Source organism: Hypanus sabinus, chromosome 1 (assembly GCF_030144855.1).
Source record: "Hypanus sabinus isolate sHypSab1 chromosome 1, sHypSab1.hap1, whole genome shotgun sequence".
Lineage (NCBI taxonomy): Eukaryota > Metazoa > Chordata > Chondrichthyes > Myliobatiformes > Dasyatidae > Hypanus > Hypanus sabinus.
In genome coordinates this window covers 140067770-140139858 of record NC_082706.1, presented here as the reverse complement: position 1 = coordinate 140139858, position 72089 = coordinate 140067770, and the positions used below count along the sequence as shown (strand labels likewise).

The 72089-nt window shown below is 43.2% G+C and overlaps 1 long non-coding RNA gene across 1 annotated transcript; it reads right to left on the bottom strand.

Annotated features, from left to right (window-relative positions):
* Window positions 1-24436: 24436 nt before the first annotated feature.
* LOC132398183 (uncharacterized) lies at window positions 24437-55150 on the bottom strand. The gene is made up of 3 exons (XR_009513564.1): window positions 55011-55150; window positions 38981-39178; window positions 24437-27913 (listed from the first exon to the last, which is right to left on the bottom strand). It is a non-coding gene; the product is annotated as an uncharacterized LOC132398183 (long non-coding RNA).
* Between the last annotated feature and the right edge of the window lie 16939 nt (window positions 55151-72089).

Here is a 72089-nt window from a genome sequence, read left to right as displayed (position 1 = left end):
TATTGAGAGGAATGGCCACAGGGTGCTCTGTGATAACTACCTGTTAATCTTCCCATTTCTTCTCCTGACAGCCACTCAGCCTCCTGCAATTTAGGGGTGACTACTTCCCTGTAACTCCAATCGATGCTCTCCTCACTCTCCCATACAAGCCAAAGTTCATCCAGTTGCTGCTCCAGATCCCTAACACGGTCTTCAAGAGGTTACAGCTGGATGCACTTCATGCAGATGTAGTTCCCTGAGAGACTCTGGGTCTCACAGGAGCCCAATATCCAGCATGAAGAACACATGGCAATTTAAACTACACTGTACCCTAACACAGTAAGAATAAAGGGAAACTTAACAGAAACTTATCCAGAAGGTTTACCCAGAGCCAATGCCTCTTCTGAGCCAAAGCCTCCTTTAAGGCGAAGCCTGGCACTCCTACTCCCAACAATGGCCGCTCTTCCTGTCCTTCTGTAGTTTTATTTACTCCTGTCTGTGCTGCTCCAGCTGACCTGCAAGAAACCTCCTCACTGTGTGCTGCTCTCGCTGCTCACTGGGCCACTGGAATATCACCGAATGCCCAAGAAGCTCCTCTTTTAAACGAGTGCTGCTGACCTGCGAGAAACCTCCTTACTGAAATGTTATGCAGCAGCATCTTCCCAACATTTATACTCAATGTTACGACTGCTGAAGGCAAGTCTGCCATAAGCCTTCTTTAGCACCATTTCTGCTTGTGTTACCACTTTCAGGAAGAAATTAACTTTCATGCCAATATGTCTCTGTAGATCAGTGCTTGATATAGAAATGGAGGTGGACTTATCATCATCGCTGGCTAATGGTTATCAACAACTTCTGTTCAGATCCATCAACTAAGTGTCGTAACCTCTGGGACTTTGTTACAGCTGGGACTGATCAGCCGCTTAATGAAGTCTCAGCATAGCTTTCCGGCTCTCAAACTTTTTCATATTCTATGCTGCTATTTATAAATCCCAGGACCCACATCCTTTATTAACTGCTTTGTTAATCTCTTATCCTTAAAGCTTTATGCATAAACATTCCCACAGCTCGCTTTATAATATCACAAATTTAAACCACTAATATTTCTTCTCCTTATTCATTTTCATTTCCACATAGTTTACTAATATTCCTTCATTCCATGCCACCTGAAAACTGTGAGTTTTTGCCTCATTCTCCCATTTGGAGACATTAATATGTACACAGCAGTGATAGAGTACATGGGATATACTGTAGAACGTAGAACAGTACAGCACAGTACTGGTCCTTCAGCTTCTGATGTTGTGCTGATCTTTTAACCTACTCTACAATCAATCTAACCCAATAACTCTCTTATTTCCTTTCATCCATGTGCCCATCCAAGTGTCCCTAATGTATGAGCTTCTACCACCAACCCTGGCTCTACATTCTAGGCAGTTACCACTCTGTGTAAAAAAAAACACTGACATTCCCCCTAAACTTTCCTCCAATAACCTTAAACAGATGTCTTTTAGTATTAGCAAGTGCGTCCTGGAAAAAAGAGAATGACTGTCCACTCTATCTATGCCTCTTATGCATGTCTATCAAGTTGGTTCTCATCCTCCTTCCTTCCTAAGAGAAACACCCTGGCTCGTTAAACTGCCTTCATAAGACACGTTCTCTAATCCAGGCGGCATCCTGGTAAATTGTCTCTGATTCTCTCCAAAACTTCCACATTCTTCCTATAATGAGGTGACCAGAATTGAGCACAATATGGCTAGTGTGGTCTAACCAGACTTTTACCTTGCAGCTCTTGAATTCAATCCCCCAACTAATGAAGGCCATCACATCATATCCCTTTTTAATCATACTATCAACTTGAACCCTGGGGACCCCTTGCTCTCTAACCCCCTCCTCTCTGAGCAACATAATGATCTCTGGAGCTCTCTGCTCCCTTACTCTCTCCAATCCTGTGTCCAGTACTAAGCTTGCTGCCATTAACCCTTTTTCAGCCAGATTCCTGTGTTTGCTCACTACACTGAGAGAACTTTGGGTTAGACAAACATAGAAGTTCAGCGTGATGGAGAGACAAAGGGAGTTGGAAGAGAGGAGGTATTGGAAAAACCCGGGTTAATGGGGAGAGATGGGGTATTGAATAGGGACTCACAGCTATGGAGAGACAGGGTAATGAGGAAACATGAGGTAAATGGAAAAGACAAAGGAGGAAAAGACAATTGAAGGGTAGATAAATAGGGAGGGCATAATGGAAAAGGATTGAAAAGGGGAAATACAGGTTCAGAGGGAAATGGAGGCTCAAAACATTGGGAGAAACATGAGAAAGTGGAAAGAGACATGAGGAATGGGGAGAGATGGGAACTGGGAAGAAATGGGGAACAGAGAGAGATGGCAAATTTGGATAAACCTTGTGAAAGGGGAGAGACATGGAAAATGAGGAATGGGGAGAAATGGGAAATTGGGAAAGATATGGAGAACTGTGAGAAATGGGGAATAGTAGAAGACATGGGGAAAGGGGAGAGACACAGGAACAGGAAGTGATGGGAAATGGAAAAGGTGGAGAATGGGAAGAGACATGGGGAACAAGGAGAGACATTGGGAATGGAAAAACAGTGGTTAAAGACATAAAGTTCAAAGCAAATTTATTATCAATGTACATATACGATACCAACTACAACACTGAGATTCATTTTCCTGCCAGTATAATTAGTAAATTCATAATAGGATAATAACTGTATTAGAATTAAGGAAAGACTGTGCCAACTTGTACATTCATCCAGTGTGCAAAGGACAACAAACTGTGCAAATACAAAAAAAAGAATAATAATATTTAAATGAACAGTAAATATTAAGAACTTAAGTTTAAGAGTTCTTGAGAGTGAGTCCATACGTTGTGCAAACATTTCAATGATGGGGCAAGTGAAGATGAGTGAAGTTACTCTCTTTGGCTCAAGAGCCTGATGGTTGAACCTCTTCCTGAACTGTTCCTGAACCTCATGGTATGAGTCCTATGGCTCCTGTACTTTCTTCCTGATGGCAGCGGCAAAAGGAGAACATCTCCAGAGTGGTGGGGTCCAGATGATAGATGCTGCTTTCTTGCAACAACATTTCGTGTAGATGCGCTCAATAGATGGGAGGTCTTTACCTGTGATGGACTGGGCTTTATCCATTACTTCTTGTAGGACTTTCCATTCAAAGGCATTGGTGTTTCCATAGCAGTCTGTGATGCAGCCAGTTAATATAATTTCTATTACACATCTATAGAAGTTCATCAAAGTTTTAGACCTTATGCCAACTCTCCACAAAATCCTAATGAAGTAGAGGTGCAGACCTGCTATCTCCATAATTACACTTACATGCTGGGCCCAGGGCAGGTCCTCTGAAATAGTAACAATTAGGATTTAAAGTTGCTGACCCTCTCCATCTTTGATCCTCTGATGAGGACTGGCTCATGGAGCTCCGGTTTCCTCCTCATAAAGTAAATAATCAGCTTCTTGGTCTTCCTCACATTGAGTAAGAGGTGGTTGTTATGGTACCACTCAGCCAGATTTTCAATCTCTTTTCTATATAATGATTCATTACTGCCTTTGATCCAGCCAATGACAGTGGGGTCATCAACAAACAGGAATATGGCATTGGAGCTGTGTTTAGCCACTGGGCTTTATCCATTACTTCTTGTAGGACTTTCCATTCAAAGGCATTGGTGTTTCCATAGCAGTCTGTGATGCAGCCAGTTAATATAATTTCTATTACATTTAGTAAAGCTAGTAGAGCAGGGGACTAAGCACATATCCTTGTTGTGTACCTGTGCTGATGGAGATTGTGGAGATGATGTTGCCAATCCAAATTGGCTGGGGTCTGCAAGTGAGGAAATCAAAGATCCAATTGCACAAGGAGGCATTGAGGTCAAGGCCTTGAAGCTTATTGATAAGCTTTGATGGGATGATAGTATTGAATACTGAGCTGTAGTCAGTAAAGAGCATCCTGATGTATGCATTTTTGCTGTCTAGAATTTCCAGGCTTGAGTGAAAAGCCAATAAAATGGTACCTGTTGTGCTGTTAGGCACATTGGAGTGGATCCAAGCCACTTCTCAGGCAGGAGTTGATTTGCTTCATCACCAACCTCTCAAAACATTTCATCACTGTGGATGTAAGTGCTACTGGATGATAGTTATTGAGGTAGGTTACCATGTTCTTCTTAGGCATGGGTATAATAGCCTGTCTGAAGGAGTTAGGTACCTCAGATTGCTGAAGCGAGAGGTTAAAGATCTTAGTGAACACTCCAGCCAGTTGATTAGCATAGGCATTTAGTACTTGACCAGGTACTGTGTCTGGACTGGATTGGGTTCACCTTCCCGAAGGCCACAAGCATATTGGCATCAGAGACTGAAATCTCAGGATGATCAGGGGCTGTGGGGGTTTTTGATAGTTCTTTGAAGTTTTGACAGTTAAAGTGAGCATAGAAAGCTTTGAACTCATCTGGAAGCGAATCCCTACTGTCTCCTATGTGGTTTGATATTACTTCATATGAGGTGATAGTACTCAAGACCTGCCACAGCTGTCGAGCATCCTTCATTGATTCAAGTTTAGTCCGGAGTTGCCACTTTGCCTGTGAGATGGCTTTCTAATGAATGTATCTGGACCTCTTGTAACTTTCTTGGTCACCAGACTTGAATGCCTCTGATCTGGCCCTCAGCATTTTGCAGATCTCAATAGGTAATAAGAGGCATAAGGTGAGACACAGTAAATAGAGAGAGACCAGAGTAATGATGAGTGACCCATTGGCCTTCATTCTGTAAATCACAGCTTCAGAATATTGAGGCAAACAAAGAACTGGATCCGTCTGGCTGAGTCTTTTGCAACGGAGCACTTGGAGAGCACTGTTGTGATTTGTTAAAAATGTTGAGTTTTTCAATCCTCCGATGCACAGTGTTTAAAGAGGCAATCAGTAACCCCTCTGCTCATTAAGCAGCCATCACCATTATTCATTTCCTCTGTTTAGAATCCTCTCTGTATAATTGTTTAGGGATGAGCTGAACATATGGCACGGTTGTGATACTCTGTATTAGAGATACAAAGCACTGTTACTGTTATTGCTGCTTTATGAAAAACTGGCATCTGATTTGATCAGAAACTTGCTTCAAATAAATTACAGGGCATTGGTTTCAATATTATGCCTCATCAGGGGGCGAACGTTTGTCCCTACAGCATCTGTACTTTTATTAGCATCTGAGATTATTTCCAAATGCAGACCTGATTATAGTCAGTGTACATTTTATTTGGTTACAGCATGTGAAAGTTGTTTGCCAGACTAGCTTTTACTGCTCACTAATAGTTCTTTATAGAGGAGAATCTTACAGAGTAGGGACGGAATCCTTGGCCCATCATGTCTGCATTGACTGTGATGCCGATCTGTAACGGATTCTGCCTGCGCGTGGTTTTTATCTCTTCATCCCCTGCCTATTCATACATTTGAACAAAATGGCTCGTAAACAAACCTATTCTATCTGCTTACACCACCTCCTTGCAGACCATTTCAGGCACCTACCTGGAAAAAAATGGCCTCGTAAATCTTTATTAAATTTTTCCTCTTTCACCTTGACATTATACCCTCTAGTATTTGACATACCCACCATGGAATCAGACTCTAACTACCCACTGTAACTATGCCTCTCATAATTTTAAAAACTTCCCTCAGCTGCTAGCACTCTAGAGAAGCCATGCAACAGTACAGCACAAGAATAGGCCCTTTGCACCATGATCTTGCTCTGAACTAATTCAAAGTCAAAATCAAATTTACTGTCATGAGCACAAGGACATGACTGCACAGGTGCAATGAAAATCTTTCTTGCAGAAGCATCACAGGCACCGAGTATCATATGATTGGCATTCACAAGAAAAACACAAATTAAGCAATTTTTAGAAGGGGAAAGAAACCAATCAAAACAAAAAGATGCTCATTTTGATGCAAAGTGATCAATTATAATTCTAGTGTTGCTAAACTCAATTGAATAGAGTTGTTCAGGTTGGTTCAAGAACTGAGAAGTTGAAGGGATGTAGCTGTACTGCTGATGCACCATCAATAACCCACTTTGAGACGTGAAGGCGAGATATCGGCTTTTATTGACTGGAAGAAAGAACAAGCAGTGAGTGACCACCATACTACATCCTGGAGACTGAGAGGTCGGGCTCAGGCCTTGATCACCTTTATACAGGGGTCTGTGGGTCTGTGGGAGGAGCCACAGGAGCAGTCAGCAGGGGGCGTTTCCAGACAGGTATATGTAGTTCATCACATTCACCACCCCCCCCCCCCACCTTTGTTTTAAAAAGAGTCCTCATGTGGCGAAGTTTCTTACAGGTTAAGTCTATCAGGTGGTCGAATCTGTCGCTGCGATCTACGTAGCACCGGCTGTGATTGCACAGGTGCTGGTGGTGCCGGTGGTGGTGATTGCACAGGTGCCGGTGGTGGTGATTGCACGGGAGCCAGTGGTGGTGATTGCACGGGAGCCGGTGGTGGTGATTGCACGGGAGCCGGTGGTGGTGATTGAACAGGTGCAGGTGCTGGTGATTACATGGGAGCCAGTGTTGGTGATTGCACGGGTGCCGGTGGCGGTGATTGCACGGGAGCTGGTGGTGGTGATTGCACAGGTGCCGGTGGTGGTGATTGCACAGGTGCCGGTGGTGGTGATTGCACGGGAGCCGGTGGTGGTGATTGCACAGGTGCCAGTGGTGGTGATTGCACGGGAGCCGGTGGTGGTGTTTGAACAGGTGCAGGTGCTGGTGATTGCACGGGAGCCGGTGGTGGTGATTGCACGGGTGCCGGTGGTGGTGATTGCACAGGTGCCGGTGGTGGTGATTGCACAGGTGCCGGTGGTGGTGATTGCACAGGTGCTGGTGGTGGTGATTGCACGGGAGCCGGTGGTGGTGATTGCACAGGTGTCAGTGGTGGTGATTGCACAGGAGCCGGTGGTGGTGATTGCACAGTGCTGGTGGTGGTGATTGCACGGGAGCCGGTGGTGGTGATTGCACGGGAGCCAGTGGTGGTGATTGCACAGGTGCCGGTGGTGGTGATTGCACGGGAGCCGGTGGTGGTGATTGCACGTGAGCCAGTGGTGGTGATTGCACAGGTGCCGGTGGTGGTGATTGCACAGGTGCTGGTGGTGGTGATTGCACGGGAGCCGGTGGTGCTTGCACCAGAGATGGAGGTTGTGCTGGTTCCGGCCTAACTGGAGGTGTCAGCCCACTAGGCGTCAGTGATCCCTCATGCATGTGCGAGGCACCTGGTATATACGCGTACGAAACGCTCGGTATATGAGTGTCATGAGGAGTCTGTGTAGGGCCTGGTGTGCGCGGTGTCACCTCGGGTAAAGGGTTCATAGTTACCGGAGAGTGTTCAGGGTAGTGGTCTGCTGCTCCTGTGGGTGCCAGGTCGCGGACGGAGACCGTGTCCTCCCGCCCATCAGGTAAGACCACGTAGGCATACTGGGGGTTTGCATGTAGAAGGTGAACCCTCTCAACCAGCAGGGAGTACTTATTGTTCCTCGCATGCTTCCGGAGCAGCACTGGCCCCGGGGACGTCAACCAAACTGGTAGGGTGGTCCCAGTGACAGACTTCCTGGGAAAAGAGAATAGGTGTTCGTGAGGGGTGGCATTGGTGGACATACATAACAGGGAGCGGATAGAGTGGAGTGCCTCAGGGAGGACCTCCTGCCATTGAGAGACCGGCAACCCTTTTGACTTAAGGGCTAAAAGTGTGGCCTTCCACACTGTGGCATTCTCCCTCTCCACCTGTCCATTTCCCCGGGGATTATAACTCGTGGTCCGACTAGTAGCAATGCCCCTAGCTAGCAGGTACCGGCGCAGCTCGTCACTCATAATGGAGGACCCTCTATCACTGTGCATATAGCAGGGATATCCGAGTCAAGAGCTGGTGCAGGGCTTTTATGACGGATGTGGTAGTGGTGTCGGGGCAGGGAATGGCAAAGGGGAACCGCGAGTACTTGTTGATAACATTGAGAAAATAGACATTGAGGTTGGTGGAGGGAAGGGGGCCCTTAAAGTCAACACTCAGTCGCTCAAAATGGCGGGTGGCCTTGACAAGTTGCGCCGTTTCATGACGGAAGAAGTGCGGTTTGCACAGCGCAGATTTGGCAGTCCCTGGTCATCTTCCTGATGTCCTCCAGGGAGTACGGCAGGTTCAGGGCTTTCACGAAATGGTAAAATCGGGTGACCCCCGGATGGCAAAGATGTGCATGAAGGGCGTATAGCTGGTCAAGCTGTGCGCTAGCACACATTCCCCGGGATAGGGCATCAGGAGGCTCATTGAGTCTGCCAGGCCGGTACAGGATATCATAGTTGTAGGTGGAGAGTTCTATTCTCCACCGCAAAATCTTATCATTTTTGATTTTGCCCCGCTGTTGGTTGCTGAACATGAACGCAACTGAGCACTGGTTGGTCAGCAAGGTGAACCTTTTGCCGGCAAGATAGTGCCTCCAGTGCCTAATAGCTTCCACTATGGCCTGGGCTTCTCTCTCCACCGCGGAGTGCCGAAGTTCAGAGCCTTGAAGGGTACGAGAAAAGAATGCTACTGGCCTGCCTTCCTGATTGAGGGTAGCAGCCAGTGTGAAATCGGAGACATCACTCTCTACTTGGAAGGGAATGGTTTCGTCCACCGTATGCATCTTTGCTTTGGCAATGTCCCCTTTAATGCAGCTGAAGGCCACGCAGGCCTCAGCAGAGAGGGGAAACGTGGTAGACTTGACCAGGGGGCAGGCCTTATCTGCGTAATGGGGGACCCATTGGGCGTAATAGGAAAAAAAACCCAGGCACCGTCTGAGGGCTTTGAGAGTGGTGGGAAGAGGGAATTCTAACAGGGGGCGCATACGGTCGGGATCAGGGCCAATGACCCCATTTTCCACGACATACCCAAGGATAGCGAGTCAGGTGGTTCTGAACACACACTTGTCCCTGTTATAAGTAAGGTTCAGAGCTTCGGCCACTTGGAAAAATCGTTGGAGGTTGGCGTTGCGATCCGACCAGTCGTGACCACAGATGGTGATGTTATCCAAATAGGGAAATGTGGCCTTCAGTTGGCACTGGTCCACCATCCGGTCCATTTCCCTTTGGAAGACAGAGACACCATTCGTGACACCGAAGGGGACGCGCAGGAAGTGATAGAGCCTGCCGCCCGCCTCGAAGGCGGTGTAGGGGTGGTCCTCTGGGCGGATGGGGAGCTGGTGATAAGAGGATTTCAGATCTATTGTCGAGTACACCTTGTACTGAGCTATCTGGTTGACCATATCCGCGATGCAGGGTAGGGGGTACACGTCAAGCTGCGTGAACCTATTGATGGTTTTGACTATAGTCCACGACCATCCTATCTTTCTGCCCAGTCCGAACAACAACCACCTGGGCCCTCCAAGGACTTGTGCTTGGCTCAGTGATCCCCTCCCTGAGCAGCTGCTGCACCTCTGACTGAATGAAGGCCCTGTCCCCCACGCTGTACCTCCTGCTTTTAGCTGCCACTGGTTTACAGTCGGGGGTCAGGTTGGCGAACAGCGATGGGGGAGGGATCTTGAGGGTGGAGAGACTGCAAGTGGTGTCGGTAGCACAGCTGTCGGCATGGTGTTGGGGGACATGTGGTTCGGTGTGTGTGCGCGGTCAGTAGCAGGGTATATAGCGAAGTCCCACCAAACTGAGGATTCCTGACAGTGAGTGGTGGGAGGGGCCCGTCATATGCCATAGTCACACTTTCAAGATGGCTCTGGAAGTCCAGCCCCAATAGCACAGGTGCGCACAGTTGAGGCATGACCAGTAGCGCAAAGTTCCGATATTCTGTGCCCTGCACCACCAATGTCGCTCCACAACCCACACGGATGTCTGTGGAATGCGACCCAGAAGCCAAAGTGATCCTCTGACTTACCGGCTGTGTCATGAGTCCGCAGCGTTGCACTGTGTCTGGGTCAATAAAATTCTCAGTGCTGCCTGTGTCAAACAGGCAGCTAGTCCTGTGCCCCTCCACCAGGATGTCCATCATTGACTTTGCAAGCTGGTGTGGGGCGCTTTGGTCGAGGGTTACGGTGGCCAAAGTTGAGCCGTCTTGATGCCCGGTAAACACCGGTGGGTCGGGGGCGGGGCATATTGACGCCGACAAAGATGGCTGCCCACATCTGGGCATGCAAGATGGCGGCCCCCATGTCTCACCTGCAGCACTGCCCGACCCCGCTCATAGTTTAGTCTTACAGACCTTGGCGAAATGGCCCTGCTTCCCGCAGCTGGAGCAGGTCGCTTCTCACGCCGGGCAGTGTTTTCGGGGGTGCTTTTTGACTCCGCAGAAATAACACAACTCAAGCTTTCGCCTGGCCGCAGCCGTGGTCGGGTTCGGGGAGTTCGTGGAATCGCGACTGGCAGTGGCGTTGGTGAATTCACTCGTGGGAACTGGCGGGGAATCGCGTGACTGGACAGCGTCAGCGTTGTGCAGAGCAGTCTCCAGCGTGTCGGCCGTCTCCATCGCCGAGTTTAAGGTAAGATCGGCTTTTTCCAGCAACCTCTGACGCACGTATACTGACCTCAGTCCTGTAACGAAGGCGTCTCTTACCAGGAGCTCTGCATGCTGTTCCGAGTGAGCGTTTTGCAGTCACAAGTTTGGACGAGTGTCTGTAGGACACGGAGAAACTCGGCGCTTGACTCCCCAGGCCGCTGTTGTCGCGTAGCTAAGTGATGTCTCGCGTCGATGGTGTTCACCGGCCGCAGGTACTGTCTTTTGAGGTCGTCCAGTGCCCCTTTGTAGGTCGACAGGTCCCTGATAAATGAATAAACTTTTGGGGTGACCCTCGAGAGGAGAATTCTGTGCATAACGGCAGGGTCAGTCGCAAGAACCTCCTCCAAGTATGATTGGAAGCATGCAAGCCAGAGTTCAAAGGCAAGAGCTGCTTCAGGGTCTTGGGGGTCCAAATCCAATCTTTCCAGATGTAAAACGGTTTCCATGTTTTAAAACTTCCAGTCAATAAAATTGATGCACCATCAATAACTCACTCTGTGACGTAAAGGCGAGATATCGGCTTTTATTGACTGGAAGAAGGAACAAGCAGTGAGTGACCACCATACTACATCCTGGCGACTGAGAGGCCGGGCTCAGGCCTTGATCGCCTTTATACAGGGGTCTGTGGGAGGAGCCACTGGAGCAGTCAGCAGGGGGCAGGTATATGTAGTTCACCACAACTGCAGCCTGGTGATGAGACCTCAGGCTTTGGCACTTCCTGCTCAATGGTAGGTGTGAGAAGAAAATATGGACTAGATACTGTGCTTCTTTGATGATGGATGTTGCCTTAGAAACATAGAAACATAGAAAACCTACAGCACAATACAGGTCCTTCGGCCCACAATGTTGTGCCGAACATGTACTTACTTTAGAAATTCCCTAGGGTTACCCATAGCCCTTTATTTTTCTAAGCTCCATGTATCTAACCAGGAGTCTCTTCAACGACCCTATCGTATCTGCCTCCACCACCGTCGCTGGCAGCCCATTCCACACACTCACCACTCTCTGCATAAAAAACTTACCACTGACATCTCCTCTGTACCTACATCCGAACATCTTAAAACTGTGTCCTCTCACATTAGCCATTTCAGCCCTGGGAAAAGGCCTCTGACTATCCACACAAACAATGCCTCTCATCCTCCACCACTCCTAGGAGAAAAGGCCGAGTTTACTCAACCTATTCTCATAAGGCATGCTCCCCAATCCTGACAACATCCTTATAAATCTGCCCTGCACCCTTTCTATAGTTTCCACATTCTTCCTGCAGTGAGGTGACCAGAACTGAGCACAGTACTCCAAGAGGGGTCTAACCATGCTCCTATATGACTGTAACATTACCTCTTGGCTCTTAAACTCAGTCCCATGGTTGATGAAGGCCAATGCACCATATACTTTCATAACTATAGAGTCAACCTGTGTAGCAGCTATGAGTGTCCTATGGACTCAGACCCTACAATCCCTCTGATCCTCCACTCTGTCAAGAGTCTTACCATTAATACTATATTCTGTCATCATATTTGACCTACCAAAATGAACCACCTCACACTTATCTGGGTTGAATTCCATCTGTAATATCTCAGCCCAGTTTTGTTTCCTATCGATGTCCTGCTGTAACCTCTGACAGCTCTTCACACTATCCACAACACCCCCAACCTTTGCGTCATCAGAAAATTTACTAACCCATCCCTCCACTTCCTCATCCAGGTTATTTATAAGAATCACAAAGAGAAGGGTTCCCAGAACAGATCCCTGAGGCACAACACTGGTCGCTGGCCTCCATGCAGAATATGACCCGTCTACAACCAACTCTTTGCCCTCTGTGGGCAAGCCAATTCTGGATCCACAAAGCAATGTCCCTTTGGATCCCATGCCTCCTTACTTTTTCAATAAGCCTCGCATGGGGTGCCTTATCAAATACCTTGCTGAAATCCATATACACTGCAACTACTGTTCTAACCTCATCAATGTGTTTAGTCACATCCTCAAAAAATTCAGTCAGGCTCATAAGACATGGCCTGCCTTTGATAAAACCATGCTGACTATTCTTAATCATATTTGCCTGTCCAAATATTCATAAATCCTGCCTCCCAGGATCTTTTCCATCAATTTACCAACCACAGAAGTAAGACTCACTTGTCTATAATTTCAGGGCTATCTCTACTCCCTTTTATGAATAAGGGAACAAGATCTACAACTCTTCAATCCTCTGGAACCTCTCCCATCCCCATTGATGATGCAAAGATCATTGCCAGAGGCTCAGCAATCCCCTCCCTCACTTCCCACATTAGCCTGGGGTACATCTCATCTGGTCCTGGAGACTTACCCAACTTGATGCTTTCCAAAGCTCCAGCACATCCACTTTCTTAACGTCTATGTGCTCAATCTTTTCAGTCTACTGTAAGTCATCCCTACAGTCACCAAGATCCTTTTCCATAGTGAATATTGAAGCAAAGTGTTCATTAAGTACTTCTGCTATCTCATCTGGTTCTATACACACTTTTCCACTATACACTGTATAGTGTTCTATACACACTGTCACACTTGATTGGTCCTATTCTCTGATGTCTTATCCTCTTGCTCTTCACATACTTGTAGAATGTCTTGGGGTTTTCTTTAAACCTGCTTGCCAAAGCCTTCTCATAGCCCCATCTGGTACTCCTAATTTCATTCTTAATCTGCTTCCTCTAGCCTTATAATCTCCTAGATCTCTATCATTGGCTAGTTTTTTGAATCTTTCATAAGCTTTTATTTTCTTCTTGACTAGATTTTCAACAGCCTTTGTACACCATGGTTCCTGTACCCTACCATCCTTTCCCTGTCTCATTGTAGCGTACCTATGCAGAACACCACACAAATATCCCCTGAACATTTGCCACATTTCCCTGAGAACATCTGTTCCCAATTCATGCTTCCAAGTTCCTGCCTGATAGCTTCATATTTCCCATTACTCAAACGCTTTCCTAACTTGTCTGTTCCTATCCATTTCCAATGCTGTGGTAAAGGAAATAGAATTGTGATCACTATCTCCAAAATGCACTCCCACTGAGAGACCTGACAGCAGACCAGGTTCATTTCCCAATACCAGATCAAGTACTTCTCCTCTTGTAGGCTTATCTACATATTATGTCAAGAAAGCTTCCTGACCACACCTAACAAACCCCACCCCATCTAAACCCCTTGCTCTAGGGAGATGCCAATCAATATTTGGGAAATTAAAATCTCCCACCATGACAACCCTGTTATTATTACACCTTTCTAGAGTCTGTTTCCCTATCTGCTCCTTGATGTCCCTGTTACTATTGGGTGGTCTACAAAAACACCCAGTAGAGTTATTGACCCCTTCCTGTTTCTAACTTCTGTCTACAGAAATTCAGTAGACAATCCCTCCATGACTTCCTCCTTTTCTGCAGCTGTGAAACTATCTCTGATCAGCAGTGCCACGCCCCCACCTATTTTGCCTCCCTCCCTGTCCTTTCTGAAACATCTAAAGCCTGGTACTCAAAGTAACCATTCCTGCCCTTGAGCCATCCATGTCTCTGTAATGGGCACAACATCATAGCTCCAAGTATTGATCCACGCTCTAAGCTCACCCACTTTGTTCATTATGCTTCTTGCATTAAAATAGACACATCTCAAATGATCAGTCTGAGCGTGTCCCTTCTCTATCACCTGCCTATCCTCCTTCTCGCACTGTCTCCAAGCTTTCTCTATTTATGAGCCAACCACCCCTTCCTCCATCTCTTCAGTTTGGTTCCCACCCCCCAGCAATTCTAATTTAAACTCTCCCCAATAGCCTTAGCAAACCTCCATGACAGGATATTTGGTCCCCCTGGGATTCAACTGCTACCTGTCCTTTTTGTACAGGTCGAACCTACCCCAAAAGATCCCAATGATCCAGAAATTTTAATCCCTGTCCCCTGCTCCAATCCCTCAGCCACACATTTATCCTCCACCTCACTCTATTCCTATACTCAATGTTGCGTGGCACAGGCAGTAATCCTGAGATTACTACCTTTGCGGTCCTGCTTCTCAACTACCTTCCTAACTGCCTGTAGTCTGTTTTCAGGACTTCCTCCATTATCCTATCTATGTCATTGGTACCAGTATGTACCACAACTTATAGCTGTTCTCCCTCCCACTTCAGGATATTGTGGATGTGATCAGAAACATCCAGGACCCTGGTACCTGGGAGGGAAACTACCATCTGCGTTTCTTTCCTGCATCCACAGAATTGCCTGTCTGACCCCCTAAATATAGAGTCCCCTATCATTGCTGCCATCCCTACCTATCCTTCTGAGCCACAGGGCCAGACTCTGTGCTAGAGGTGCGGCCAGTATTGCTTCTCCCAGGTAGGCCACCCCTCCCCCCAATAGTACTTAAACAGGAGTACTTATTGTTAAGGGGGACAGCCACAGGGGTACCTCTAGTATCTGACTCATGCCCTTTCCTCTCCTGACTGTTACCCATTTATCTGTCTCACAAGGCCCCAGTGCGACTAATTGCTTATAGCTCCTCTCTATCACCTCCTCACTTTCTCCAACCAAAGGTTGTCAAGTTGCATCTCCAGTTCCCTAACCCGGTGCCTAAGAAGCTGCAGCTCAACGCACCTTGCATAGATATAGTTGTCTGGGAGGCTGGGAGTCTCTCAGACATCTCATATCTGACACCCAGTACAGAACACCGGCCTCACAGACATACTTCCTGTTTCTAATCCTCACACAAAACTTACCTCACCTTGACCCGTTATCACCGAAACCCGACTGAGCCAAAACCCTACCACTCTGCCTCAGATTGCTCCATCGATGACCTCTCCACTAGGCAGTGTCTCCCTTTTATGCCTTAACCTTCCCCCCCATCTATCTCATGACTGGTGCTCCGGTTATAGCCACTGATAGGCCACGTACAATGGACAAACACTCACGAAACTCCCTTTTCAAATAACTGCCGCCAACCTGCAAGAAACCCCTCTTGATAAAGCTCTGTTGATGCCGCTGATAGGCCATGTACAATGGACAAACACACGCGAAGCTCCCGTTTTAAGTAACCTTCTTGAGGCAGCAGAGATTTTCACAGAAACAGATTTGGAAACTTGGAGTGCTCCTTTTCCAAATCAAACTAGTCCTTCTGATTTTATCATTCCCTTTACTTATAACCATCCCAGTTTCTCCACCCCAATTATGAATGTATTTCCACCTTCCCATAAACCTGTCCATCAATTTATCACAGAATCACGGACACCAAAGGGAGAGGAGAAAGATTTTAAAAGGATTTGAGGAGTAATTTCTTATACAGGGGTGGTCAATGTGTTAGAGGAAGGGGTTGAGGTAAATACAATAACACCATTTAAAAGATAGTTGGAGAGGTGTATGGATAAAACATAGAACACATTTACATTTACAGCACATTAAAGGCTCTTTGGCCCACAATGTTATGCTGACCATGTAACCTACTCTTGAGACTGCCCAGAATTTCTCTAGCGCAAAACCCTCTATTTTTCTAATCTCCATGTATCTATCTAATCAGCTCTTAAAAGACCCTGTTGTATCTGCTTTCACCACCACCACTTGCAGTGCTTTCCATGTATCCACCACTCTCTGTGTGAAAAACTTACCCCTGACATCCCCTCGGTACCTATTTCCAAGCACCTTAAAACTATGCCCCCTCATGTTAGCCATTTCAGCCCTGGGATAAATCCTCTGGCTATCCACATGATCAATGCCCCTCATCATCTTATACACCTCAGGTCACCTCTCATCCTTCGTCACTCCAAGGAGAGAAAGCCAAGTACACTCAACCTATTCCCATAAAGTACACCCTTCAATTAAGGCAACATCCTTGCAAATCTCCTCTGCACTCTCTCTGTAGTATCCACACCTTTCCTGTAGTGAGGTGACCGGAACTGAACACAGTACTCCAAGTGGAGTCAGACCAAGGTCTTATATAGCTGTAACATTACCCCGCGGCCCTTGAACAATCCCACAGTTGATCAATGCCAACACACCACATGTCTTCTTAGAAACACTGTCAACCTACACAGCAGCTTTGAGTGTCCTTCTGACACAGACCCCAAGAACTCTCAGATCCACCCCACTGCCAAGACTCTTACCATTTATATTATATTCTGTCTTCAAATTGGACCTTCCAAAATGAACTACTTCACACTCATCTGGGTAGAAGTCCACCTGCCATTTCTCAGCCCAGTTTTGCACCCTATCGATGTCCCTCTGTAACCACTGACTACCCTCCAGACTATGCACAACACCAACAACCTTTATGTCATCAGCAAACTCACTAACCCACTCTTCTACTTCTTCATCCAGGTCATTAATAAAAATCACGTAGAGGAGGGGTCCCAGAACAGATCCCTGTGAAATACCACTGTCACCAACCTCCATGCAAAATACAAACCAGAAACCAGGATAGAAAAGGTTTAGAGGGATATGGGCCAAATGCAGTCAAATAGGATTAGCTTAAACAGGCATTTTGTTCAACATGGCCAAATTGGGCTGAAGTTTCTGTACAGTATGTCTCCAAGACTTCCTGTAATTAGTTATCACAGCCAACTACCATCCTCTGCAAGAGTTCCACTTCTATATCTGGAATCCTAGAATGCCTACAGTACTGGGGGCCATTTGTCCATTTCAGTCAATGCTGGCTGCTAGTTGAGCACCCCCTTCTGTCCTATTGCCTTTCCCTTTTCCCAAAACACTGTAAGCTATTCTCCACACAACACCCATCCAATTCCACTTCAAAACACCTAATAAACTGTTTCTAAGTCCACAACCAACAAGGAGTTTTAGACTGTCCACGTTCTCTCAGCAAAAACAAATCCTCACATCTCTTTATTTTTTGTGCAAAATGTTAAATCTGTGACTTCCTCCACGGATCCATGGATCAACTATTAATGGAATCAGAAAACCCTCTCCCACCCTGTCTGAACCTCTCCTGATGACATCCACCTTCTCAAAAATCCTACTCCAAGGAGAACCACCCCCGATTCTCCAGGTCTGATCCTGAAGCTGAAATACCACATTCTTGACTCAGGAAATAGATGTTTGTTTATAACCACAATACCAGAGATAAGGATGTTTTGGCTATGAACTGAAAACGACACAGGCTGGAAATTCATTACAAAGTGGAAGGCATGGAGGTTTCAGAAGAGATTCACCAGAATGCTGGCTAGATATAATGGCGTGAGATACAAGGAGGGGTTGGACAGATTTGGACTGTTTTCTCCAGAGCAGGGGAGGCTAAGGCAGGCATGGGCAAACTACGGCCCGTTAAGCTTTTTAATCCGGCCCGCAGAACTTGATGAAATTATATTAATAAACCTTGTTAACGTTTTTTCCCCACAATTCTGGCATTTTCCCAATAGATGACACACTCTATATACATTGACCTTTGTTGAGGTGCAGCGTATTACTCCACATTTGCGCTTTACTCTTTGTTCGGCTCGACCTATTTGTGTGAACAGGCGTTCAGCATCATGAACATCAACAAAGCCAGCCACAGATCCAAGTTAACTGACCAACACCTCAGATCCATCCTGAGAATCGCCACAACAAAACTAAATCCAGACTTTGATGCGCTGGCTAAAAAGGGAGACCAACAACACTGTTCCCACTGAAATTAAAAATAAGTTTCTTTGTTGTGTTATGTAAAAAATGCATTTGAAAATATTTTTTTCAATAAGCCTTACATGTTACATGTCATTTCTGTTAAGTGATGGACATGAGTAGTGCGCAGGTGCACGTACATTCTCAAAATAAAAAATGCGCTCCAGATCAAATAACGCGCTCCGCATACTGGCGCGCTCTCACTGTTCTGTCTTTGTGCTGGTTGTTGTTGAGTTTTGGCACAGGGGACAATTGAATAAGAAGGAGCAGGACAAGTAGACCTGCATCTCCTACCGTTTTTGAAATAAAGACAGTCAGGAGGAAAGTGATGATGATAATATCTTGAAGGATAACAGAATTTTCAGTGCTTTAAAATAATAACTGTTACTATTTAAAAAAGCTGTATTTTATTCATTTAATTTTCAGTGTTTTAAAAGTCATTTCAATAAATAGCTAAATACCATGGGACTTCAAAGACAGATATTTTGTTGTAATGCATTTGTTCATTTTCAATTGAAATTAAAGCACATGTTTTCTACATATCCCATGATATTTTATTTTCTCTTATGAGGTGTATTACCAAAACACTCCGTCCATCTGCTCCTGGTCCGGCCCCCCCTGTCAAATTTTAGAACCCTTTGTGGCCCACAAGTCAAAAAGTTTGCCCACCCCTGGGCTAAGGGATGACCTAATAGAAGTTCGTAAGATTATGAGAGGCATAAACATAGTAGACAGCCAATATCTTTGTTTCCCAGGATTGAAATGCATTATATCAGGGTATAATAGTTTTTAAGGTGAGAGGATGTATGGCCAAAGTAGATGTGTCTGGCAAGGTATGTAGATAGAAAGTGGTGGGTGCCTGGAAAGTGCTGCCAGGGGTGGTGGTGGAATTGATACAATAGAAGCATGCAAGAGGTTCTATACAGGCACACAAATGTACAGGAAATGGAAGGGTATGTACTTTGTGTAGGCAGAAAGGGTTAGTTTATTAGGACATTTAATTGCCAATTTAATTACTGTGGCACAACTTTGTAGGCCAAAAGGCATGTTCCTGTGCTGTGATGATCTATGTTCTATGAGATGCCTAGAATTAATCACTTCTTCTATAAGCAGAACAGTAAGAAATAGCCCGCCTCACCATTCAAGACAATTATGGGTGAACTGCCCCAGGCCTCAACTCCTCTCCTGTACTAATTTTCCATTGCCCTCAATTCCCCAGTCATTCTGTACCTCCCTTCTAAATACATATAATAACCTTCCTGAGTAGGGAATCCCATTGTTACAACACACACCCAACCATGCCTGCTTCCGGGGTTTAGATGCTCTAACTCGCCAGAATATGGATAGCTATTTAAGATTCAGGACCACCCTGCTAATTGTCAGTCATGTTTTGGGCGTCAGGAATTGAGTATAAGGTAGTCCCTGAGTTACAAATGTCCGACTTACAGATAACTCGTACTTACGAACCGAGGAAGGAAAACACTGTCCACCATTTTAAGTCGGATCACGACGCCGTCTGCCATTTTAAGTCGTTGCCGTTGACACTGTGCTGAGTGTTTAACTTTGTATTTGGCTTAAATTTTTCTTAGTAAGATTCACCCTGACCCCGCCTGCTCCTCCTCCCCCGTTCCGGTCGGCTGGTGGTGCAGTGAGATCAGCACTGGGCTGGAGAATGGAGTTTCCCAAGTTCAATCCAGTAATAGACCGTTCCCGTGCTGGGGGTTGATGTCAATCCAATGACTCCCGTACCATCTGTGCTGGGTTGTTGTCGAGCTCGCAATTCGACCTCATAAAAAAAACCACTGCCACCTCCAGTTTAAATTCCCTCACAGAATATTGTGGATGATCAAATACCCAAACCCAGCACAGCCCCCACTTGTCCCATTTAGCCTGTCTCAATGAGGTGGTCCTTAGGACCCAGTGGACCTCGGGAACCGGCAAAGCTCGGGAGCCGCCACCTGCAGTGTTTCTGTTCCATTGACAGGAAGTGATCATGATTGACAATAAAGTGGAAATAATAAAGAGGTGAAACATCATTGGTCATTGGAAAAGTGTTAGGCTACAGTCGGTCAACGATCGGAACAATTTTAAAGGATAATGGATAAAATGAGAATAATGGAGCATGTGAAAGGCGCTGCACCAATGAAAGCTACAATTATTACTAAGCAATGCAGTGGTTTAATTATTGGAATACATAAATTTCTTAAGTGTTTTATATGCATTGAAAGGTAAAATATATACTAAGACAAACGTTTGACTGACTGATGCTAAATAACACCGGATGTACTTGTTCCGACTTTCATTCAAATCCGACTTAAAGATAGACTCAGGAACGGAACTCGTATGTAACCCGGGGACTGCCTGTATTTAAAGAGCATCTGAACGTAGCCTCAGTGTTATTGTTTAGCGTTTATTTTTGTGCTCAGTTCTCAATCGAATTTTATTTCGTGTCTCGATCCTAGCCTTGGATACTCCAGCATTTGAGTCCAAACCATCTTCGTCCAGGACACTCATCACAGTACAATTGAACCAGTATAGACCCAGCATGATATCAGAGTCTTTTGTCTGCTATGACCAGCCACAACGAGATTTCCAGACAGAACCTGGAGATACAAAACCTCCAGGTAGTCATTTGTCAGTTTTCACAAGGTTAAAGCCAGAGTCACTTAGGAGAGCTAGTCAGTCGCTCTGGGGAGGCAGTACATCTTTCAACCCCGGAGTTGTAACAGTGACCTGGGTTCTTGCCATGGCTTCCTCATCCAATGCTCATTAGTGTTCAAACTCCAGCCATTCCAGTTCCCTTTGGAGCCCTTTGGCCTTCATTATTTTTCTTCTGACCTGAAGAGCCCTGGCCTGGACCACCCTACATTGTGAATGAAGATTGGAGGTTTGCTAGGATGTGGATGAACTCATTGCCGCTATGAGGAAGGTGTTTCATCACCTGCCAGAGCCAGCCAAGCCTCAGACCATCTGACAAGGATTTGACAGGGACTTTTGACAGGACTATGCTATTCAAAATCTATGCTATTTTGAACATTGGCCCAAGGGAGTGACTGGAACGGGGAGGCCTTGGCCACTTTATACCACCACAGACTTTGAGATGAACTGCAGGATTCCCTCACCTTGGGAGAGCCAGCAGAGGACCTAGAGGTTCGATTAACCAATCCATTTGTCTGGCAGAGTGTAAGTGGGACTCTACCAAGGGGTTGAAGAGGGCTCACCTGAGCCTGGACTCAATGCATTGTTGTTCCACTCCCTGATCTCAGATCATGACCAGCCCATCTCCTGCTCAGGCCCATGCAAATTGGAGGAGAATCTCCGCCAATGAGAGGTTCCAGTGTTGGTGTCGAGATTGCTGCTGTTACCGCAGGGAAGCAAGTCACCTGCGGCCAACTCTTCAAAGCTGCAGCTGTCAGGAGAACTTTTAAGGCCATCCGGTGTCGGGAGGACAGTGATAGTACCTCATGGATTGTGAGGGCAGAGATCTCCTGGGGTATGAACCAAGGTGAGAGGTGAATGCTTTTTTGAGTCAGCTGGAAATTTCCTGGACCTGGGGACGACCAAGCAGCTCAACAGACTTCTGCTGGAGTTGAGCCAGCCCATGTCCACCATTATCCTGGACGGCTGTCTGCCTGGTTCTAGTCAGATCCAGCAGCAGACATTGGTCTTGTGATGAGAATAGAGGATCATGTGGGGGACATTAGTTTCTATATCACTGAATCTCCTCAGATACCCCTGACCCATAGGCACTTTAGGCTGTCCCAGCATAACCCTTCTGCAAACTGGATGAAGGGAGGATCATTGCATGGACCAGTCACTGTAAGAAGATATGTTTTTGGATTGGTGTTCTGACCCCCAGACTCTCCTGAGACCAGGGGCTGATGGGGGAGGTGGGGGAATGACTTCTGTCTGGGGTAACTTGTAGCCTTCAACAAACATAGTCCTGCCTTCAAGGGCTGACAAGCCAGCTCCAGCCAGCAGGCCGGTGCAAATCCTAACTTTGTCCAGTCAGGGTGTGTTCAGTTGTTCCAGGGTTGTGTGAAGTCAATGAGATAACACCTGCTGTGGACCTGTTGATTTGATAGGCAAATTAGAGTGGATCCAAGCCACCACTCGGACAGGAACCGATATGCTTCAACATCAGCCTCTCATAATACTCCATCAGTATGGATCTGAGTGCCACTGGGTTATAGTCATTTAGACAAGTTACCACACTGTCCTTGGGCACCAGTACATTTGAAGCCTGCTTGAAGCAGATGGGTACACCACACTGCTGGAGTGAGAGGTTGAAATATCCATGAATATATCAACCAGCTGGTCTGCACAGATCTTCAGGACTTGTCCAGGTACTCCATCTGGACTGGATACTTTCATTGGAGTCACTCTCTTGAAGACAGCCTGCGTGACATCTTGAAATGCTGAGACCAAAGGATCATCAGACAACATGGGGGTGCACAGTAGTTCCACCCTGTCCTGGTGATCAAAGCAAGCATAGAAAGCATTGAGCTCATCTGAAGTGAAGATCTGCTGTCCCCTATGTCACATGATTTAATTTTGTATGAGGTTATGGCATTCAAACCCTGCCACAGCTGTTGAGCATCCCTCATTGATTCCATTCTAGTTCAGAATCTCCACTTTACCCATGAGGAGTCTTTCCAGAAATCATGCCTGCATCTCTTGTAGCATTCTTCATCTCCAGACCTAAATTCTTCTGATCTGGCTCTCAGCAGATTCCAGGTATCATTATTCATCCAGGGCTTCTGATTGGGGAAAACCTTGAACAATTTTGTGGTGACACACTCATCCACAACTGTTAATAAAGTCTGTAATGACCTTAGTGTAATCATTCAGGTCCTCCAATGAGTTTCTAAACATGGCCCATTCCACTGATTCAAAGCAATCCTGTAACTGTTCCTCTGCCTCCCATGAACACCTCTTAGTTGTCTTAATCTCTGGATCCTTGCTTTTTAGGCTCTGTCTGTATTCAGGTGGCAGAAGTACAGCCAAATGATCTGACTTGCCAGGTAGTCTCAGGAAGAAATGATGGGCACTTCTTACCATAATGTAGCAGTGGTCTGGTGTGTTGGGACCTTTGGTGCAACAGGTTACATGCAGCTGATAACTGGGCAGATTACACAAATTAAATAATCTGTCAGTGCATCATTAAGCCCATTACTGAACTAACAATGCTCAGACAATGTCTTCAATTCAGCCACATAAGCTGAAATGGACTCCCTTTCTTTTTGATTCCCCTTATGAAATCCAGAACCTTCTGCAATCAAAAATGATTTCAGTTCTAAATGTTCCTGGATTATGTTGATGATAGCAGCAAAGCTCATTTCAACTGGTTTGGTTGGAGCTGTCAACCTTCTAAACAAAATGTATGCTTTTTCACCAATTGTGCTCAGCAACACTGACAATCGATTCTCATTGGTTATTTCATTTGCTTCAAATACTGTACAGCTCAATTCGTTCAGTATACATCATCCAGTTATCTGTTGTACAATTGAATATGTCTATCTTTCTGATGTAGTCAGCCATTTCTGCTTTTCTTTAATTTATCTGGTACTCACTGTTTATGAACCTATGTCCATACCCATTGCTTGTTAAATTTGTCAATTTTCTGCCTTTTTTTGAACGTAAATAGCTTTCTTCTGTTACGAAGGTGGAGCAACTCTGAGGGGCAGAAGGGTACAAAGTCGCCCCCTCCTTTTTGAGAATTGCAAGATCGCTATTATTTCGGGTCTGAGACCCAGGAAATGAGAGAGATACACATCATGAGGGAGAGAGAGATGCAGAATACACAAGGTTTGGAATGTCCCTGACATCAGCTGAACAGAACCACTGATTACTGCCATTGTCTCTTGGAGAAGGAATTGTGTATTGAGTACTGTACTATTCATTGAAACCCCTCGGGGACAACCAGAGTGGTCTGGTTGAGGGATTGCATTATCCCAACCTGATTGACATCTGAGACCCCGTGAGTAAGGATAAAAGAGGGGTCTGGGGAACACCCCTTTAGACGCAACAGGAGAAACGCTAGAAATCCCATGACAGCGTTTTATAGTGAAAGCTGGTGGGGACTCGTGTGCGTCCTCCCTTGCCTGGGTGGTGGGCTCACCACAGAAGAATGGTTTAGCTAAAGGAGAGGTCACAATTGAACGGCCACGACAACGAGACACCTGACAGATCGAAATCATAAAGCAAGGTTGGAAAAACCCGTAGCGATAAATGTTCCCATTCTCTCTCTCTCTCCAACAATTGCAACACAGCGACAACCAAAAGACAACAGCTTGTGGAACTGCAGTGAACTTTATATTTCCATTGGACAGTACATTATCCCCTAGACAACGATAGAGCTTATTTCTTATTATTATTATACCCGCACTTATAAGTTTAGTATTGACGACGTATATTATCTGTATATTTGCATAGATATTATTTTTATGTATTTTTACTAATAAATACTGTTAAAAATAGTATCATCAGACTTCAACGGACGTCTCTATCTTTGCTGGTAAGTCACCCAGTTACGGGGTTCGTAACACCTCCATTCAGAAGAAAACAGTGCAGTGTTTTTTTTTAACTCAAATGTCTCTCTCCACTTCTGAAGAAAAATGTGCTGTGCTTTTTTTTTAAACTTAAATATCTCTCTCTGGGTCCTTCTGAAGAAAATATGCTGCATTTTAACAAGTAGGTAGTCGTCTTGGGTTCATTTTAGAACTTCCTTGTCGCCACTGTAATGTTTTGTAACTCCAGAAAGTACTCAAAAGAAAAATACAAGAGCTGGGATAATTGTCTACTCTGTCTCTTCTTTTCAGTGAGACTCTCACATATAATGCGGTGGTGTAATAACGTATGCCATTCATGTATTTCTTACATATAACCCATAATAAATTATGTAAACAAACAACGATGCTTAATCAAACAATATACTTACAAAATTACTCAAATATTGAACACACTACAGCAATACTCCCTGCTTCTCCATGTTCCAGGAAAGAAGATTACCATTTAGATTGATGTTGCAAAAGAGCAGTATTAGGTTAGTATTAAGTTACTACTACCAAGCTGAGGTGACGGCATTAGATTTTAGTTTAAACGTTTCATCCAGTAGCCCCATTGGCCTAGCATTTATTATTTTTCTATTGGCTCTTTACCATTCTTATTAAACCTTTGTGAACTACTCATTCTGCCAGTGTATCTCTCCCTCTGCAGTTGGGCAATCACTGAACACAATATAAATCTAGGCAGTTCAATATTCAGTCAGTTTCAATGAGATTTCCCTCTCATTGTTCTAAGCTCCAGTGAGTACAGGCCCTGAGTCATCAAATGATCCCTATGTATCAACCCAGAGATACGTTGCACTTCATGAGAAAAGATGCCTACACTCCTGCCTCTGAGGAGTACAGTAGTGCAGCTAGTTGAGGTGCTGCCTTGCAGCTCCCAAGATCTGGCTGCAATTTGTGCCTCTATATGTGGGTTTGTCACCTTGCAACTGCATGAATGTCCCCCAGGTGCTTCAGTTTCCTGCCACATCCCAAATACATACAGGTTATTAGGTGAATTGGCTGCAGTAAATTCCCCCTAGTACATGGATGAGTTGCAGAAACTGGAGCAGTTGACGGGAACTTGGGAATAGTGTAAATGAGTTGGCATCATTGGTTGTCTGTCAGCTTTAGTTTATCTAGTTTTTCATAAAAATTCAGTTATATTCCCTTTTTCCTGTAAATGTCTTCAAGGAAATGAATCTCAAGGTAGTGTATGGTAACATATACCTACTTTGATAATAAATTTACTTTGATCCTTGATCTATAAAAAGCACAGAAATTACATACTCTGGCTATTCTTTAGGGTGGTACAGTGCCAGACGCCCGGGTCAATACTGATCTCATTGTTTTCTGCGTAGAACTTGCATGCTTTCCCTGTGACCTTGTGGGTTTCCTCCTGATACTCCATTCTCCTCATATATCCTAAGGTTGATAGACTAATTGGCTACTAATAATTTTGCACTAGTGTATTGATGATTGGTAGAATCCAGGAGGAGCTGATGGGTGTGTGGGAGAGACTAAGATGGGGTCAGGTAGAATTTTTATAAAAATAAGTGGCCAATATTTGCCATGGACTTGGAAGTCTCACTCTCTCACTCTCTGACCTTGACCTCAGTTTTAAATCACTACTTCATTTTCTCGTAATGATGTTCCTTCATTCAGGACTTGTAAAGCATTTTGATACCAATGCCCTCTCTCTCCTTTATGATCTTATAGTTTCTGGATCAGAGATAGGACGTGGTTGAGGTAGGTTCAATAACATTTAAAAGACATTTTGACAGCTAAAAGGATAATTCAAGATCAAAGTCAAGTTTGATCTCATAGCATACAGACCCAGGTAATAAATGCCATAAGCATTTGGGTTTACAGGAGCAGCAACAACTTAGCTCATTACAAACATGACAATCATAAATTACCTACACTCAAATTAACATAAATTATACAGAACTTACATGACAAATTAAACAAGCATAGACATAATAACAACAGAGCAAGTTGAGGCAAATACAGTCCAAGACAGATTTAGAGGGATATGGGACTAGATTAAATGGTCACCTTGGTTAGCATGGACCAGCTGAGATGAAGGGTCTATTTCTGTGCTGTACGACACTCTGACTTTCTAAGACCAGACCAATTTCTAAATTCTAGCTTCTGTAGTCTTAGGTGACAGAATAACCCTCTCATTCCAGGAATTAACCTCACAAATCTCTTCTGGACTGTACACAATGGTATGATACCCTTTCTGGAATATGGATACCATACTGTAGGTAAATCTATAATAATGACAGCTCTTGTAGACCTTGCCTAGGTTACATTGGTTGAAGGGAATTGTTAGAAAGGGAACTCAGTTCAGCAAATAGCAAACTCTCCTGGAATCCAGTAGAATGAACTGTCAGCTGACGTGTCAGATACAGAATGCCTTGGTATGTTTAGCAGAAATTTCAAAATGGTTCTATTTGCTGTGATGTTGTAAATTATGATTTGGAACTACAAATTTCCAGGTGTTCTAAATTAGATCACACTGTCTGAAGATTATAAATTAATTTAATTCAGTGTGACTATGAGAGAAGGATTCCTTCCTCTTGTTTCTAATTTAGGTTCCACACTGGCAAGAGGAGATCTTGAATGAAGCCAATAATTGAGCAGGTGTTCCTGGTGTCAATGAGAATTAAAGTCAAAGTGTTTGCAAATTGAAAACTTAAATTTTATCCAGAACTCAATAGTTATATCTTTTGTTCAGAATATTTTTTTATCTCCTTTGAAAGTGTACTCTATAATTATAGTCAGCTTCCCCTATATGAATCACCCCCATGTATTTGGCTTTACCACTGTCAACCCCTCAACCATCAGTGTTCTGGGATGGGGGGCTTCATTTTACAGAAACATAAATGGGGCAGCCCCAGAAATGCATCCTGGGGCAATGCCTCCATGAAGGGGGTGTGAAGACCATAAGACCATTGACATGGGAGCAGAATTAGGCCATTTGACCCAATGAATCTGCTTCACCATTCAATCATGGCTGATCCTTTCTTTTCCCCTCCTCTGCCCCACTCCTTGGCCCCTTCCCCATAATCTTATACACAAAAGTCAAGGACAAGGGCAGTAGGTGCATGGGATTATCACAAACGACAGTTCCTCCTCCAAGTCAGAAGTCATCCTTGTTCAGTAAACTATCACCGCTCTTTATTGATGTCTAAATTTTCCACCATTCAGTAGTTTAATTGGTCAGTCAGCATCTGTACCGAGAAAAAACAAGAGTTAGTGTTTTAGGTCGAGAACTTATTGTCAGTATGAGAAATTGTGTGTGTGTTTTATATAGTGCAGAGGGGGAAGTGTGGAGACATCCAAGGGAATATCTGAAGTTGGTTGGAGACCAAGGTTGTCCAGATGACAACTACTGTCAGTGCTATAGCCTCTATCACAGGATGGCAAATGCCAATACAAGAAGATATTGCCATCCAGGATAAAAGCATTGTCTGTCCACTATCACTGTTCATAGTTGACGTGATTTGTAGAAATACTGGAGTTAAACAATAGCACACTATTTCCTCTCCTGTCTAGCTAAATTCTAAAGATCATGTTCTTTAGGGTTTTGTGTGCAATTTCAATGTCCTTGTAGGGAGGTTTGCAAGTCCTACTCAGGAGGGTTTAAACCCATGTAGCAGAAGGGGTGGGAACCAGAGAAGTAGATCACCAGGTAGCGTGATTGTTGAATTTCAAATTGGAATTGGTTTATTATTACCACATGTACGGAGATACAGAGAAAAGTTTGTATTGCATTCTGTTCCAAAAGAGGGCAGAGCAGGTAAATAATAAGGTACAACATCAAACCAAGTTAGATTGTGAGATTGGATCTTTTTAAAAAAAAAATCCCTCATAAGAGTCCACTTAGCTTAGGTTAGGTCAAGTACATTTAATGGTAAAAGAAGTAAGGTCATGTGTCAGATTATTGAATAAGGTGGGGCCCACAGTGTGCAAAGGAGTGTTAAAGGTGAGGCACATGAGTTTAGATCCTGGATTACTGTATTAATACAGAAACTTGAGAGAGGGATGGGAATGGCAGCTTAATATTTCAGGGTTTAGATGTTTCAAATGTGCTAGAAGGATGATAATGAGGTGGGGGAGTTACATTACTCATCAGGGAGAATGTAACTGCTGCACCTAGACAGGGCAAACTGGAGGGTTCATCTCGAAGTAATATGCTTAGAGCTCAGGAATAAAGAAAGATGCAAACACTCTGATGAAGTTACACTACAGTTCTCTCAATAGACAGTGGGACAGAAGTACAAAGGCATAGAAAATTGTAAGTACAAGTACATAGAAAATTGAAAAAGCAACTGGGTTATTTTAGTAAGTGATTTTGACTTTCTTATTATTGACTGGCACATCCTTAGTCCCAGGGACCTAAATGATGTACTTTGTTAAGTAGGCAAGGGCTATACTAGACCTTGTTCCAGGAAGTGAGCTTGGGCATGAGATCAGAGTTTTAGCTAGGGAGCATTATGGGAACTGTGATCAGAACTCTGTAAGTTTTAAGGTAGTTATGGACAAGAATCATTCTGGTCCTAGGGTGAAGGTGAAAAATTGGTGGAAGTCTGATTATAACAGTATTAGACAGGATATGAGGGAAGTAAATAGGGAGAGTCTGTTTGTGGGTAAGTCCACATCTGACACGTGGAAGTCCTTAGAAGGCCAACTGGTTAGAATTCAGGACCAGTGTGATCCTGTAAGGATGAAAGATAAAAGGTGACAAGGTTCAGGTTTAGGGTGACAAAAGCTATTTCTAGCTTAAACAAAATGAAAAAGGGTGCATAAGTAAGGTTTAGGAAACTGAAAGCAGTGAAAGCCCTTGAGGAATATACAAAAAGCAGAAATTAATTTAAGCAAGAGATTAGGAGAACTAAAGGGGACCTTGAGGTGATCTTGACAAATAGGATTAAGAAAATTCACAAGGAATTTTATATTTATATAAGGAGGGAAAAGGCAAATACACTTAAGGACAAAGAGGGAGATCTATACCTGGAGCCAGAGGAAGGGGGATGAGGTCCTAAATAAGGTACAAGAGATTCTGCAGATGCTGGAAATCATATGCATCACACACAAAATGCTGGATGGATTCAACAGGTCAGGTGGCATCAATAGACTGATCAACAGTCAATGTAGGGTCTTGCCTCAAAATGTCAACTGCTTATTGTCTTTAATAGATGCTGCCTAATCTGCTGAGCACCTCCAGCATTTTGTGTGTGGTCCTAAATGAGTACTTTGCATCAGTATACACCAAGGAAGAGTTCATGGAGGATGCTATGCTGAACAAGGAGGGTAATGCTAATATTCTTGGGTACAGTATGTGGATATTAAGAAGGCTTTCATCAGTTGGGGCATTGAATATAATCTTTGGCAGATCATAATGCAGTTGTTCAAGATATTGGCATAGATACACTTGAAGTACAGTTCAACTTTGGTCACTCTTTATAGGAAAATGAAACTAAATTCGAAAGAATAAAGAAGGATTTATTTTTTATGATTTACAAAGATATTGCCAAAAGGGACAGAATTATACAGAGTGGTTCGGCAAGCTGAACTTTATTAATTAGAACACAAGAGACTGGGGGGTGATCTCAGGGGGGAATATAAATCATGAGAGATATAGATAGGGTGAGTGATCTTTCTTCCAGGGTTATGGAATCAAAAACTAGAGGATATAGTTGTAAGTTGAGAGGGGAAATACTTTGTAAGTACCTGAGGAGCAACTTTTTTTTATAGGCAATCACAAAGACACCAAGTGAACAACAGGAAGAGCACAGACCATCCTAAACTCTTCACCCTCATGTATCATTAAGCAATTTCTGCCTTGCCGGGTGCAGGTCTGCAAATCCATATTGTTCTCTGTTGCCACTGTAGAACCACTGGTATTGGAATGGAAGCAGTTCTTCCTCAATCCCAAGGGATCACCAAAAAAGATAAAGAGAGCTATGGTGGGTCTCCAATGCTCTGATTAAATGCAGCTTGCCTTCATTGTTTGCATATAACACCTTGCAATGAACCTCCTCAATGGTGGGATCTTTTAAATCCATAAGATGAGCCAGTGTAATGCCTCAAACAAAAATGTCATCCTTGACAAAGCAGCATTAAATCTTAACAGCCAGAGATGCCCAAGAGACCAGAATTAGAGGCATGTCATGATATTGGAGTGGCAGAGAAGCAGCAGTGTTTCCAGAGATTGGGTTGGAGGGGGAACTGTTACGGATATGGGAGTGAGACAATGGAAGTGACACCAAAATTGGTGGTATCATGGATAGTGAAGATTAAAGTTTCTGCAGAATCAACTGGGAAAGTGTGCAAGGGAATAGCAGATAGAATTTAACTCAGCCAAGTTTGAAATTAAGTGCTTTGGAAAATTAAACCTGGGAAAGACCTACATAGTGAATGGTAGGGCCCTGGAGAGTGTTGTAGTACAGAGAGACCTTGTGGTACAAGTATATGGTTCCCTGAAAGTAGAGACACAGATACATGGCATACAGGCCCTCATCAGGAGTTGGGGCCTCAGGTTAAATTTTAGAAACCATTGAGGAGGCTGCATTTAGAGTACTATGTTCAGTTTTGATAGTCATAATATAGAAAAGATGTGGTTAAGTTTGAGAGGGTGCAGAGAAGATTCAAGGGGCTGATTGGTGGGCTTGAATGATAAAGGGAGATTGGATCAGTTGGAACTGCTTTCCCTGGAGCACAGAAGGCTGAGAGCTGGCATGATAAGAGTTATATAAATTTATGAAAAGCATAGGTAAAGTAGGTAGTCAGAGTCTGTTTCCCATGGCTGCAGTGTCTAAAACTAGAAGGCATGTTCAGGATGAGTGGGAGGAGGTTTAAAGGAAATCTAAGGAGTAAATTTTTCGAACACAGTGTCGTTGGTATCAGGCATGATCTGCCAGAGGAGGTGCTGGAGGTAGGAACAATAGCCTTCCTAACTTCTCTCTCTAACCCAGTCCCTCGCATGCTAATGATGTCTTCACAAACTTTTTCTGCACTCTTTCCAATCAGGGTGATCAAAGCTGAACACCAGCTTCCAAATGTGGCCTCACAAGCATCTTACATAATTGCAAAATACCATCCCAATGTCTATACTCAGTGTGCAAAATGGCTTTCCTCACCACCTACCTATGATGCTACTTTCAGGAAACATGTACTTATACTCCTGGTTTCCTTTGATCTACAGCACTTTCCTGGGCATTAATAACTGGGAAAGAAACTACAGATTCAGATATGTTTATTTTTCATATGTACATTCAAACATACAGTGGAACGTATCATCTACTTTAACAACCAACACAACCTAAGAATGTGTTAGGGGCATCCCACAAATGTCACCGCATATTCCAGTGCCAACAAAGCATGTCCTCAGTGTTTAGCACCACAACACGAGCAACAACACCAATACAATAACAAAACAAATCAGCAAAACATGGCTATATTCCTCCAACCTACCCACCCCACACACATAAACAGGTCTGCAAACCCAGAAGGCCACCTCTAGGCCTTTGACCTCCAATATTTAGGCTATAAGGCCATAAGATATAGGAGCAGAATTAAGCCATTGAATTACCTGAATACTGAAACCCTCCGTGACTGTTGTAACATTGCCCTTTTGGAATGCATTTCTATTTCCCCTTGTAATTTGTAGACCACACCCTTATTACTGTTTGGGAGCCTGTATACAACTCCCATCAGGATATTTTTACCCTTCAGTTCCTTAGCTCTACCCACAATGCTTCAACACTTTCTGACCTTATGTCGCCTCTTTCTAAAGATTTGATTTAATTTTTTACCAACAGAGCAACGCCCCACACCCCCCAGTCTTTATGACTGTTCTTTTGATACTGCAAATTCATCAATCTTATTCTGTATACTGTGCGCATTCAGATTAAACACCTTCAGTCCTGTATTCACCTTTTCAATTTTGTCTGCCTTTTACATTGCAACTCATCCTGTTGACTGAAATGTTGCTCTCTCAACAGCCTTTCCTCACTACACATTGCCCCTGGTTGTAAACCAGCTGCTTCATCTTCAGCACTATCACCCACCATTGCTACAATACTTCTTGCATTGAAATATCGGCAGCTCAGGACACTAGTTGCATCACGCTCAACCTTTTGATTCCTAACTTTGTCTGAGATCTTACCAACATCTGCCTCCCCAACCCTTCCACTAACTGTTCAGGTACTTTGGTTCCTATCCCCATATAACTCTAGTTTAAACCCCAATGCGCAGCATTAACAAACCTTCCCGCTAGAATATTAGTCCCCCTTCAGTTCAGGTGTAAACTGTCCGTTCTGTACAGGTCCCACCTTCCCTAGAAGTGAGCCCAATGATCCAAAAATCCTATGCCCTCCCTCCTACACCAACTCCTTACCTATGTGTTAAACTGTATGATCTTCGAGTTCCGGGCTCAATAGCACGTGGCATGGGTAGCGATCCTGAGATCACAATCCTGGTGGTCCTGCTGTTTAACTTAGCACCTAACTCCTTGAATTCCCTATGCATAACCTTGTCACCCCTGTCATTGGTACCTACATGGACTATGACTTCTGGCTGTTCACCCTTCTGCTTAAGACTGCTAAGGTCTCAATCCAACATGCTGCGGCCCCTGGCACCTGGGAGGCAACATGCCATCCAGGAATATCGTTCTCGCTCACAGAACCTCCTGTCTGCTCCCCTAACAAACCCCTATCACCACATCATGCCTCTTCTGAATCACAGAAGAAAACTCAGTGCCAGAGACCCAACCACTGTGACTTTACTCTGTTAGATCAACAGTATTCTAAGTGATAAGCCTATTGTTGAGGGTGATGGCCACAGGGCTACTATGCACTGGCTTCTTATCCCCATGCAGACTGTCACCATGAGTCGGCCTCACACCCTCAGGCTCACAAACATTGGGCCACCAAACTCAGGACAAGCCAACCCAGGGGCTTCGACCTTTGGGCTTTGACCTCTGGACTCACCAACTTCAGTCTATGACCTTCAACTTCTAAAAGCTCCAACCTTTGGACCTCAACCACCAGATTTCACTGACCTCTGGGCATTGACCTCAGTGCTCACTGATCATGGGACTTTGATCACCAGGCCTTGATCCCCAGATCACTGATGTCCAGGCCTCAAACCTCAGATTCGATGACCTGTGGGTTTTGACCCTGGAACTTGCCAATCACGGGCCTCCAACCACAGGACCAGCTAACGTACCTCCTCAGGCCTCCAGTTCCAGGACAGGACTCTCTAACCTTAGAACCCCAACCCCAGGACTCAACAACTGAAATCACCAGCCCTCATTCTTGGGGCTCACAGACCTCCGTCCTCAGGGATTGCCAGGCTACGAAATTGGAGAGCTCTATCTGGAACTCTGACCCCCGACTTCTTCCCCCAACTCTACATTCACTGTCTTTGAATTCTCACTTCCCTCCATCCCTGTCCCCAGCTCTCACCTGATGCTGGTCTCCCCACACTGTTTCAAAAACCATCCCTATGAACTTATGAAAGAAGGATTTTCATTATTATATTAGTGAACCTCGCATGTGTTTAGACCAGAAAATGGATCCACCATAGATTAATTTGGAATGAAAGTGTTAATCAACCTGAAATCAAGTTAAGTTTACTCCTCAGAGTTAACTCCGTCAGATGTGAGAAATAGGATTATTTTTACATCTCGTGTTTTAGAAGTGCAAAACTGGGGATTCGTTTAGATTGTGCTGGTTAATACCATGTTATCAAGTCAAGAAACGCATCACTATTTGTCACCCTGACTGGCACTTATTTGCAAAGGCATTGCATAAATTATTTGTGGCTCACTGCAGTCTGGAGCTCTCCCATGTTTCTGATGCATTTGCTGCCTAAAGAAATTAATGAAATAATATCCACAAATGAGTTATTTATAATCCCAGACAGGTGAATGAAGGGCTGTGGCATTTATTATTTTAGAGCATTGAAAAGGGACCTGAAGTGGATGGTAAAATGGACAACTGGTGATTTAACATTAATGTACATTTGCAGACTTCCACATCTAACCTTGTGCAAAACAGACACAATAGAAATGTGGGAGAGACATAGATTCTAGTGAGAAGCTGAATAATTTATGCCATTCAATTCCTGATAGACACTTCGATAATACAATAAGCAATGAGAAATATTGAGGGAGGAGACAGGTGGATGGCAAACTAAATATATGCCATAATGGGAATAAGAAATCAAATGTCATTTAAAATAGTTAGAAAAAGTAACTTTATTATTTTAAGTACTGTAACATCGAACTTTGTGGGTACAAGATCATGAGGGGCATGGAGAGGAAGAATGCACACAGTTTTGTTTTGAAGGACAGTGCAACTAAAAACTAGAGACCATAGGTTTAAGGTGAGAAAGGAAAGATTTAAAAGGACTTGATGGGCAACTCCTTCCTTAAAAATTGGTACATATATATGGAATGAGCTGCTAGAGGAAGTAATCGAGGTAGGCATAATGAGAGCATTGAGAAAAGATATTTGGATAAATATGTGGATAGGAGCAGTGTAGAATAAAATGGGCCAAACATGGGCAGACAGGATTAGCTTGATTTGAAACATGAATGAGTCAAGCCAAAGAGCTTGTTTCCATGCTGTATTACTCGATGACTCTTTGGCAATGGAAGAGCATTCAATAGGAATTTCGAAAAGAATTAGGTAAATTCTGAAAAAAGGAAGGATTAACAAGACTGTAGTAAAGGAGACTGTGCTAACTGGAAAGCATTAAGTGTCAAGTTGCTGGTGAATCTGACTTTGAGACATGTACCGTTAACTTACTCTGTTTAAAAAAAAGTCTGAGAAGTCCTTTGGCCAGCTGCTTCCACGAAGACCATCAAGTGCTCATCGAGGACATACAAGAGATTCTACCATTGTGGGAAATCTAGGACAACATATACAAAATGATAGAAAGACCCAGCAGGTCTGGCAGCATTTCTAGAAGGAAATGATAGTCTTGATGAAGAATCTTTACCAGAAAAGTTAACTGTTCATTTCCCTCCACAAATGCTACCTGACCTGCTGAGTTCCTCTAGCATTTTATGTGTGATTCTCATCAAGGACATGTCATTTACTAGCACTTGGTCCATAACCTTCCACGTCTTGGTGATTCAAGTGCTCTTCTAAGTACTTCAATGTGGTGAGAGTCTGCCTCCACTGCCTCAGGTAATGAACTGCAGTTTCTAACCACTGTTTGAAAAGTAAATATTCTTCCTTAGATACCCTCTAAGTTTCTGGCCCTACCATCTCATCAGACAGTGCATTCTAAGTTCCAAGCACTCAGGTTGAGCAAGTTCTTCCTTATAAAGTCAGAGAGACAGTAAGCAATACCACAAGAATGAAAGACCCTTCCACACAACCAGTCCATGCTGACCACATTTCCCACTCAGCTGGACCTACTTTCCTGCATTTGAACCATATCCCTCCAAACTCAACCCTTCATATACCTATCTGAGGGCTTCTCTTTTTGCACTTTTTAAAATTTTATATCTTTGCAGTATACTGCTACTGCAAAACAATAACTTTCATGTCATATAACACAAGAAATTCTGCAGATGCTGGCAATCTAAAGCAACGCACTCTAATTGCTGGAGGACCTGAACAGGTTAGGCAGCATCTGTGGAGATGAATAAGCACTCGAAGTTTCAGACCGAGACCCTTCGTCAGGACTGGAAAGGAAGCGGGAGAACACCAGAATAAAAAGGTGGGGGAGGGAAGGAGGATAGCTGGAAGGTGACAGGTGAAATGTAAAGAGTTGGAAAGGAAGAATCTGATAGTAGAGGAGAGTGGACTATGGGAGAAAGGGATGAAGGAAGGGCATCGGGGGAGGTGTTAGGCAGGTGAGAAGAGGTAGGGGGCCAGAGTGGGGAACAGAAGATGAGGGAAGTGGGAGGGAAAAATTATTGGAAGGAGAAACTGATATTCATGCCATCAGGTTGGAGGCTACCTGGACGGAATATGAGGTGTTACTCCTCCATCCTGAGAAAGGCCTCATCATGGTACGAGGAGGTCATCAACTGGCATGTTGGAATGGGAATGAGGATAGGAATTAAAATGATTGGCCACCAGAAAATTCTGCTTTCAGTGGATGGAACAGAAGTGCTCGATGAAGCAGTCTCCCAGTTTACGACAGGTCTCACCAATGCATCGGGAGCATCGGATACAATAGAAGACCCCAGCAGAGTCACAGGTGAAATGTTGCATCATCTGGAAGAACTGTTTGGGGCCCTGAATGGAGGTGATCAGGGAGGTGAATAGGCAGGTGTAGCACTTTTGCTGCTTACAGGGATAAGTGCCAGGAGGGAGGTTAGTAGGGAGGCAACTGTCAGCTTAGAGGAGCAACACCCCATATTCATTCTGGGTTGTCTTCAATCTGACAGCATGAAATTCAATTTCTCCTTCCAATTAAAAATACCCTCCCTTTCCCCAACCCATCTTCTTCTATTCACCACTCTGGCATCTTACCTCGTCTCCTCACCTGCCTGTCACCTCTCCCTGCTGCCCCTCCTTCTTCCCTTCCTCCTGAGGTCCACTCTGCTCTCCTATCAGTTTCCTTCCACTCCAGCCCGTTACCTTTCCCACCCACCTGGCTTCACCTTTCACCTTCTGGCTATTCTCCTTCCCCTCCCCTATCTTATTATTCCCCTCTTCCTTTGCCATCCTGAAGAAGGGTCTGAGCCCAAAGTATCAACTGTTTATTCATTTCCATAGATGCTGCCTGAAATACTGAGTTCACCCAACATTTCATGTCATGTAAGTCAGTAATAATAAATCTGATTCTGAATTTAAAATATAACTATTGTACCTGCCTGAGCCACTTCCTGTGGCAGCTTGTTCCATGTACTCAACACTGTATCAGGGCTCTTTTAAATCTTTCCTCTTTCACCATAAATCTGTGCCCACTAGTTTTGAACTCCCCAATGCTATGAAAAGTCTGTAACCACCTGACTTATCTAAGTCTCTCACAATCTTAAACACTTCTGAAAGGTTGCCCTTCATTTTCCCATGGTCCAAGAAATAAAGATCTAGCCTGACTAACCTCTCCCTTTAACGCAGAACCCCTGGTTTTGGCAAGATCTTCACAAATCTTTTCTGCAACCTTTCCAGCTTAACTGCACACAGTACTCTAAGAGCAACCTCACCAACAATTGTAACTGCGACATAATTTCCATAGCCTTCAGTCCTGGTAAAGGATCTTGGCTCAACACTCCTCTCTCTCCACAGATGCTGCCTTACCCATCGAGTTCCTTTATCAGTGTGTTTATTGATCCAGATTTCAGCATCTGTAGTCTCTTCTATATTCATACAGTTTTATGTATTAGAACCATAAAATGCAAAATTGATGACTACTAAATTTTAAGAAGATACTGCTTTATCTCTGGAGAATATTGGTGATAGATTAAAAGATGATAAGGTAGATAGGGGAGAATGAAAGATCACCAATATAAATTTTAAATCTGTTTGTCTCTCCAGGTGAACTACTGAGAATTTCCATTGTCAAATATTTTATTCCAGTTGTTCAACATCTGCACAATTTTGTTTTGTCACCTGGTAAAACAGGAAGGCAAGGCGACCCTATGTGTCAATTGTAATCCCTACAGTAGAACATGTGAAAGCTGCATTCTTGAGAAATCTGCCGACTTCATTTAACTACCTGACAAGGTGAATAATCATTCATGAAACTTCCAAGGCAATGAAACGTTGTGCCATTTCATCCTCAGCCAACTCACTAATTAGATACCAGATTTCAGCAATAACCTTGCATTTCATTGAACCACTGGATATACTCACAGTCCCAACAGGACTTGAAACGATCAGGTTTCATGGAACAATCTGGTATGATTTCTTTTCAGACTAAAGTTTGTTGATTAAAAACCAGAAGTTCCACGGGTAGTTAGCACAAAATGTGTAACAAACTGCATTTAATGGCAATGTACAAGATCATTATCTGGATTAAACACCATTTGGTCTGTTAAGTCCACACAAGCTCTATGCAAAAGCAATTCAGTTAGCCCCACTCCTACAACTGTTATGTTTTTCCTCTTCAAATAGATCTATTTTTTTGAAAGCTCTGTTACTTGTCCCCCGGCAATAGATCTCAAGTACTTACTGAGTAAAATTCATAGTTATCTATACCCCTCATAACTTTGTATATTTACATTGGATCTCCCTTCATTCTCCAGTATTGCAGTGAATTTTTTAATCCACTATAGTAAACTTCTTCTGTACCCTTTCTAAAGTTTGATTGGGTAACTTACTCACCAACCACGTCTCTTCTGACTGCTGAAAGCATTTGTATTTTGCAACTATCCACTGACTATATTTATCATACTGCTGTAGTTTCAGTCTTGAGTTCTGCTTGCTATCGTTCCAAGTGACTTTTCGATATAGGCACACTTTTATTTGGCTGTTTGTTGGGAGCTCAAGAGCAGAAGCCAGCCATATGGTCGCCTGGGACTTCTGAAAGCAAACAGAGAGAGTAAACAGCATAATCCAAAAGCAAAATGTCATCAACATGAAACAGTGTCTCTGTTTCTTTTGGTGTGTTTATTCAGAGAGAGAGTAGATGCCATCAGCAATGCCAGCACATAATGCCCATCTGAATTCACCCCAGAAATGAGCTCCTAGTCTGAGTTAACCACACTCCACTCACAGCTACATCCCTGGTCACCACATATAGGAAACATCAATAATCTTGAAAGAGTGCAGAATAAAAATTAAAAAGATGTGCCAGGACTCGAAAACCTGAATTAAAAAGAAAGCTTGAATAGGTTAGGACTTTATTGTTTGGAGAGCAGACAAATAAAGGAATGTCTTATAGAGGTAGACAAAATTATGAGGAGGATAGATACAATAAATAAATGCAAGCTTTTTCCCTTTCAGGTTAGATGAGACGAGAATTATAGGTCATTGGTTTAGGATGAAAGGTGAAATGTTTAAGGGGGATCTGAGGGGAAGCTTCTTTACTCATAGTGTGGTGTGAGTGTGCAATAAGCTGCCAGCAGAATTGGTGAATAAAGTTCAACTGTAGCATTTAAGAGAAGTTTGGAGAAGTACATGGATGGGAGGTATATGGAGGGCTATGGTCTGGGTGCAGGTCGATGGAACTCAACAAAAAAATAGTTGGCATGGACGAGATGGGCCAAAGGGCTTGATTCTGTGCTGTAACACTCTGTCTCTATGACTCTGTACAAGGAGTTTACATACAAGGTACGTACTGTACATACACAGAGAATGCATATACATATAACATTAAGGAGATCCAGCTGTCACGGAACAATCTAACAAACTTCTGCAGAAATTAGGCCATGTGATTGTATCTTGGTTGGGTATGGCAATTTGTAATCTGCAGGAAAGAAATAAATAGCAGGAAGTGGAGAACTCAGTCCAATACACCACAGGCACATCCCTTCTACTATCACTAGTATCTACAGGTGGTGCTGCCTCAAGAAACCACCATCCATCATCAAAGATCCACACCATCCAGAATAGGCCATCTTCCTGCAGCCACCATTGGTCAAGAGATATAAAAGTCTGAAGTCCCACACCACCAGGTTCAAGACAGCTACGTTCCTTCAGCCATCCAGTTCATGAAACTACTGACACAACCTTCATCACCACACAAGAGATTCTGCAAATCTGGAAATCTTAAGCAACAATCACAAAATTCTGGAGGAACTGAGCAGGTCAGGCAGCATTTATAGAGGGAATTAAACTGTCAACAGTCTATTTCCCTCCATAGCTGCTTTCTGAGCAGCTGAGCTCCTCCAGGTCACGCTGGCTTTGAAATACTTTGATCACTTTGCACTACACTCAGTGGTACTTGATTAGGTACACCTAGAGACATGCTTGTTAATATAATTATCTAATCAGCCAATCATGTGGCAGCAATTCAATATTATAGCTGCAAAATGTTTAGGTGATGAGGCACTAATATAGGCTATATATGTTGGCATTTATTTCAAGGCAAATAGAATATGAAAGCAAGAAAATAATGCCGAGGCTTTAGAAGACACTTGTCAGGCCACACTTGGAATATTGTCAACAGGTTTTGGCCCCATATCTGAGAAAGGATGTGTTGTCATTGGAGAGAGTCCAGAGAAGGTTCATGAAGATGATTCCAGGATTGAAGGGGTTAATATATGAGGTATGTTTAGCATCTTTGGGCCTGTACTCACTGGAATTTAAAAGAATATGCAGGGATCTCATTGAAACCTACTGAATGTTGAAAGCACTAGATTGGGTGGATGTGGAGAGGATGTTTCCCATGGTGGGGGTATCCAGAACTAGAGAGCACAGCCTCAAAATTGAGGGGTGACCTTTTAGAACAGAGGTAAGAAGGAATTTGCTTAGCCAGAGAGTAGTGAATCTGTGGAGGTCAAGTCTGTGGGTATGTTTAAAGTTGAAGTTGATAGTTTCCTGATTGGGCAGGGCATCAAAGGATATGGCAAGACAGCAGCTGTATTGGGTTGTGTGGGATCTGGGGTCAGCCATGATGGAATGACAGAGCAGACTCGATGGGGTGAATGGTATAATTCTGCTCCTATGTTTTATGGTCTAAGTGATATGGTTCAAGTGTATGTGCCACTCCCTCTGAGACATTTTCCATGCCAGAAGTTTGATCATGTAGCAGCTTTCTGAAAGGGTAAAAAAGCAGTGTGGTAGATGTGGTGCATAATATGATTATGGCAGTTGTGGAGAAGGTGTTGGGCTAAAACATAGCAACTGTGGAGGATTACATCCTGCTTCTGCAGGATATGCTTGTAAGAAAGCTGTGCAAATGTGTGGGAGTTGGGGTGGAAATGGACATATCGCATGTAAAGGCTCTAAAGAAAATACAGAAGACTGTCACTGGGATGCATTAATATCCAAATACAGACAGTTTGTGAAGTGAATGATTGTATAACAGATGATTTGCTGATTGATGATATATTAGTTTGGCACTTTCATGGCAGATGTGGTAAATTGTGCAACACAAACTAAAAGAAGGATGGAAATTATAACAACTATATTAAAAGCTGCAGAAAAATATTGAGATAAAAAAGTAACTGTAGAAGTAATTAATGAAGCCTTACAAGGAATAACTAAATACTCAGACTTCAAAGCAGGGTTGTTAATGTTTTTTTCTAACCTTACAATAGAATGCTAGAAGCCTGTCAGCTATTGGTCAATATTATAAGAAATTTATTGAAAAATAAACCTGATGTTAAGTGTAAGGAAACCTGGTTGAAATTGTGTCTAAGTTTTAGGATACAAGGTTATGTTTATATGAGATATGATTGGAAAATGTATAATGAAACATAGAAAACCTACAGCACAATGCAGGCCCTTTGGCTCACGATGCTGTGCCAAACATGTACTTACTTTAAAAATTACCTGGGGTTACCCGTAGCCCTCTATTTTTCTGAGCTCCCATGTACCTATCCAGGAGTCTCTTAAAAGACCCTATCGTATCCGCCTCCACCACAGTCACCGGCAACCCATTCCACACACTCACCACTCACTGCATAAAAAACCTACCCCTGCCATCCACTCTGTACCTACTTTCAAGCACCTTAAAACTGTGCCCTCTCATGTTAGCCAATTCAGCCCTGGGAAAAAGACTCTGACTATCCACACGATTAATGCCTCTCATCAACTTATACATCTCTGTCAGGTTACCTCTCATCCTCCGTCAATCCAAGGAGAAAAGGCCGAATTCACTCAACCTAGTCTCATAAGGCATGCCCCCCCCCCCCAACCCAATCTAGGCAACATACTTGTAAATCTCCTCTGCACTCTTTCTAGTTTCCACATCCTTCCTGTAGTGAGGTGACCAAAACTGAGCATAGTACTCCAAATGGGGTCTGACCAGGGTCCTATGAAGCTGTAGCATTAACTCAATCCTTCAGTTGATGAAAGCCAGTACACCCTATTCCTTCTTAACCAGAGTCAACGTGTAGAACAGCTTTGTGTGTCCTATGGACTCAGACCCCAAGATCCCTATGATCCTCCACACTGCCAAGAGTCTTACCACTAATACTATATTCTGCCATCATATTTGACCAAGTAAAATGAACCATCTCACACCTATCTGGGTTGAACTTCATCTGCCGCTTCTCAGCCCAGTTTTGCATCCTATCGATGTCCCACTGTAATCTCTGATAACCCTTCACACTATCCCCAACACACCCAACCTTTGTGTCATCAGCAAATTTACTAACCCATCCCTCCACTTCCTCATCCAGGTCACTTATAAAAATCATGAAGAGTAGGGGTCCCAGAACAGATCCGAGGCACACCACTGGTCACTGACCTCCATGCAGAACATGACCCGTCTACAACCAGTCTTTGCCTTCTGTGGGCAAGCCAATTCTGGATCCACAAAGCAAGGTCCCCTTGGATCCCATGCCTCCTTACTTTCTCAAAATGTATGAGTAAAACAAGAAATATATGTAATTGAAATGAATCCCTGAATGAAATGAATGGGAAAGTATGCTAGATGATGGAAATGAAGCAGCAAAACAGCTTCGCCCGTGTGTGGGAGGGGTGTGCAGCATGTCAATCGTTATCTCTGCTTCTGCTAGGCCGTACATAAATCACCGTCCACACCCTGCAGGGCTGACTGCTGAGACCCCCAAATCACCAAGTGCAAATTGGGTGGGGCTACAGTATCTGCAGTAAAGCCAATCACTGAACTTGAAGCAGGATGCTTGTTTTGTTTGCCTTCCACTGACCCACTTATAAAATGTGATATGACGGCTGCAGTTACAGCAGTGGGGTTATTTGCCAGGAAATGCTAAGCTGCAGAGAAGTGAGAATGCATAACATCTACCCCTGCTTCACTATCTACCACTACAATTTTACTCATCATATTTTAAAGGAAGCTCAATTCACTTTTCTTGGTGATTACGCACTCTTTATTTTCTCATAGAACTTGCAAAAGATAACATTTTTAAAATATTTGCAAAAAAATTATATTTAAAAAAATTCCCTAAAAGCTAGTTTTATTTTTACATGAATATTCAGTACTGATACTTTTCCACATGAGATTGTACTTAGTATAATTATGCTTACTAGTTTTCTATAGATCCTCCTCACACAGTTGTATTGCTGTTACTGTTATCTATATAGATATATACCTAATAGATGTTTTTAATTTTCCTTTATTGCTTTATATCAGATTATTCATGGCTATTGCATCGAAGATAAAATCTCAACAATATTCCACTGTGTATCCTGACCATGGTTTTATTCCATCCACACAGGACAAAAGGATGCCACTAGGTCTACTTTGTATGACTACACTTTCAGATGAAAACATGCAGCCATGGAGGCTGAGGAAGCACTTGGACACAGCACATAGGGACAACAAAGACAAGACACTGGAATGAGTTCACTCACTGCTCACTCAAAGTAGAATTGCAGGAAGATGATCTGTTTGTCTATTTTGATCACTTGAAACAACTGCACATTGATTATGGAATGCATATTCCAGATTGGGTGGTGGATCCATTTTGGGTGAATGTGACAGAAGTTGACACCACATAGCAAGAATGTCTTATTGAGCTGCAGAGTGATATAACAGCTCAAGCAAAATTCAAACACAGCTAACAAAATTCCTGGATAACTAGTGATGTCCAAAATAAGTTTCCACAGCTCTGGGAGAAGGCAAAGTTGTTCTTAATTGGATTTCCCTCCTCTTATCTACTTAAATGTGGTTTTAGTCAAGCTCTTCATTTGCTATTAAAAGCTCAAAACCATCCTGATGTTGTGAAAATAGGTGAGCTTCGAATATCATTAACCAAAATACAATTAGATACACAAAAACTTGCATTAGTTTCAAGGGTTTCACTAAATACCCAAAGTAACAATATTAAGTGCTCTTTTCATTGCTGTTTGAAAGGATATTATGTATTATAAATAAAGTACCCTTTTCAGAGCTTTGACATAGTTTTATTTTTCATTTGTACCTGTAACATTATAATTAACACAATAATACCCATAACTGGTTAAAACAAATATTGACTGTATATTAGAATAACTAATACAGTTGACCAAAAGAAACTTTAGCAATTAATGGAGACCATGCAGGGTGAGGGCCACAGAGATAAATGAAAGCCACACGTGGGCCATGAGCAGAAAAAGTCTGAAAACCACTGAAGTAGAGGAATTGGTATATCGGTAGGGTTTCAAGTTTCTGTTGCGAATATTCAAATGATTTTCTAAAAGGAACATCACACCCAAAATTGATCTCATTTTATATGATAAATCTCTTAAACAAGATTCAATGGTAAAGTTTCTAGGTATGTGGATGTACACAAGACTAACATGGAAGTTGTAGGTGAATAACATTCCAGAGATGTGTTAAACAAAACCCTGATGTGTTCAAGTGCTTAGTTGGGTATGATTGGGGTGTGAGTAGGAGGTCACTTAAATGTATATTGCTTTAATCATATCTGTCTTTGATTATGGGTCAGCCTCACCTATGGTCTTACTTCAAGCCAAACTTCAAGCTCAAGCATTGAGATTATGTTGTGGTGCTATTAAATCATCCACGATGTTGGCTTTACTAATAGAAATTGGAGATGTATCTTTACACAGGTTACAGTTAACAATGGGTTAACTCAAGAGGACATACAGTTGGTCGTCCAATATTGGCAACATTAGCAGAGTGTTGGGAGCACTGTATTCATATGGTCTTCACTTCTGGGAAACGAATGGACTATGAATCTTGGGTTTAATGTGGAATATGATCCTAGTGTACCCCTTTCTGTCAGTCCTCCATGGTTTTTTCCTTTGCCTATTGTTGATTTGGACATTCAGAAAAAGATCAAGATGAGGAGTGAACGTATATCAGTGGCACAGAGAGTTCAGCAACATATTCAAGGCAGATATTATGACTTCTTACACATCTACACCAATGGTTCAAAAGATTCAGTGACCAGTCATTCAGGTGTTTCTTTTTATGTTACAAAGTTTCAAGTGACAATTAAGAAAAGATTATCAGACAGAGTATCAGAATTCACATCAGAGAATAGCCTTGAAATGGGTCAATGAAGTATGCTGTGATTCATTCTAAATTTTGGTATCTATTAAAACAGGTATTTCAAATTGAAGGCCAAACATCATGAGGTGTCTCAGCCTGAAACATCGACTGTATTTTTTTCCATAGGTGCTGCCTTGCCTTCTGAATTCCTCCAGCATTTTGTGTGTTGCTTGAATTTCCAACAAATGTAGATTTCCTCTTGTTTGAGCCAGCATTCTTCTTGAAATTGGACAAAATGTGTTGAGGCTGCTGGGTCTAGGCTTGGGTATACATTTCATGTGGGTCCCTGCCCATGTTGGGGTTGAAGGAAGCGAAGTGATAGACATTATTTAAAAAGTCCATTTGATCACTGACAACCAAATTGGGGTAAGAAAAAGAAAGGAAGGTATTTGTATAAAATTCATAGGATGGTGGGAACTCAACTGGCAGATGGATATAAAAGGAGTGAAGAAGTTATATTTACACATTTACATATTGGACCCAATTTACATATTGTTCAAAATTAATATGAATGATACAGGCATTTGTAGGGAGTGTACTTGTCAAGAAACGGTCCAGCATATCGTGTTTGAATACAGTCTCTGTGAGGTGCAAAGGAAACATATAACTGCTAAATTGAGATCTTTGGCATGGACATAGTTTAACATGGAATGTTTGTGAGGACATCACTCCCATCGTAAATGTATATAATTGTGTATTTGACTTTCTAAAAAGCATTAGACCTTTTGATATTATTTGAGGTTTTTGGGAGGAGGGATTTAGTGGGCATACTTCCTGCCTCTGCTCCACACTCCAACTCAGTATGTGGCAGTAATGTACCTTATGTTCTACCAACTGCCATTAAATGTTACAAAAGTAAGAAGAAGAGATTTAATTGTTGTTCAGACCAAGTATCAGAATGGGAAGGAAATTTACAGGAGCTACTTAATAAAGTGGACACTGAGTGTAAAATTAATTTCTTTGGGTTTCTTTTTTGTTTTAATTAAATTGTATTTGATTTATGTTTATGTTTTCTTGTGAATGTGACTTGTATGTGCTTGTGATGCTGTTTCAAGTATATTTTTCAATGCACTTGGCAAATATGACAATAAACTCAACACTTCAAAAAAAAATAAATACCAGCCTTTCCAGTGATATCCACAAACTATGCATAAAGAATCTAAAACAGCTATATCTCACCACTTGAATTGTAAACCATGAAGTGTACAAATGAAACTTGCAGAATGCAATGGTATTTTTCAAGACAAAAATCATTCTTTTCTGAAATTTGGCAGCTGTGTTTGACTTAATATTGAGAACAATGGAGTTTGTTTGAATAAAAGAGAAGTTCTAAGTGGCCTTAGTGAGGTTACATATAATAATAGTAGAATATAGTGTGAGACAAGACAAGATAACCCAATGTAATTGAACATTGCGTTTTATCGGTGAGAGCAAATTTTATATCCTGACCTTTAGCAAATACTTAATCAGAGATTCTTTTGTCTAAACTGCCTGATGCTGGGATAAATTGTAAATATTAATCATGATGGATTCAGTAATGACATTGCAAGCTGCTGCTGTTGTATCAGCTCGTGAATTGGTAGTTAGAACAGACATCTTGGTGTTCTCTAGGTTGGGCCACCTGAAAGTTCGAGTTTTAGGTTAATTGGTTTATTATTGTCAGATGTAGTGAAATACGGAGATAGATTTTGTTTTGCTTGTGTTACGATCCAGCAACAATGAATATATGATTGAGACAGGTTTTTATTAACAAATAAAACATTTATTAAACACTGCTTAAAAAAAACCCAAAAAGTAAACCAACGACTAACTTAACCGGAAGTCAGCTGCAATACGGCAGCTCCAACAGCTCTTAAAGCAAGAAATGCGAACTCAGTTCTTTAAAATAGTATTGCAAAAAGTCCCAAATGATTTACAGTCAGTTAAAGGAGAGACTTTCCTTGAATTAAATCCTCTTCCGCAACATTACTGCTGATCCCAGCCGAAGTATGCTTTCCACTGACCTTTCCTTGGCGAAACTCTGCATCCAACTCTCTCCGCTCTTTTGGCAAAGCAGGAGTTAACACGGACACAGTTATTAATTCCTTGTATGAAGATTAAATAAAGGTTGAGCCTGCTTCACATCTGTCATCAACTTTCCTCGATCTTTCAGCTTCCTGAACTTCGACGAATCTTCACTCTCCGACTGGATTTTAACTGGCAGTATTGTAGCAAAACTACTGGCAATAACCTTTGAAACTTAAGGCAGAAAGTAAATATCCACTTTAAAATTAAACTGCGTCATAACATCGAATTTGCAGCAACATGGAGTCACTGGCGAATTCAGCCATGAACTGCCCATGTCACATGGAGGGGTTCTCCTTTTATACCCTATTAAAAAAAGCTATCTCATGACCTCCCACTGGCGGGAAAATGACGTCACTCCACCATCATAAGCCCATTACCTCATGTCCAGCATAGGCTCAATTACATCATGGTCATATGACAGGCACCAGATACCCACGGGTACCTAAGACTTGCCATTCATAAAGATCTTTAATCATATCAGTGCATTGAGGTATTTCAGGAGTAAACAATAACCCAATGCAGAATAAAGGGTTACAAATTTTAGCAAACAGATTGTGCAGGCAGGAAAAGTCACAAAGAGGTAGGCTGTCAGGTCAACAGTCTAGCTGATCATAACAACAGCATAACAATAACAATAGTCTCATGATCATAACTGATCATAACAATAGTCTCATAACAACAGGGTAGAAGCTGTCCTTGAGTCTGGTGGTACGCACCTTCAGGCTTTTGCAATTCCTGTGTGATGGGAGTTGTTGGAAGAAGAAAGAATATCTGGTGTGGGTTGGGCCTTTGATTATATTGGCTGCCTTACCAAGGCAGTGAGAAGTGAAGACATAGAGAGAAGGCTTGCTTTCATATGTGCTGAGCTTTGCGTACAACTCTCGTTGATTTATTACAGACAGGCGCGGAGCAGTTTTGTTCTCTGTGGTGCGTCTATAAAAAAAGGTCAAAGGGGACATGCTGAAGAAGTAGAGGCACTAGTGAGCTTTCTTGACTAGGGCATCAGTGTTGGTGGATCAAGTCAGGTTATTGGTGATGTTCATTTCAAGGATCTTGAAGCTATCAACCTCTCAGCCTCAACACTGTGGATGTAAACAGGAGCATGTGTGCCACCTCCCTGATGTTGTTGATCAGCTGTCTTGTTAGCATCTTGTTGTCACCAGATTCTCTATCACCTTGCTGTATTCTGACTCATCATTATTTGAGATCTGGCCTACTAACTTCCAGATGGAGGTAGAGCAGAATCCGGCCTCAGAGTTGTGCATGAGTAGAGTTGGGGGCTGAGGATGTTGCAGGAGGTCTTCAGTCCAGATAGAATCGACGAGGAACACGGCCACCATTTCTTAGCAACTTCCTGGCCAACGTACAGTCACTGGAGAGCACGATAGAGAACCTAAGGGCACGATCACTGTATCAGAGAGAAATGACAGTTTCTTGAGTTCTGTTTCATTGAGATGTGACTCACACTCACCCCCACCCTCACCCTCACTCACACAAACTCCAGACACTGCACTCCAACCCAAGGGTCTCTCAGTCCACTGGGTGGATCGAACAGTGATATCACAAGAAAGGGCAAAGGCAGTGGTATCAGCATCATGATAAACTCTCCATGATGCTTAGACAGAGTGGTCTTGTCTCCCAACCTGGAACATCTAATGATTAAGTGTTCACCATTCTACTTACTGAGAGGGTTCTCCAATGTGACCCTGACTGCAGGTTACGTACCACCAAAGGCAGATGTCAAGTTCGCACTCAATCTGTTGAGTGCCATGACTCGCAAACAAGAAACAGCCTACCCTAACACCGTTCACATCCTTGCCAGGGGCTTACATCAGATTAGCTTGAAGAAATCTCTGCCCAGCTACCATCAGAACATCACCTGCAGCACCAGAAGACCCAGCACTCAACTATTGCTACACTACCATCAAACACAGCATCCCTCGACCTCACTTCAGGAAATCCAACCATCTGGCTGTCCTCCTCCCACCCGATTGTATCTGAAAACTGGCTGTTTGACCGACTCTTGATGACCTTTTAGTTACTCATGATGGAGGTGAGCAGCTCCTGTACATTGATGCTAGAATTGGAATTTCAGCCAACCCGCTGTGTGCCTTCACCACTCCAATGTTTTTCATGAGCTTCGTCAGCACCATCACGGGCAGAACCTAAAGAGGAAGGCACCAGGGTAAGGACAACAAAGAGGTCGTCACAGGAGACAGAGGGGCAGCTATGAGTCGGTGGACTGGGGCAATGTTCAAGGACACATGACAGGACGTAAATGAATACATCACGGTTCACACAGACTTTGCAATGACACTCATGGATGAGTGTGCCCTCACAAAATCATTCAGTCTTCCCCACCTAGAAGCTCTGATTCAACCAAGAGATCCACAAACTGCAGAGGACCAGATCAGCGGCACTCCGGACTGACAACCCAGCAAAGTACAAGAAGTCCAGGTACGACCTCCAGGAAGCCACCTCACATGCGAAGTGGCAATTTGCAGATTAAACTTGAATCACAGAAGAATGTTCAATAGCCACCAGGAGATCCCGTCTTTTGAAGCACACAGAGCAAAAGTTTTTGATAATGTGGTACCCCAATCTGCATCAGGTCTTACTGATATAGAGGAGGCTGCACCAGGAGCACCAGATGCAATAGATAGCCCAAACAGATTTGCAGGTGAAGTGTCTGAATTGCTGAGTTCCACCAGCACTTTATATGTGCTATTCACTTTGGGAGGATTTTTCTTTACCATATGTGAAACTATGTAGCAGGAACTAAGATTTATTTGTGACAGATTCCAAGGTCTGGCCAATGATGCATGAAATTACCTAATGTTTGGGCAAGTGTTCTCTGTCACACATACACAAATCTCCCAGACTTACACCAATGATGGAGTTAATCTTCCACATAGAGTTAGGAGTGATGAACTTTGTCTGCTGCCAAAGCAGATTGAAACACATTGTAGTCAGGCCACAGCTGGAGTGTTGTGTCCCATTCTGGAGGGATTGCTAAAGAGATGATGCAGTGCAGTTTCACCAGGACCTCTTCCTTTCAGTTGAGGCAGCCCTTCACCTGCAAATCCTCCAGTGTTATTTATTGCAGCCGATGTTCCCATGGGCAAAAACAAATCACTGCTTCATCGAACTCCTTTGCTCTGTCTGCCATAATTGTCCACATCTCCTGGAATCCAGCAATTTTAATTTCCTCCTCATCTCTACACCAATGTGCTTGTCCTCAGCTTCTTCCACTACCAAGCACAGGTTAAGCACAAACTAGAGGAACAATTCCTCGTATTCTGCCTAGGTAGTCTACAACCTGGTGGTATGAACACTGAATTCTCCAACTTCCAGTAACTGCTGTTTTTTTGTCCCTGATGTTCTTGCTTGTTCCAACTATTCCAACTCCTCTGTAAGGGTACAGTTCACTTGCACTAGACTTTCAAGCTGAACATGAACCACGATTGGAACTATAATCAATCAGTTGGAAAGTTTGGCCACTTCTGCTCCACTCATTTAAACTGGTCCGCAGAGGTTGTCTTTGTTTGAATACAGTGCATAAACATTTAATTTAGAACCCTCTATCGAATTAGCACTCATATTGAATTAACACGAGTGCTTTATTTTAATTGGATACACTAAATTATATAAAGCTTTAACATTAGTTGCTATGGTTCGTTGTATTTCTAATTACCTCATTTTATTTTAGAAGCCAGTGTTTTTTGTGCTGCAACTGTTTGTGGAAAATGGCTATCAAAGCTGCCTCAAGCACCTTTGCTTCATGAATAATTGGATGTGAATTATTTTTCCAAGCAAATTGTAAAAAAAAAGAAAAATTTCAAAAAGAGAATAAAATGAAATAAAGACAGAATAATCAAGTTTGAATTCTGGGATAAGTGTTTTGTCCTATGTGAAGAAATTGAGTAAAACCTTGAGCTGAAAAGAAAGGATACAGATTTTATTAAAACTGTGGTTGTTGGTTTATTGCTGTCAAATGTACTGAGATACAGAGAAAATCTTTTGTAATTCCATGCATAAGAAAAAGGAAAAGAGAATGCAATGTTTCCAAGGATGAACAGGGAGACCTTTTCCTTATTTCTTATTTTACTTATTTAGAATTACAGCAACAAGCCCATAATGCTCAATTACACCCATGTGACCAACTAATCTACTAACCTGTATGTCTTTGGAATGTTGGGGGGGTTAACCCACATGGTCTCAGGAAGAACATACAAACTCTTTAGACAGTAGTGGATTTGAACCCAAGTCACTGGTGCTGTAATGGCATTGTGTTAACTGCAACGCTACCGTACCATGCACTCTCTTCTGAAGTTGAGATCTGCACCGATCAAATGGCACTGACCTTTATAAGAAATCACGATATGACCTTTGTAAAGGTATCTGAGATGCTAAGGGGCAGTATCAGTACAGGATTGAGTTTCAGTCCAGCTGTAAACATGGTTAAGATACTATAACAAAAACCAAGTCAGGCAGCATCACCACCTCCCTTCCTCATGAACTTCCTATGCACATTTTAAACAAAAAGGAAAGGATATGTCACATTCTTCCTGACAGTCTCTAGTGCACTTGAATCTGTAGTCACCATTGCAAACATAAAATCAGTCTTCTGGAGTGTGAACCTGTGGAAAATTCAGAACAAGATGGCATTGCTGACTGTGTCCCTAGATCCTGTGCAGATCACCTGGCAGAGGTATTTGCTGCCATTATTAACTTCTCCCTCCCTCAGAATGGAGCTCCCTCCTGCTTTAAGAAGACCACTATCATCCAGTACTGAAAGAAAGACAAATTACTGCCCAGTTTCTCTAACATCTACCATCATGAAATCCTTCAAGAAGCTGGTCATAGCACGCCATTCTCTAAGACAACATCGGACCACTGAAAATTGTCTACCACCAAAACTGTTATACAACGGTTTTCATCTCACTGGACCTACATTCATCTCTGGAACACCTAGACAGTAAAGACACCTACATCAGACTGTTTTTTTATTGTATACACTTCTTCCTTAAATAATATTATTCCAAGCAAGTTCATCACCAAACTCCAGTCCCTCCCTTTGCAATTGAATTCTTGACTTTTTGACTAAAAGACTCATATTTGGTAAGGATAGGCAGCAGCACCTCAGCCACGATTATTCTAAACAATGGAGCTCCACAGGGCTGTGTCAGCAGCTTCCTACTCTGTCCCTGTACACTCATGGCTGCATGATCAGATTCTGCTCTAGCTCCATCTACAAGTTTGCAGATGATACCACTGTAGTGGTCAGAGTACAGTAAGGAGATAGATAACTTCATGACATAGTGTCAAGATGACAACCATTCCCTCAATGAGATAAGTGAGATGGTCATCCACTTCAGAAAGGAAGTGGTGCATGTGATCCTGTCTACATCAACGATGCTGAGATTGAGAGCTTCCAGTTCCTTGATGTGAACATCAATAGCCTTTCCTGTCCAACCATATTGATTACAAATATTGATCAAAGGATCTAACCTGGTCCCAACATATCCATGTAGTCATAAAGAAGGCAAGACAGTGGTTATACTTTATTAGAAGTTCGAAGAGATTTGGCATGTCAACAAATACAATCAAAAACTTCTATAGTTGTACCGTGGAGAGCATTCTGACAGGCTGCACCACTGTCTGGTATGGAGGCGGCTACTGTCCTGGACCGAAAGAAGCTGAAGGCTGTAAATCGAGTCAGCTCCATCTTAGGCACTAGCCGACAAAGTACCATCTTTAGGGAGCGGTGTCTCAGAGAGACAGCATCCCATTATTAAGGACCTCCAGCACCCAGGGCATGGCCTTTTCTCATTATTACCATCAGGTAGGAGGTACAGAAGCCTGAAGGCACACACTCAGTGATTCAGGAACAGCTTCTTCCCCTCTGCTATCCGATTCCTAAATGGACATTGAATCTTTGGACACAACCTCACCTTTATTTTTTAAATATACAGCATTTCTGTTTTTGCATGTTTTTTAAAATCTATTCAATATACATAATTAATTTACTTGTTTATTTATTATTATTTTTATTTTATTATTTTATTCTCTGCTAGATTATGCATTGCATTGAACTGCTGCTGCTAAGTTAACAAATTTCATGTCACATGCCAGCGACAATAAACCTGATTCTGCATGGAAGTATGTACAGATGAGATGTCAGGGGTAAGTTGCTCTTTATTTTTACACAGAAAGTGGTGAGTGCGTGGAATGGGATTCAGACAACCATGGTGTAGATGGATACAATTGGGTCTTTTAAGAGACTCCTGGATAGGTACATGGAGCTTAGAAAAATAGAGGGCTATGGGTAACCCTAAGTAATTTCTAAAGTAAGTACATGTTCAGCAGAGCATTGTGGGCCGAAGGACTTGTAGGTTTTCTATGTTTCTACATGGTCTAAAACAGAGCTCCAAATTACTTAAATTCAACTCGCATATTAATGCGAACAGTGTGAGCCACCTTGCAGGCTTCTTGCCCATAACACCATTCCAGGCCATTTAAAGAGTTAAATTGCCTCGGCAACGTCCTGCTAGAGTTGTGCTAAACCAAAGCGGATTATTTTGAGGTGTTAACTGTAACGCAACTGTTATCAGTTAGACGCAGAGAGTACCAGACAACCATCAAGAGTAGGGGTATATCATTACTGCCCTGGCTAAAATATATTCCTCGAATTAGTATTACAAAGCATTTTTGGGGGTCGGCGTGTACAAATTAGTTGCTGGTTCACCAACTTTACAACATTGAACACATTATTACGTATTCAGTGTACAGCTAGGCACATCCGTACAGGGACACTTAAGACGCTCCATCACTTTGTCTACAACACATTTAAACACCCCGTCATTGCCTCAACCACTCGCCCAATTTCCTCCACTATTCCTCGCCCTTAGTAACCCCCCCCCCCCCCCTTCTTCTCCTTTCTCAGGTGACGCGCCCCTTGCCCCCTCCTCTTCCCACTTAGGCCGCCGAGAAAAAGGGGTGGGACGGCCAAGGAAAGTTGGTAACGTCGATTTTCTTCCGCCGACAGGTTACAGAACAATCGCCGGAGCCGGAACCCCCCGACATTGTCAACCACGGCCAGACTGATTTCCAAACCCATCCCGTCCAGCCCATGCACAGCCCTACCGTTTGTTCTCACCGCCGGGTTCAAAGGGGGAATAACTCTGCTCAACTCACCGACGCACGAACAGGTTACCAGTCTCAGCAGCGGCATCTTGAGCGACCATCAAACCGGTCCCGGGCTCGGCACTACGCGCTCCGGCAGTTCCGCTCGTCTATTCCCGTAACCACACACCGGACCACACCAGGGGGAGGGGACATCCATCTCCTCCTCCCACATTAACTCCAGGCTGTTCATAGAAAGTTCTAGTAGTTTTTCGATGCTATCTGTACACTACAGCATTCAGTCCATCAGCCAGACTGCAAAGCCCTAATTAAAACAAAAAATGTTGTCATAAAATGGACTTTTGTACCTGTGACAAATAAAGCCCCTTTTAGTAACACACGTAAAGTGCTGAAGGAATTCAGCTGGTCAGGCTTTATTAATTTATGCAGAAGAATAAAGAGTTCAGTCCAAGATCCTTTCGGCATTTTGGGCGTATTAGGATTTCCAGTACTCCACATCCTTGTTACACATGTCTTCAGACAATGCAGATTCACAGTTAGGCGGGAAACCTATTTCTACCAATGTCTCCTTATAGGCATCTAAAACTCACAGTTATGCGAAGAGAACTGCTTTCCCGCCAATACGAGTTATGCGCGCAAGCCTCACAGTCTCTCCGTTGGGATGAGAACTGCTTTCCCGCCAATATGATGCCCGCGCGCACGCCTCACAGTCTCTCCGTTGGGATGAGGAGAACTGCTTTCCCGCCAATATGATGCCCACGCGCACGCCTCACAGTCTCTCCGTTGGGATGAGGAGAACTGCTTTCCCGCCAATACGAGTCACGCGCGCACGCCTCACAGTCTCTCCATTGGGATGAGGAGAACTGCTTTCCCACCAATACGAGTCACGCGCGCACGCCACACAGTCTCTCCGTTGGGATGAGGAGAACTGCTTTCCCGCCAATATGATGCCCGCGCGCACACCTCACAGTCTCTCCGTTGGGATGAGGAGAACTGCTTTCCCGCCAATACGAGTCACGCGCGCACGCCTCACAGTCTCTCCGTTGGGATGAGGAGAACTGCTTTCCCGCCAATATGATGCCCACACGCAAGCCTCACAGTCTCTCCGTTGGGATGAGGAGAACTGCTTTCCCGCCAATACGAGTCACGCGCGCACGCCTCACAGTCTCTCCGTTGGGATGAGGAGAACTGCTTTCCCGCCAATACCAGTCACGCGCACACGCCTCACAATCTCTCCGTTGGGATGAGGAGAACTGCTTTCCCGCCAATATGATGCCCGCGCGCACGCCTCACAGTCTCTCCGTTGGGATGAGGAGAACCGCTTTCCCGCCAATATGAGTCACGTGCGCACGCCTCACAGTCTCTCCGTTGGGATGAGGAGAACTGCTTTCCCGCCAATATGAGTCATATGCGCACGCCTCACAGTCTCTCGGTTGGGATGAGGAGAACTGCTTTCCCGCCAATACGAGTCACGCGCGCACGCCTCACAGTCTCTCCGTTGGGATGAGGAGAACCGCTTTCCCGCCAATACGAGTCACGCGCGCACGCCTCACAGTCTCTCCGTTGGGATGAGGAGAACCGCTTTCCCGCCAACACGAGTCACGTGCGCACGCCTCACAGTCTCTCCGTTGGGATGAGGAGAACTGCTTTCCCGCCAATATGAGTCATGTGCGCACGCCTCACAGTCTCTCGGTTGGGATGAGGAGAACTGCTTTCCCGCCAATATGAGTCATGTGCGCACGCCTCACAGTCTCTCGGTTGGGATGAGGAGAACTGCTTTCCCGCCAATACGAGTCACGCGCGCACGCCTCACAGTCTCTCCGTTGGGATGAGGAGAACTGCTTTCCCGCCAATATGATGCCCACGCGCACGCCTCAGTCTCTCCGTTGGGATGAGGAGAACTGCTTTCCCGCCAATATGATGCCCGCGCGCACGCCTCACAGTCTCTCGGTTGGGATGAGGAGAACTGCTTTCCCGCCAATACGAGTCACGCGCGCACGCCTCACAGTCTCTCGGTTGGGATGAGGAGAACTGCTTTCCCGCCAATACGAGTCACGCGCGCACGCCTCACAGTCTCTCGGTTGGGATGAGGAGAACTGCTTTCCCGCCAATACGAGTCACGCGCGCACGCCTCACAGTCTCTCCGTTGGGATGAGGAGAACTGCTTTCCCGCCAATACGAGTCACGCGCGCACGCCTCACAGTCTCTCCGTTGGGATGAGGAGAACTGCTTTCCCGCCAATACGAGTCACGCGTGCACGCCTCACAGTCTCTCCGTTGGGATGAGGAGAACCGCTTTCCCGCCAATACGAGTCACGCGTGCACGCCTCACAGTCTCTCCGTTGGGATGAGGAGAACCGCTTTCCCGCCAACACGAGTCACGTGCGCACGCCTCACAGTCTCTCCGTTGGGATGAGGAGAACTGCTTTCCCGCCAATATGAGTCATGTGCGCACGCCACACAATCTCTCCGTTGGGATGAGGAGAACTGCTTTCCCGCCAATACGAGTCACGTGCACACGCCTCACAATCTCTCCGTTGGGATGAGGAGAACCGCTTTCCCGCCAATACGAGTCACGCGCGCAAGCCTCACAGTCTCTCCATTGGGATGAGGAGAACCGCTTTCCCGCCAATACGAGTCACGCGCGCACGCCTCACAGTCTCTCCGTTGGGATGAGGAGAACCACTTTCCCGCCAATACGAGTCACGCGCGCACGCCTCACAGTCTCTCCGTTGGGATGAGGAGAACTGCTTTCCCGCCAATACGTGTCACGCGCGCACGCCTCACAGTCTCTCCGTTGGGATGAGGAGAACTGCTTTCCCGCCAATACGAGTCACGCGCGCACGCCTCACAGTCTCTCCGTTGGGATGAGGAGAACTGCTTTCCCGCCAATACCAGTCACGCGCGCACGCCTCACAGTCTCTCCGTTCGGATGAGGAGAACTGCTTTCCCGCCAATACCAGTCACGCGCGCACGCCTCACAGTCTCTCCGTTGGGATGAGGAGAACCGCTTTCCCGCCAATACCAGTCACGCGCGCACGCCTCACAGTCTCTCGGTTGGGATGAGGAGAACTGCTTTCCCGCCAATACCAGTCACGCGCGCACGCCTCACAGTCTCTCCGTTGGGATGAGGAGAACTGCTTTCCCGCCAATACCAGTCACACGCGCACGCCTCACAGTCTCTCGGTTGGGATGAGGAGAACTGCTTTCCCGCCAATACCAGTCACGCGCGCACGCCTCACAGTCTCTCCGTTGGGATGAGGAGAACTGCTTTCCCGCCAATACCAGTCACGCGCGCACGCCTCACAGTCTCTCCGTTGGGATGAGGAGAACTGCTTTCCCGCCAATACCAGTCACGCGCGCACGCCTCACAGTCTCTCCGTTCGGATGAGGAGAACCGCTTTCCCGCCAATACCAGTCACGCGCGCACGCCTCACAGTCTCTCGGTTGGGATGAGGAGAACTGCTTTCCCGCCAATACGAGTCACGCGCGCACGCCTCACAGTCTCTCCGTTGGGATGAGGAGAACTGCTTTCCCGCCAATACCAGTCACGCGCGCACGCCTCACAGTCTCTCCGTTGGGATGAGGAGAACCGCTTTCCCGCCAATACCAGTCACGCGCGCACGCCTCACAGTCTCTCCGTTCGGATGAGGAGAACTGCTTTCCCGCCAATACCAGTCACGCGCGCACGCCTCACAGTCTCTCCGTTGGGATGAGGAGAACCGCTTTCCCGCCAATACCAGTCACGCGCGCACGCCTCACAGTCTCTCCGTTCGGATGAGGAGAACCGCTTTCCCGCCAATACCAGTCACGCGCGCACGCCTCACAGTCTCTCCGTTGGGATGAGGAGAACCGCTTTCCCGCCAACACGAGTCAGGTGCGCGCGCAACACGCTCTCGCTCCCGCTAGTCTCACGTTGGTTTTGGCAAGGTGTGGATTCGCGATCTTGCGCTCTTAACCTTTTGTTGGTTTTACCTACATTGCACTGACTTTGTGCTTGAAATATTTAACTATGCCTCCCTCCCAAGCGTCCGATGTCAGGTCCTGGGCCATCAGCCGAGCGGCAGAGAACCGCTTTAACACTTGAAAAAGAGTTGGAAATTATAAACAGCGCGGCATCAGGTGAAGGTAACACAGCTCTGGGACGCTGCTGCCGGGAACAGGATCTTGCCTTTAAAGTTCTTCTGTTGCTTGACAATGTGCCAGCCCATCCTTAACATTTGGGCAGCATTCATCGTAATACAACAGTGCGTTTACTGCTGCCTAACACGACATCGCTGATTTAACCACTCGACCAAGGAGTGATCCACATTCAAGGCGTATTTTTTTTTACGGCGAACCATCTCTCAGGTGCCGCAAGCAACAGACGGTTTTGAAAATCCCTGGAGTTTACCAACGGTGAGGGATTGGTGGAAGTCGGAGCAGTTGGCACAAATGGCGTTGGACATGGATCCAAGTTTAGAACGGAGTCAGCATTTCAGTCGTTCCCTGCCATCAACCCGTCTTCCCTACAAGCAAATTTATGCTGAAAAACGAACTGCTGCCAAGCAAACAACCCTCACCACTTTCTTCAAACCGGTGCCGGCAGTTCTGAGAGTTCTGTGAGTCTTCCTTCACCTCTTGCTGTGCTCGATGTGATCCCGACAAGCACAACCATCCATGCACCTTATCCACGTAAAGCTGCCCGACACCACAACCCACTCACCTCCCAGAGCGAACACACCTGCCATTGTTGGTGAGTACTGTACACTCTAGTATGTTAACTTTCTATGATTTGTTACATGGAATACCTTAAATTGATGAAATATTATACAAATGTGCCTTGTGGTACTGCTTTTGTGTCGTATTGGTATGAAAATGTGAATAAATTACAGATAAAACATATTTAGAAACGCATCCCTATTTTCTCCGTTTAAATAATTAGTCCAATCATGCGTCGACTGCGAGAAACGTGTCCCCGCATATAACGAGAATAGGTGTATCTGCAGAATCTGGTGTATTTAAACAAATCGCATGTAACGAGAATAGGGTGTATATGTTTTAATGTACACATTAACAAAGCTGCTTTTGAAGTCATGGGACAACACAGCACAGAAACAGGCCCTCAGCCACCCTGTCATCACAATCAAATGTTCTGCCTCGTCCCATTGACTTCAGTTGGCTCAGAGCCCTTCATAGCCTCCCATCCTGGTACTTATCCGAATTTATCTTAAATGTTGTGTAACACACTGTGAGGGTTCACTGCTAATGTAATGGCTTCTTTGTAATCTTCACTGTTGAAGTAACTGTTTCTATGTAGGAGCAATGTTTGGGTTATTCCTGGAGATAGGCTGCATGTTAGCCAATCAGGATTTTGTTGCCCTGTTTTGAGGTTCTGGGAGCAGTTGATTTTGTGGGCTTTTGCCAGAGGGAGAGAGAGATGAAGAGAGAAGAGTTGAGATTTTTGATTGGAGAAAGGCTAACTTTGAGGATATGGGAAGGGATTTAGAGAGAGTGGATGGGTCAAGTTGTTTTATGGGAAGGATGTAATAGAGAAATGGAGGTCATTTAAGGATGAAATTATGAGGGTACAGAATCTTTTTGTTCCTGTTAGGTTGAAAGGAAAGGTTAAAGGTTTGAAAGCACCATGGTTTTCAAGGGATATTAGAAATTTGGTTCGGAAAAAGAGGGATGTCTACAATAGATATAGGCAGCATGGAGTAAAGGAATTGCTCGAGGAATATAAAGAATGTAAAAGGAATCTTAAAGAGATTAGAAAAGCTAAAAGAAGATACGAGGTTGGTTTGGCAAATAAGGTGAAAGTAAATACGTAAGGTTTCTACAGTTATATTAAAAGCAAGAGGATAGTGAGGGATAAAATTGGCCCCTTAGAGAATCAGAGTGGTCAGCTATGTGTGGAGCCGAGGGAGATGGGAGAGATTTTGAATGATTTCTTCTCTTCGGTATTCACTAAGGAGAAGGATATTGAATTGTGTAAGGTGTGGGAAACAAGTAAGGAAGTTATGGAACCTATGACAATTAAAGAGGTGGAAGTACTGGCGCTTTTAAGAAATTTAAAAGTGGATAAATCTCCGGGTCCTGACAGGATATTCCCCAGGACCTTGAGGGAAGTTTGTGTAGAAATAGCAGGAGCTCTGACGGAGATCTTTAAGATGTCATTAGAAACAGGGATTGTGCCGGAGGATTGGCGTATTGCTCATGTGGTTCCATTGTTTAAAAAGGGTTCTAGAAGGAAGCCTAGCAATTATAGACCTGTCAGTTTGACATCAGTGGTGGGTAAATTAATGGAAAGTATTCTTAGAGATAGTATTAATAATTATCTGGATAGACAGGATCTGATTAGGAGTAGCCAGCATGGATTTGTGCGTGGAAGGTCATGTTTGACAAACCTTATTGAATTTTTTGAAGAAGTTACGAGGAATGTTGATGAGGGTAAGGCAGTGGATGTAGTCTATATGGACTTCAGCAAAGCCTTTGACAAAGTTCCACATGGAAGGTTAGTTAAGAAGGTTCAGTCGTTAGGTATTAATGCTGGAGTAATAAAATGGATTCAACAGTGGCTAGATGGGAGATGCCAGAGAGTAGTGGTGGATAATTGTTTATCGGGATGGAGGCCGGTGACTAGCGGGGTGCCTCAGGGATCTGTTTTGGGCCCAATGTTGTTTGTAATATACATAAATGATCTGGATGATGGGGTGGTAAATTGGATTAGTAAGTATGCCGATGATACTAAGGTAGGAGGTGTTGTGGATAATGAGGTGGATTTTCAAAGCTTGCAGGGAGATTTATGCCAGTTAGAAGAATGGGCTGAACGTTGGCAGATGGAGTTTAATGCTGAGAAGTGTGAGGTTCTACATTTTGGCAGGAATAATCCAAATAGAACATACAGGGTAAATGGTAGGGCATTGAGGAATGCAGAGGAACAGAGAGATCTAGGAATAACAGTGCATAGTTCCCTGAAAGTGGAGTCTCATGTCGATAGGGTGGTGAAGAAGGCTTTTGGAACGCTGGCCTTTATAAATCAGAGCATTGAGTACAGAAGTTGGGATGTAATGTTAAAATTGTACAAGGCATTGGTAAGGCCAAATTTGGAATATTGTGTGCAGTTCTGGTCACCGAATTATAGGAAAGATATCAATAAATTAGAGAGAGTGCAGAGACGATTTACTAGGATGTTTCAGCACTTAAGTTACAGAGAAAGGTTGAACAAGTTAGGTCTCTATTCATTGGAGCGTAGAAGGTTGAGGGGGGATTTGATCGAGGTATTTAAAATTTTGAGAGGGATAGATAGAGTTGACGTGAATAGGCTGTTTCCATTGAGAGTAGGGGAGATTCAAACGAGAGGACATGATTTGAGAGTTAGGGGGCAGAAGTTTAAGGGAAACACGAGGGGGTATTTCTTTACTCAGAGAGTGATAGCTTTGTGGAATGAGCTTCCTGTAGAAGTAGTAAGAGGCCAGTTCGGTTGTGTCATTTAAGGTAAAATTGGATAGGTATATGGACAGGAAAGGAGTGGAGGGTTATGGGCTGAGTGCGGGTAGGTGGGACTAGGTGAGATTAAGAGTTCGGCACGGACTAGGAGGGCCGAGATGGCCTGTTTCCGTGCTGTGATTGTTATCTGGTTATATGGTTATAAGACGCGAATGGAGAGATTTGGTAGACCGCCAGACGAGGCAGACTTGGAGCGAGGGTCCGAAGGGCAGCGATGCCCGGAGGAGACCAATGGTGGAAGAAGGACTACTGAGTGAACTCCAACCTTGTGCACAGATGGTTTAATAAGATTTGAGCCCTTTTTCTTTCATATTTTGTTTCTCTACTAACCATATAGTAAACGTAAGAGTTATGTAACACTCGGGGCTATCAGCTTGTGTATGTCTAGAGGAAAATCCATCTACCCACCAAACCGTGTCTTCCATTTGTGTGGATGCTATGAAATACACACTGATACAATCTCGCACACACTATCAGACAGCACACAATGTATGTTTACAGACTACACTTTACCGGAACTAGGTAATTAATGGCAATACAATATAAAAAGAAAAGGGAAAAAAGGTGCCAAAACTTATCAGAGTTCTATCAATTCGTGTACAACCATTGCAGCTCAATTATCGAAGCCTTTGGTCTTCCTTTTGATCTTCTCCAACCTTCTCAACCTGGTGGTCAACCAGAGCGTGTCCAGCACGTCCTTCCTCTTCTGTTCTCCTGAAAAACCCCGCGCACTCACCCCAGGTTCCCACACATACAGATAGAACAATGGTGCTTCCACTGGTTAGTTCCTCTATTATGAATAATTATAACCTAACCATTCCAACTAAACAGAGCATTATTTCATCAGTTACCCACGAAGAAGCCATTTCATTATAATGCTGCAGAGAAGCCATTTTATATAAGCAGTTAACAGCTAACATTACAGTTAATGATCTGAGAACCCTACAACAGTGGTCCCCAACTACCCGGCCACAAAGCATGTGCTACTGGGCCACGGGGAAACGATATGAGTCAGCTGCACCTTTCCTCATTCCCTGTCATGCCCACTATTGAACCTGAACGCATGTAAAGTCATCAGTCACCTAAACACAGTGATACCCTCACACTAGGGATCACTGGTTGGCGGGCCAGCAGGAAGTGCTGTTGCTACTGGACTGGAGCGTGGACAGATGGCCTCTAAACCTGTTTAGCACACCGAATGTTTGTGGGGAGCCCGGTGCTAAAATATTCGCAGATGACCTAATTCGGGCTCAGGGTTTTGTAAGTAGTAGAGCAGCTACCTCGCTGCGATCTACTGAAAGTCATCCCTCGAGACAAACTTTTGTCAGCCGATGGATCCTACCGATCTACAAGGGGGGGTGGGTGTGTATCCTGTTACATTCCTTGCTCGGTCAGCCGCTCTCTCCAGACTGCGACTGCCGCGGCCCAGGTCTCCGGCCCTGACCTTGTCCTCTCACTGGTATGTTGCAATGATTTTATATGTTCATATGAGGAAAATATGCATTGTGTGTTTAATATTCAAACATTACTTAAAATGTTATGATGCTACTGACTTATAAGTGAGTTATAGTTGACTTATCACTATATTCACGTGAGAAAAAATATATGGTGTGAGTTTAATAATAAATTCATTAGATAGACCCTTTTAGAAACAAAATTGAGTGTATTAGCCACTTATAAGTGACTTATAATTTATCACCTATATTCTAGTCGTGATTAACATCCCCACCCCCGTCAGCCAGTCTGCAAGAATATTGTCAATATTAAACCGGTCCATGATGCAAAAAAGATTGGTGACCCCTGCCCTTCAGTTATAAAGCTTAATGTTTAATTGCATATTGTGTACTGTCTGTTATTTTGTAACAGGGGACACATCACGCAGCATCCACCCAAACCAGATCTCTTAAGTGTGGCCAGGCCGGTGGGGGGTGGGGGGGTTATCACCCCTCCATATTAAGCCGCTAGGTGAAGTGAATGTTCCAGTTGCAATTGAACCCACACCCACCTCTTCACTGTCAGCACTTCCTTTAGAAATGGGAATGCAAAAAGAAAGTGGTGTGTGAGAGAGAAAACTAACTATGATCTCTTTGAATGGTGGAGCTGGCTCAGGGGCCAAATATTCTGACCCCATTCTGGGTTCTGATATTTCTACTTTGAGATTGTGACTCATGATTTTAAACGCACCAGCAAAAAGTCAAGTCCTGTGGGAATTCTGTACGCTTCAATTAGATCGTCTTTCATCTAAGCTCTAGGGACGTAATATTGTTAAGCTCACATACAGTAAACCCACCATTCCAGGATTCAACCAGGTTGACCTTTGCTGTGCTCTAGTTATCCTAGATATTCTTCAATGGTTCAATTTAGTACCAGAGAATGTAAACAGCATAGAATGTGAAATACTTACAATTTGCAGACATCCACCAAACAGCAGAAAAACCTCAAAGAATGAATGACAGAAAAAGGTTAGAACCCCAAAGCCCCTCCCCACACACAAGCAGCAGCAAAAGTATCATCCCTCCCTGCACACCCACAACTGGCTCCAGCAAAAGCATCACCCCCCGCTATCCAACATGCAAAAACAGCACAAATTAAAAAATCAAGTTAGTATCAGTCACTGTACTGCTCAGATGATATTGGGTCTGCTGACTGCAAAGCTCTAAACACAAGCAAAGATCATAAACTCTATCCAATGTAGATAGCTGTGGGTACCCTCACTGGGAGGGAGTTTTATCCTCCACAGTGAGTTTAACTGCCAATACCCACTATTTAAGTGGTGGGATTCCCCCCCACCCCACCAATCAAAGAGAAAATTCTTCCAGCTAGCAAAGTTGTTTAAACACAGTTCATTTATTTTAGTGATACACATTTAAATTTAGATAAAAATCTTAAAACACATTTAAAACTAGCAGAGGACATTTTTATAAAAGATTTCCAAAACATAGATACAATTTCTGTAAGCTAAAGCATATACCAACAAGTTGCAGGTGAACAAGTCATCCGTCACAGAAATCGAGAAATGGATTCCAGTTTACCCTGACTTTCTGTCATTCTTCTTGATGTTCATTGACCTTACCTAACAAGCCTGAATGCTCTCTTGTACTTACAATAGTTTTTTGCCACTTCACACATAGATGGTCTAAAATCTTCTGGGAATAGCATTTCCAGATACGACAATTAATGCTGTGAGCGTTGACAATCTGAGCATGCGAATCTTTCAGTTATTAATAGATCACCTGTTGATGTGCTAATTGATAGTATCAATCCTTTCTGCAAATTTCCTTGAAATAAGTAATGTGTTGGCCATGGCAGAATTAAAACATGGAAGAAAATGTTGAACTTGAATGGATCAAGGACAGTGGAAAGAGATAAACCAATTGTCTTTGTTCTTGTTGAAGGAATGGAAGCTGCCATTTTGTGAAATGGCTCTGCATTCTCCATTTTGTGCAATGAAGTTGCTTGGCTTGATTAATGGCTTAAAGTAGACATAATAATGTTCCTGGCCAGCTGAGTTCCTCCAGCAGTTTGTGTGTGTTGCTTGGATTTTCAGCATCTGCAGAATGTCTCTTAGTTATTTCTGAGGTGTTCTTTGGTTAGATATCATGTGCATGTTTGTGAATGTTGAGGTCTGTTTCTGCCCTGAGTGATTCAAGCTGGTTATTGAAGAGGACAAAGAGCCCTCAATTACCAGTTGTCACCTGTGAAAGTAGGGAAATAAATGGATACTGGGTTGGACCAGAGCCAATAAGAAGGTGTTAAAGGTCACTCAGATGACCCATTGCCAATAATATCAAAAGGTTGTGCTCTGCTCATGACCATAAAAAAACTACTAGGAGCTGTGGACACTGCTCAGGACATCACAGGAAATGGCTTCCCTTCAATGGACTCTGTTTATACTTCTTGCTGCCTTAGTAAAATACCTCCCCACCCCAATTGTGCAGAAGATACAATAGCATGGGGTGATGAGGAGGAGATACATCTTTACCAAAGGAAGTGTAAGGCTTTCATCTGCTAGCCTGCAGGTGATGCTTGGACAAGGTGAAGCAGCTGCTTATCCCCCCCCCCGATCAGGGTCATGTGAAGCCATATGAGCAGGTGGGGTGGATGGTCGTACAAGCAGCTGGTGCATATCACAAGTCCTGGTTATGTGACCACTGACATCAGGCAGACAATATCAGAAGAGTATTGATAATGGCTGGGGTCACCCATCTTGTAAAGTTACTGCCCTGAAGAAGGCAATGGGAAATGATATCTATAGAAAAATTTGCCAAGAACAATCATGGTCGTGGAAAGAGCGAGGACTCTTCTTGGACACAAGACACAGAGCTGTGAAACTTCTTGGAGTCAGGAGACAGAGCCGAGACTCCTATTGGACCCAGGACACAGAGTCGCGAATCTTCTTGGATGCAGCACACCGATCCGGGAATCTTTCTTGAATACGGGACACAGAGCAAATACACTTACTTGGACACTGGACACAGAATCGGGAATCTTCCTGGACACAGGACACAGAGACAGGAATCTCCTTGGGACAGCAGACTGAGCCGCGTCTCTTCGCTGGACACTGGACACAGAACTGGGAATCTTCCTGGACGCAGGACACAGAGACAGCAATCTTCTTGGGACAGCTGTCAGAGCCAGCACTCTTCGTTGGACACTGGATGCAGAAGCAAGAATCTTCCTGAACAGAGGACACAGAGACAGGACTCTTCTTGTGAACAGGAGACAGAGCCAGGACTCTTCTTTGGACACAGTACACAGAGCTTGGACAGTTTGTTGATACAGGACACACAGCCGGGTCTCCACTTGAAGTTAAGTCACAGACCTGGGTCTCTTCTTTGACACTGGGCACAGAGCAGGGACACTTCTTGATCACGTACACGAAGCCTGGATTCTGCTTGGGCACAGGACACAGAGCTGGGAATCTTATTGGTCGCAGCACACCGAGCCGGGAATCTTCGTTGGACACTGGACACAGAACCAGGAATCTTCCTGGACAGAGGACACAGAGACAGGACTCTTGGGGGGTGGAGTTTCAAGATGGCGATGTAGACATCTGCCTTTTAGGTGCTCTTCATTTTTTAAACTATAATCACCCTTTAATCAAATCTTTTCGTATTTAATCATATGGGTTGATACTTACGATTTACTTTTTTTTAAAACTATCCTTGATTTAATCTTTTCAAACTTAAAATGGCTACAGCTAAGAAATCGTCTAAAGAGCCTGTATCCCTCGAGGCAATTTCTAATCTTCTGGATACTAAACTAGCAAGTTTGGAAAGTAAACTTACCTCGAAAATGTCTGAGCTTGTTAGATCGCTTGATACCAAGCTTCAATCGCAGGCATTAGATATTCAACGGCATGAAGACAAGATTTCGACTCTTGAAGAGTTAATTCGTCAAAAAATATGTACAATTGAAACACTGGAGAAAAAGGTACTGTTGACTGCTCAAACAGTAGAGCATTATGAGTTTAAAATCACTGATCTTGAAAACTGATCTCGCAGACAGCATTTGCAAATCATTGGACTTCCCGAAAATGTTGAGTCTGGTGACTTAATTGATTTTTTCTCTAACTTACTGTGGGAAGTTTTTGGCGCTGATGCTTTGAAAGTTAAACCTACAATTGATCGCGCCCACAGAGTTTCGAGATTCTCGGCCTCGAGCAACAAGCCACGGGCTGTGATTGTTCGCCTCCATTATCCTCGGGAGAAAGAGCTCTTAATTTGTTTAGCTCGTCAGAAAGGTATGCTTTCTCACAGAAACAATAAGTTTCGTATTGTTGAAGATTATTCGTTTGAAGTGATGAGAGAAAGAATCGCTTTTAAACCAGTGATGGCAGAGATTCATCAGATCGGACTTAAACAAGCTTTAAGATACCCAGCCAATCTCAGAGTTACTTTGGGCAATGGCAGCCTGCGCTTCTTTAGAACTCTGACAGACGCGAAGAAATTCCTCGAGGAATATCAATCTTCTACCATAAGTTGAACTATGTGTTATATCCTTGTTGACTCTCCTCAATGGTTTTTTATTGCAAGAAAATTTGGCTTTTTTCCTTAACAAATGCCTGCAAATGTTGAAGAATTTTTGGAGAGAAGATGCCATTTCATTTTGGGCTTTAATTCATGAAGCTGCGTTATAGCTTTTTACTTTGGTCTGTAGACCTGTTTTTTTTTTATCACGGTTATAGATGCTCTTTCAATTTTACTATAATGATTTTTTTTAATTCTTTTTCTCTGAATTGTGTATACACATCTATACTTTGTAATAAGATTTATTTTTTTTAAGATGTCATTTCTTCTTCCCATAAGACTTTGCTTTCCATGCTCGTTTATTTGTTTGCTTGTACTTGAATATGGGATGAATGTTTTGGATTTTTAGACCTTTTTTGTATTGTAGTGATTTTTGAATCCTTTTTCTATTCTATTTTGATGACTTTTTTTACCTTTTTTTTTGATCGATTGGTGAATTTACATTTATATTTTGTAATATGGTTTTTTCAAAATGTCGTTTCTTCTTCCCATAAGTCTTTGCCTTTGGAACATGTCATCTACTTGTATTTGAATATGGGATTTTTCTTAAAGGCATATTACACTTTTTTTTTAAACTCTAATGTTTATTTTTTTATTAATGATTTTTTGTTTTATTATATTACTTTTTTTTCTCTTTTTGATTGATATATCTTTTTTTTATCAACCCTTCATCTAAACCTGGGTGTTGTATAGTCTCTTCTTACCTTTTTGTGGAGTTGCCATCTTGATATGGGGGTAATATTAGTATTAGTTTGTGCGCCTGCCGCTTGGCTTTTTTTCGAGGGTTTGGGGGAGGGGGTAGGGGTTTTTTTTCATGCTTTTGCTTTTTATTTTTTTGCTTTTAGTTTATGGGCCGACTTTAAATTATTAATATCGTTGAAGTGTCATGTCCTCCGGTTGCTCCTGAATCATTTCCCCTTCTTCCTGAGTTATGGGTTATGTGTCTTTTTAACCTTTTATGATATATACAATTAATATTGGCATGATGGATAAGTCTATTAATTCTATCTCTTGGAATAATAATGGTTTAAACCATCCGATTAAACGTAAAAAATATTTAAAGTATTCCATAGACTAAATGCTAATATTATTTTCGTACAGGAGACCCATATTAGGAGGGAGGATAATCAATGCTTTTTTAGGTTCTGGAAGGGTCAACAATTTCACTCGAATTTTACTGCCAAAATTAGGGGTGTGTCTATTTTTATAGACCCCTCAATTTCGTTCACACATCATGAAACTATCTCTGACCCACAGGGCAGATTTTTGTTGATTGCTGGTTCACTTTTTAATCGAAAAGTGGCTTTAGTTAATATCTATGATCCAAAATTTGACTGCCCTGAATTTTTTAAACGTTTATTTACTTCCCTTCCTAATTTAAATGAACATATGTTGATAATGAGTGGAGATTTCAATTGTTGTTTAAATCCTTTGATGGATAGATCTAAACCTATTCGAACTCTTCCGAATAGATCAGCCTCACTTATTAATTCCTTTATGGTTGATTCGGGAATTACTGAAATATGGCGTTTTTTGAATCCTAAAGATAAAGAATTTTCATTTTTTTCACATGTATATCATAGTTATTCTAAAATTCATTTTTTTTCTTATTGATCACCATTTATTAACAGATGTTATTGATTATAAGTATGATTCTATTGCCATTTCGGATCATGCTCCTTTGAAGTTGTCTATTAAGGTATCGGATTCCTCCATTAACACTAGATCTTGGAGACTCAACGCTACTTTGCTTCAAGATCCAGAATTTATCACCTTCATAGAACAGCAAATTGACTTGTTCTTTTCAACAAATTATATCGAAGAGATTGACAGAGGAATACTCTGGGATTCTTTTAAGGCTTTTATCCGCGGACAAATTATCTCATATTCCACTGGTAAAAGAAAACAAAGGTATCTTGATATAGCTATGTTGGTGGATAAAATTAAAGAAATTGATAAGATTTATTCCGTGACTCCTACCAAAGAACCTTATAGGAAGAGAGTTGAGCTTCAAATGGAACATAGCTTATTATTGTCTTCTTCAATTGAGAATCAATTAATTAAGACCAGGGCTCAATATTATATTCATAGTGATCGAACTGGTAAATTATTAGCTAACCAATTAAAAGCTATTTCGACTAAGTGACAAATTATTAAAATTCGTAAACAAGATGGTAATTTGACTACTGATCATAAAGAAATTAATAAAACTTTCCAAGATTTTTATAAATCTTTATATCAATCAGAATCAGATGGCGATCTGTCCATGATGGATGATTTTTTTAATAATTTGAATATTCCCAAACTGACAGATGAAGATCGGAGTTTGTTTGATGCTCCTATTTCTATGGCTGAAGTAGGAGAGGCTATTTCATCAATGAATTCAGAGAAAGCCCCTGGTCCTGATGGTTATATTATGGAATTTTTAAAAACTTTTTCTTCTTTGCTTTCCCCATGGTTATGTGAAATTTTCAATGATGCATTTACTAAGAAGAGATTACCTCAGTCTTTTTATGAGGCTACTATCTAATTCTTAAAAAAGATAAGGATCCTACCTTATGTGCATCCTATCGCCCTATATCACTATTAAATGTAGATTCTAAGATTCTTACAAAAATTTTAGCTATTAGGTTAGAAAAGATACTGTCACAGATTATTTCAGAAGATCAAACTGGGTTTATTAAGAACCAGTACTCCTTTTTCAATGTTAGAAAATTGATTAATATAATTTATACCTCTTCACCCAGAACCCCAGAATGTGTCATTTCATTAGATGCTGAAAAAGCTTTCGATTGAGTTGAATGGACATACTTATTTAATGCTTTAAAAATTTTTAATTTTAGTTCTAAATTTATATCATGGATTAAACTAATATATTATAAACCTGTTGCTTCTGTTCTTACAAATAATCATAGATCCTCTTTTTTTCAATTATCTCACGGTACGAGACAAAGTGGTCCTTTAAGTCCTTTATTATTTAATATTGCATTAGAACCTTTAGCCATTGCTATTTGTGAATCACTTAATATTTTTGGTAATGAGAAGTTATTTAAGTTATCACTATATGCTGATGACTTGTTGTTATATATTTCTGATCCTGATAGGTCTATTCCCGCTATTCTATCCTTGTTGGTTCAGTTTGGTAGCTTTTCTGGTTATAAATTAAATTTGAATAAGAGTGAATTATTCCCTTTAAATGCGCAAACTTTACTGAATAACAGGGTACCATTTAAAGTTGTTACTGATAACTTCACTTATTTAGGTATAAAAATTACCAAGAAACATAAAGATTTATTCAGATTGAATTTTTTACCTTTGCTTCATCAAATTCAACAACTTACTACTAGATGGTCTCCCTTATCCTTATCATTGGTTGTTTGGATTAATGCTATTAAAATGATGGTTTTACCGAAATTTTTATATTTATTTCAAGCTTTACCAATTTTTATTCCTAAATCTTTTTTGGACAACATAGATTCAAAAATTTCCTCATTTGTGTGGCAAAATAAAAACCCCAGGTTAAGTAAAAAACAGTTACAGAAACCTAAAAAAGATGGTGGTTTAGCTTTACCTAACTTTAGATTTGACTATTGGGCGAATAATATTCGAAA